Here is a 59597-nt window from a genome sequence, read left to right on the forward strand (position 1 = left end):
GCACAATATTCTCCTTCTTTTGATAACTTAATGCAAATAGTTTTGAATTGTGCTATGTTTTCTCCTTTTTCGAATCGTTGCTTTCACACTCTTGTTTTGTACATTTGCATTCTTCACTTTGTTTTTAGGTCGTTTATTAACAGGTGCATATTTGCCCGAAAAAGAGAGATGATTTTCCCACTAGTTTTATTTTTTCCTCATCGACACCCTATTCATTTTTGGCATTTTGGCATAATAAATTTAAAGCAAGAAGGAATTAACGTATAGAGATAAACATGAGTATGTAAAAAGAGAGAGAGAGAGAGTGTGTGTGTGTGTGCAGTGGACCTATTGATGGATTGAATTTTGACCCGGATTTGGTGTAACTAATAGGATACGGATCACGACTTTCAATCTGATTATCCGAAGAAGATCTTACTCTGATAATCCGATCCTAAATAGATCCAGATATGTGTTGAGGTTGTTTCGATTTGATAATGCTATGATCTGACTTAATATAACTTATTATTTAATTTTTATATTATTTATACTTTTGTGTGATGGTAGTTTAAGTTTTGGAGAAATTAGGTTCTCATCCTTTTTTTCGTACTCCATTGATTAAAAGCATATTCATTTTCAACTTTTGATCAAGGTCCATAGGTTTTAATGAATGCCATTATTTCAATAATAAACATTTACGTGTCAAGATAATTAAATTTTATTACTAAATATATTCATTTAGTGTTAGAAACGTTACATCTGGTATATTTATATATATGACTAAACTTTGTATCATATATTTCTACTTTTAGTTTATACCCATTTTTAATTTACAACCTTTTTTTTAATTTGCACCAATTTTCTTTACAGTTTTAATATGTACCCATATATATATATATATATATATTTTTTTTTTTTGTTCCCATATTTTTAAAATTTTTATTGTACTCATAATTTTTCCCCTTTTATTTGTACCCATAATTTATTATAATGTACCCATGTTTTGTTAAAAATGTACCACTTGTTATATGTAAAATGTACCCATTTTTTAATTTAAAATTTATTTATTTTTTTAATCTAAAATGTGTCCATTGATGTTCATATAAAATGCACAGTGTTTTCTATATAATGTACGCATTTTTCTATATAAAACTTATCCATTTTTTGTATAAAATGTACCCACATTTTTTTAATTTATAATTACGTGCACCATTGTACTCAGATAATTATACGGGTACATTCTTTTTAAACATTTTTATAGGTTACATATTAAAACATTTAATGTGACATCCCGTCCCGAAAATATCGAAAACGTACGTGTGAAATGACAATTTTGCCCCTAGTTTGATTTCTTTACGTTCATTTGTTGTTTTTGAGTTTGGGTGGCATGTTTGGAGCCACACACACACTCCCATACTCCTCACCTTCCTGTCCCTTTCCCTGTGATCCTCCCGAGCCCCATCTCCCTTCCCTTTCACCATAAACGTACGGACACACACACAAGCATACCAAATCTCCACAGATCGAGGGAACCAAGACCATAGTCGAGCTCGTGAGGCTGAGAGGAGTGCAGCTGTACCATTTTCAGGTAAGAAAACCACCATTTTCACGTCGATTTCACGAAGTCGGTTTTGAGGTACTATTCATGCAAACGTAAATCCTCACGTTTTAGGGAAAATGAAGCTTGTAGGTAGCTTGGTGAGGTCCCGAGGAGTCTCGGAGTAGTTCGTTTGAAGGAATTGGACGTTGGAATCGTCGTGTTCGAAGTTGGCCGGAATTGGAGTGTGGTGACAGGTGAGATCTCGTGATTTTTATCCCTTAAAAGTGGTATATTTATGTTCTCCTAGGTCTAAGCTTCATTTTGGTGCAAAAATCGTGAAATTTGGGTGAAAAACGGACGAGATATCAACGTTTGAAGTTTTTCCAGTTTTCCGGCGCCGGCGACGGCGCCGGAGGTTCGCCGGGGAAGGAGACGGAATATTCCGTCAAGTCTGACGGAATATTCCTGACGCCGTTAACGGAATATTCCTTACGGCGTCAGTTGACGCCATCAGCGTGCCAGGCACGAGCCTGCGCATGGCTGGCGCGTGTGGCCATGCCTTGGCCGGCGCGTGGGGGCGCGTGCGGCGATGGAAATTTTTTCTAAAAATTTAGGTGTGATCCTGAGGTTGTGTAGAGCATGTTGGTATATTCATTTGTCCAATTTGAGCAATGTATGAGAAGTTATTACGAGAAGTTGGTTATGTGCTTTAAAATTAACGTTTTTGTAGTTGTTTCGCATATAGGTGATACGTATCCCGAGGACGAGCGTGGTCACTCGAGGCAGGGGGGCTACGACCCTTCCACTTACCAGTGAGTGGGCTTTTGGTTTTCCGTATATACCTATATACTATATTTTTCCCAGAAATTGATTAAATGGTTATCAGTTATATGCCATGCATTACATTATCGTTAGTCATGCATCGTTGGTTGCATTAGTAGTTGCATATATATATACATATGCATATCGGGTGCTGTGGACGCACAGGTAAGTGCCAGGTAAGTGTTAATCATGTTTATTTTTAGTAGTGGTTTGAGATGCTTAGAGAGCTCATAACCTGCACCCCCGGTGTTAGTGCTCCCGCCCAGAGTAGGGCACAGTCCTTTACGTGATGTTCACCTCTCGCACCACACGCTCAGCTTGGATCCAAGTTAGGTGCACAGTCCTGTCGTACAGACCACATTAGGTGGTTCCGACTCGTAGGTGACCCGCGATTATTCGCACAGCCTTCACGTGATCGTAGCACTAGAGCGTATATATGTATTACACCTAGGCCTGTCGTACAGACCACTTTAGGTGGTTCCGACTCGTGGGCAGGTTCAGTTATTGAGTTTGAGATTTGAGCTCTACATGCAGTCGTACAGGTCACGTTAGGTGACTCCGGCTGCCAGATTATATGTTATTGTTATGATTTATACCTGAGCACTTGCATTTCATTATGAGATTTTGACATGGCATAATCTTGAGCATGATTAGCATATCTATACATACGTATTTATGTTTATTTTCTGGGAAGTATACAGGTTTTACGGTGAGGGGTTAGAATGTATTTTCTAAATGGTTTTCGAAAAGCTTTGTTTTTGCCCACTCACGCTTTTGTTTTGCGCCCCTCCAGGTTCTAGTTGCTTAGCAGTTTCGGTGGGTTCCCAGAGGGCTTCCCGGCATTTCTGACAGACGCTCACCAGCGTAGGGTCACCTTCGGGTGTACTATTGTCGAATCATTTTTCTTTGGAATGCTGTAAACTTAATGCTCTGAACTTAGCGTCTCACTTACGCTAGCACTTGTTTTGAGTACTTTGTATGCTAGTTTTTAATTATTCGTACTTTTTATATTACTATTTTATTAGCTTCCGCACGTGCACATGGTTACGTCACCTCCGTGTGACGGCCAGCACGCCCTAATCTCGGTCGGGGTGTGTCATTTAACTTTTGGAACAATTTTGAAATTGTACCCCATAGCTAATTATATATGGTACAGATACATTGTATTGACATGTGACAACTATTTGGTCATTCATAACAATGTTTTCTTTTGGTCAAATTCTTAACAATGTTGGATACATTCTTTTGGCACTTTTTTTAACATTGTTTCCAATTGATTGATACATATATATGCGTACATGTACTTGACATGTGACGACCCGTCCCTATATTTCACTGTAATTTCTTTTCCGTTGGTGTGAGTTGACAATTTTACCCCTTTCTGGACAAAAGTGGGATCTGACGTGGACGTGGTTTTCAATTTTCAGTTTCATTTTCCTGGTTTCGTACTAAATTAGTACTCGTCACTACGAAAGGGTGAGTGCATGTTAGACTCGAATCGGATCTGTAACGAAAAAATTACTTTCCATTAAAATAAGTTAATTACAAGTATTTTTGTACACGCGCGTACAAATTTACAGTGTCAGAACTAGGGGTGGGCTCGGGGCGGGCCCAAAATTGAAGGGACCGGACCAGACTTGCTTGAAAATACAATAGGGCAAGGCAGGGCGGATCATGCAAAAATTGAAATAGGAACCAGGCTTAATCTGGCCCATTTCAAACGGGCCAATTCCTCAGGGCCTCATGGGTACATTTCCAATTCCTTCCCTATCAAATTTCCCAGTACAACCATTCACCAAAAATCTCAAAATTCAATCATAGTTTACACACCCAGTTGATCTCCTCGAGAAAAACCTTCAAAGCAACAAATTTTAATTAAAAAAAAAAATGAATTTTAGACAACCCAGAATCCCAGATGACTAATTTCCTATGATTGCATTACAATATAACCCAATTGATCAAAATCCAAAATTTGACAATTTACCACAGCTTTAGCTGCAAGCAATGATTGCATGCATCAAACAAAATAACAAATTCCTTCTCTAGATCCATTTTTTTAATTACTTAGAATCCCCCACAAACAGCTTGAAATCAAGAAATAAACCAAAGAGATAACACCAATGGAAGACACCGATCTCCTTCTCCATAATGTCGTTGAGGGAGGTGGTGTTGTCCTTGTCCTTCTTGATCATCTTGGCCATGCGACCTTCAGCAAAGCTTGGCTTCTATGCAAATCTGGGTTAGACGAAGGAGATGACTGATTCGTTGGTTCGAGTTGCTCGTCCCCTCGAGTTCGATAAAGAGAAAAACTGAGAGACTGAGAATCGAGAGGGATAAGAGTTCGACAAAGAGAAAGAGATTGAAAGATTGAGAATGTGAGAGAGAGATCGAAAGAGAAGATTATAGAAGAGAGAGAGATCGAAAGGGAGGACTGAGGAGAGTCTGGGAGAGTCTTTGAGAAAGTGACAGGGTCATATTTAATAGTGTGTGTGAGATTAGAGTGGCACAGCACTGGGCTGGGCTTGTTTATTGGATACGGTTCGGGGCAAGGGCTCGTGTTTTCAGAATACTGGATCCGCCTTGCCTCGCTGTTTACTTGGACTTGACCCACCCCACCCCGTTTTGTATATAAAATAATATGGACCCGCCCCTACTCGCGGGCCTAGGGCCCGTTTGCCCACCTTGAGTTGAAACACTGTCAAGATGACAGATTTTGTACATTTAAAAAATTGTACAAATTTCATCCACCCATTCCTTGATTGGTGGATCCGTGTCCCCATTTCTTCACCCAAACCACCAATTAACTTTCCCCAAAATCCTCTCTACCAATCAAGTCCTTTCCCTGAACTTTGCACCCAATTAGTGAGCACCCTCCATAGACCTAGTCACCAATCAAAACACTCAACCTCACACACTCTCTCTCTCTCTTCTACATTTCCCCGAAGACTCTCTCTCTGCAACTCTCTCAACCGATGTCCAAACCACTCAAACGTGACTTGTAACCTACACTTTGAACTCCCCTCAACCCCATGAGCACAACTATGTAGCCAGATCTTGATTTGGTTGAGGTTTGACTCACCAACTCGGAAGCTCCGACTCGATGAGTTCTGGATTGACGATTTTCAGACCGAGTCACTGTGGATGCAAATTTCTTCCTCCTTGATCTTAGACAAAATTGCACCTACAAAATAAATAACACCTTTGGTCAAGGCCAAGAGCCTCACATGCCCACGATGAATGGGAGGGGGGTCTTTGGCTGAAGAACCTTCGATGCCAAAGTTAGAATTTTGAGAGAAAAGTGTTTAAGGAATTTTTGAGTGTTTAGCAAGAGTCAAGACCTCGGTTTTTAGAGGAAATGAGGTTGAATATATAGTGCATGGCCGGTCCCTTTGGGAGAGAAGGTGACCGGCCTTTTGTGTATTTTTTTGGTGTAATTAGTGGTTTAATTGGCCATTAATATATTAATTAGGTAATAAATCCATTAATTAGCCAATTAACATAATTTAAAAAGAAATGTTTTGGGGGTTACCTTGCGGAGATGATTTGATGAGGATAGATGAAATAGATTTAAAAATAAATACCTATTTAGACACTTTTGACTTGATTGTGGGATGTTTGTCCACTGCTCGTGCATAGGAATTTCGATGCTCCTCAAGGGTAATTTTATCCTTTTGCCCAAAAATCCACATGTCACCTCTTGATTATTTTTGGCTCCACAAATGCCCCTACACCTGTTGGGCTGCTTGTGGGAAAGCAACAGGTGTAGAGATCTTCTTGCTTTAAGAAACGTATGATTGTTTCCTATTTTGATGTTGATTCCTTCTTTAATAAGAAATTAGATCCTTCTAGAAAAGGGAAATAAATTTATCTCAAAGCCTATTTAAGTCCACCTTAAGTGGGTTATTAAATCAACTTTGGTGAGCGATTTATTCTACCCTACAAGAGAGAAAGCTTAGAGGATATTTGTCCCCCATCCTCTAGCAATCTTTTACATCTTTCCCATGCAAAGAATCGTCTTTCGTTTCTTTCTTCGTCTTCTCTGTGCCGCACCGAGGTAAGAAAAATTATATTTCCTTGTCTTATTCTTGGATAGTGTTGTTGCGGAGGGAGGAGCTGTCGAGGTGGGTGCGGCACGTTAGTTGGCAGGGGCCAAGAGTCAACTTGGCATGGGCCGATGAGGTGTTGTGGCAGGGACCACTGCTTGGGCTGCTCGACTTGGCTAGAGCCAATAACAGCTTCCGTAGTTGGGGCCGCAGATTGAGGTGTTGGGGCACAGTGCTAAGCGATGCTTATGTCATTTGGGTTCTTGAACCTGATGGGGCCCAAGCCGACGATTTAGCAAGATGAGGAGGTAACGAGCCTCATGGGTTGCTGGAATGTTGGGCATGCAGGCCTTTTGCCTACTGGTTTGAGAGAAAAAAATGAGGAAAAAGCCAGTATGGGTGGAGTTCTTCTGATGAGTACTGTGAATAGCGTTGGCTGCTTAATTCTCTTTACCAGGAGAAATGTGGGTTGCTCCCAAGTGAGAAGGTAAAGAGGATCTAAGCGCTAAGGCTCACTCCCTCTGTTGATGAGACTGATTCACTTTTTGGGAAGAAGGAGACTGCTCGCGTCGGCAGTTGTGAGAAATCCACTAAGCCTACTTCTGCGGAGGCTATTGAGATCTATGTGCTCTTGAAACTAGATCTGCTTGAAGATATGGACGTTTATGCCAAGATTGTTAATGGCGTTAGAAAGGTTTGTTTGCCCAAGTTCCTTTGCGAAGCATACGACCCAATATAGAATGACTGTTCTGCTTGTTATGATGTAGATATAGCAAGGCTGCCAAGGAGGTGGCGAAGATTATGGCAGCTAAAACTTATTCCTCGGCCGAGGGGATCAAGAGGTTGGATTCTGAGCTCGTTGCTTTGAATGGGTCTAATATTTCTACCCCACTTCTCTGCAGCTTAAGACCGCTCGCCAAGAGATCGTTAACTTAAAGACTAGGCTTGACGCAATCCAAGTTAAGTATGAAAGTGGAGAGAATGAGATTGGATGCTACATACCTCAGATTCAAGATCTTGAGTTTGCAGTTTCTGAGCTTCGTTTTGCTGCTTATGCAAAGGATGAAGAGTTGATTGCTACTTATAATCAAGTGACCACTTCAAGAGAATCGTTGATAGGCTTAAATCCTAAGTGTTGGAACTTCAAGGTGTATTGAAGATCAACGAAAGTCTGAATAATGAAGTGGATGGCCTGCAGCGTGTCCATGTTGATCTGCTCGAAGAGAATGAGCAGCTGAAGGGTGAGAAGGATGGGCTCGAGGTTTCGAGACCTTATTTCTTTATCTGGAAGACTTGGTTGCTTTTACTTTGAGGCTTCCATTGGTGAAGTAGTTGAAGAAGTTAGTGCCTAGGCTAGGGCAACCAGGAGTGAAGCGTTAGATGATGTCGTTGCTAAGGGCGTCGCGGCTATGAAGGTATGGCGATCAAGTAGTCGTGGAATGTCCAAGTTGCTGAAGTGTAGTCTTCTAGGTAGCCTTTGGGATTTTCTTTGTTTTTCCTTGTAACTTTTGTTTTTCTTGAACTCCTTCGGCCTTCGCTAGTTGTTTATAAACATGCTTCCTTCGTTTTTCTTCATCTTCACTTCTTTTGTTCATGCCCTAACCTTTAGACTTTATAGACCAGTGGCAGGCATGCTACTTTTCTATAACAGACAAGCCCGCATAGTGAATGCAACCGTATGTGTTGGTGTAGAACTTTGCAAAGTTGTTAGCCATAGGGTTGGCAGCCGAATGCCTTACATAGAGAAGTAGACAAGTTTGCGTAACCACTTGACTGTTAACCTTGGCTTTCTCCAATTTCATAGGTTGCATAGCAAGTATCACAACATTTTAGGACTTAATGTAAGTTGTTTCGCACTTGGCAGAGGTGAAGCTTATCGACTACATATCATGTCAGTAGTGGATAAAGCTTCGTATATGCACGCTAGCTTGTTTAACCTTTCATAAGAATGTGCGGTTGTATAAGTCTAGTGTGGCTTTACTGCTCGAAAGGCAAGCTGTAAGCAATCTTTTGGAAATCGTAGGCTACCTTAGTGCACTCGGTAGCAGCTTTAGGGTTCCAGGGCAATCGTCTATCAAATGTACTGCGTAATGTGCACCCTCCATTTCTAGGGCCCGGTTCCCCACAGATTAAGCCAAGAAACCCAAAATCCTTCAGTTAGCTAAGCCTTGAAAAAGACCATTGTGGCTACTTCTAGAGCAAGCCATCGTGCATCTAGTTATACTAGGGCAGCCAGGCTCATCCACGTCTGGATATTCAGAGTGTAGAGTTTATCCTCCCGTCTTGGAGAGCTAACCCATGTGGATGTCAGGGAATTGGTTTACCCTCTCGCACTAGAGAACATGGTTGGTCCCTCGGGGGGCGTAATTTCTGCGATGAGTCCCTAAGAATGGCGCGGTCTTTTTTTTTGAAGTGCATGAGTGATCAGTTGTTGTAAGCATGCAGTCGAGCGAAGTTGTGATTATTTCTGAATTCCTCAATAAAAAAACAAGTGAAACGAACGAGAACTTAGCTATAAGGTAAGAACTGCATAACAACTGGATAGTCCTCAGCTTGTGATGTGGTGTACATCGAGCTGCTTGAGTCTTCGGGCTTTGATGTAGTGGGAAGTCACACATGGTACTTCCTCAGATTGTAGGCACTCCACTGATTTTCGATCTTTTTGTCATTTCATGGTGGCGAGGGTGTAATTACTCTTGCCGCCTCCTTTGCTAATCTTGTACGGACTTTCCCAGATGGGATCCATCTTTTTGGAGCATCTTCTGCGGACAGTGATGAAGGCTTTTCTTAGGACTAAATCTTTGGGCTAGAACTGCTGGATCTTGGGCCTTTTTGTTGTAGCTGGAGAGGAGCTGCTGCTGGTAGGCTATGATGCGAGTGATGGTCTACTCGCGCTTCTCCTCTGCCATATCTAAGCTTATGGCCATCTCCTTACTGTTATGCTCAATGCTTGGTAGTAAAGCGATGATACTTAGCTTAATGACATTGAGATGAATGATTGCTTCTGAGCTAAATGCCAAAGAGAAAGAAGTCTAACCGGTTGCTCATCTTTTGGTGATGCAATATGCCCATAGACATCCAAGGTATTCGTTTGGCCATTTTCCCTTCTTGTTGGTAAGGGATTTCTTGAGGTAGTCGAAGATCATCTTGTTGGATGCTTCAGCCCGCCTATTGCCTTGAGGATATCTCTGCATGGACATGTACTGCTTGATGCCATACTTTTGGAAGAACTTCGCCACATCTTTGCCCACAAATTGCAGACCGTTGTCGGTGATGATGGACTAAGGGATGCCAAATTGGTGAATGATGATCCTCCATATGAATTGCTCTATGTTTGTCTGAGTCGTGGTCATCTTGGGCTCTGCTTTTACCCATTTAGTGAAGTAGTCGATTGCCACGATCATCATGCCTCTGCCCCCACTAGCAGATGACATAGGTCCTACCAGGTCAATTGCCCACTGCATGAACGGCAAAGGATTTTTCTGCAAATCTAGCTCGCTAGCAGGCAATGCTGGTACTGGCTTGTAGTGTTAGCAATAGTCGTCATTTTGTACTAACTCCTTAGCGTCTCGGTCCATGGTAGGCCAACAGTAGCATGCGTTAAGAGCCTTCTGTGCTAAAAATCGACCTTCGGAGTGATTTCCACAAACGCCTTCGTGGATTGAGCTTAGAACCTTCAAGTCATTGGAAGACGTTAGGCAGCGAAGATGTGGTCAAGTGTAAGATTTTCGGATGAAAATGTCGTTCCACATGTAGTAGCGCGCTGCCTTGATCTGGAGCTTCCTAGACTCCAATCTTTCCATGGGGAATGTGCCATTGACCATGTAGTCAACAATGGAATCTAGTCAGTTTTGAGTTGTACTAACCTGTGTCACCTCGGCTGTTGGCTTCGTCTCTATGTTTGGCTCATCTAGATACTTCACCAGAATAGAGCGTTTAAGTTAGTGGTCGAGGGCAAAACCTAGGCCAACTAGTGATTAGCTAGGAATCAGAATGAATTGCAAGCTTTTTCACTGCTAAGTCTTTTTCCATTATGAAGCTTACTAGTAGGGTCTTGTTCTCTGCTTCATTGTTAGATGCTTTGAAGCCTAGAGTGATTGCCTATTCGGGTATCAAATCATCTGGGGTGACAAGGACTGCGCCTACTCTTGAACCTTTGTAGTTGGATGCACCGTTGACATATAAATGCCAAAAGTCTCCATCGGGTGGAGCAGGCGGGCTAGGGTGTGCTCAGCTATCTCCGGGGCATCGTTAGGCAGCTCTGTTGCATCATGAATGTCGGGTAGAGAATTATAGAGCTAGGGCCATGTTACATGTAGCAGGAGATGCTCAACTGCCGGTACATGTTGCTCTTATGTAGAATTTTTTGGGGCGACAAAGACAAAACTTGATTCTGAGTGTGTCCCTCTAGTGTTCATCTCCCTTTGGCATTTCTTTTGGGTCAAGTTATTACGTTCGTCAGAAAATTTTGAATTGTCGTGCGTCTGGATTGGGCAAAATAGTGCGTCATAAAGATGACTGCGTGCGTCTGAAGGTAAAACTTGAGCTTCTGGGTTGCAACAACTATCGCCAAAGTTAGCTTTTGAATTTCTGGTAGCATAGAGGAGAGCTTTTGAACTGTGGAATACAGGTAGTCGGGCCCCCAGCCCTTCTCGTATAATGGTAAAGCTTATTGTTGCTTCAAATACCGTCAAACATGTGAATAAGTCCTCCACTGCTTCCGGTTTGGATAGTATGGAGGTGATGTCGGGTGCTTCTTCAAGTTCTTGAATATGCATTAGCGAGCCTCATCCCAAAATGCATGCTTTTCTGCCAGAGTAAAAGAATCTGCTAGAGTTAGATCTTTTTTCATGATCAATTTTCTGAATAGCGGGTGGTTTGCTGGAAGTCATTTTTGGAAGGCTGCTTTAGCTATCGAGTCATTGTATCCGACTATCCTTGCCTTCCCTGCTTTGAACCTCTTCACATAGTCACGAAGCAATTCTTTTGGGTTCTTCTTGATGTTGAACAAATGGTCGGACTTCTTTTTGATCGAGTGATATGATGAATATTCTTTGGTGAAAACCAAAGAAAGTTTGTTGAAACTTCGGATAGATTGTGACAGCAAGGTGTAGAACTATTCTTGTGCCTCACCTTGTTGAGTGGTGGCGAATATCTTGCACATGAGATCGTCATTGTTTTAATAGAGCATCATTGCGTTTCGGTAGTGCTTTAAGTGTATTTCCAGGTCTTTATCCCCTTTGAAAGATGTGAAATGTGGCATGCTAAACTTGCGTAGAGGCTCTGCCTACTCGATCTATTCCGTGAAGGGTGACCTGCTTATGTTGGTCATGTTTCGTCGTAGTGGCTCGTCGGCGACCTCGTTGCATTGGAAATTATACAATCGTTTGGTCAAGAGTTTCTCTACTTCTTCCTAAATTTTCTTTTGTTGGGGTAGCGGAGCTATCAGTTACCCCCAGCTGTGATTTGCTGGTTTAGGCTGCTCTTCCATGTGTTTGGCTTATCTATGCCGCGGATGCGGTGCGTGTAGTGCATGCCTAGCAGGCAAGCAAGTTCTTCACAAGCTGCTGGTTGAACTTGAGCCAGATTGAGTTACTTCTTCTCTCCGTCCGTCGTGTTGCCTACTCCTATGTAAGGTGGAAGATGCTCCTTGCAGGCTTAGCAACGAATGAACACTTTGCCTGGAAGGTTGCTCATGTTAACTATCAAAGTGTGACCCTAACCGTGAATGTACGCTAGTCCGTGGGCCTAATTGAGAGTGCACGCTCCTTTACATTCTAAGACAAGAGTATACGTTATCTTAGGAGCCCAATTAGGAGTGTACATTGCCCGAACGCTCGGTTCGTGGTTGGTCGAGTGGCTGCTTACCTGGACACTGCTAGAGAGGTTCTTTGTCTGCCCTTGTCTTACTTCGGGACATCTCGTCTGGGGCACGTTGCATCTCGGTGCGCTGCAAGAGCTGGTTCACCAAGGTCGTCTGTTGTGCGAGGCGCTCGTTAACTTTATGACTTGTCGAGACAAGTGTTGTTCTCCATCTGGCTTGGAATAGCTTGGAAGGAATGCGTCTCCTTGAGCAATGAAAGTATGGTAGACTCCGGGCGCGAGATTTGAGTTAAGAAATGTCAAATCCGCAGAAAAATGAGGTGAAAATGCTCCCAGTTCGATTGTCGGTCCGAAAATTTGGAGCCGGGATGGTTAAACTAATCTTGGATCGATTTAGGTTGTTGGAAGGCCACGGGAGCAGACTGGGCCATGGGAGTACGTTGGGCCGCGGGAACGGGCTGGACTGCCAAAGCAGGCTTGGCCATAAGAGCAGGTTGGGCCACAAAAGTGGGCTGCTCGGCGAGAGCAGGCTGGGTCACAGAAGTGGCTGCTTGGTGTGTGGCGCACGTGGGTGCGAGGCTTGGGCTCAGCTTGGCAACATGTTGAGCTCACGTTGGGATTGGAGTGACATGGCTTGGGCTATGGCCTTGGTGCTATGAGCCTTGGATGACATAGCTTAGGTTGTGGTGGTGACACCATAGGCCTCGCCGCGGGTGACTACCATGGTGGCCATCGCGGTGGTTCCTATGGTGGAAACTCTTAGTGGCGGTGCTGCTTCACTTATTGTCATATTTAGCCTTGTGGATCGCCGTAGTCCCATCTCTTGAATATTGGAATTTTCACTTGTTGAATTTCCTAAATTTCTAGCCATTGTACTTCTATTTTACATTTTATCAAAGAATTTTTGCAAATAAAAAATTCTAAAAATAAGAACGTACGAAAAATCTACAAATGGACGAGAAAATAGAAAACCTTGGATGCGAGATTCTTTTACGAGTGTGGGACTCAACTCTCAATGAAAGCACCAATTTGTGGATGCAAATTTCTTCTTCCTTGATCTTGGACAAAATTGCACCTACAAAACAAATAACACCTTTGGTCAAGGCCAAGAGCCTCACGTGCCCACGAAAAATTTGGGCCCCAGCTTTGGCCGAAGAACCTCCGATGCCAAAGTTAGAATTTTGAGAGAAAAATGTTTAGGGAATTTTTGAGTGTTTAGCAAGAGTCAAGACCTAGATTTTTAGAGGAAATGAGGTTGAATATATAATGCATGGCTAGTCCTTTTGGGAGAGAAGGTGACTTGCCTTTTGTGTATTTTTTGGGTATAATTGGTGGTTTAATTGGCTATTAATAGATTACGTAGGTAATAAATCTATTAATTAGCCAATTAACATAATTTGAAAGAAATGTTTTGGGGGGTTACCTTGTGGAGAGGATTTGATGAGGATAGATGAAATAGGTTTAAAAATAAATACCTATTTGGGCACTTTTGACTTGATTGTGGGATGTTTGTCCACTGCTCGCACGTGGGAATTCTAGTGCTCCTTAAGGATAATTTTGTCCTTTTTGCTCAAAAATCCATGTGTCGCCTCTTGATTATTTTTTGCTTCACAATCACAACGTTTAGGACTCGGTGAAGCTACTACTCAACTCCTTAAAGATCCTAGACTAGTTTTGGTGAAGAGTTGACGTCAAAAACATAAGGGTTCAAGAAGTTTCGGTTTGGCCATACCTTTCAAGCCATCTTCAAGCCACCTCCGTCCACTTTTTGGACCCTTGAAGGGTATAACATGATTCTACACTTCATAAGCTTCATTTCTATATAAATTTTGTGAAAAAATGGTTGAGAAATGAAGAAGATATGAAGGTTTGAAAAATTACCCAGTTTCCGACGACATTTTTCCAAATTCTGGCGAACCAGGCGATGGCGACCAGCGAGGACCATCAGAGAAGACGACAGAATATTTCGTCAAAGTTGATGAAATATTCTAACAGCGTCAGGTAACGTTGTTAACTTCTGTTAAGGATTTAACGGAATATTCCTAATAGTCGTTAGGGTCTCCGTCAGCTCTGCCTGTGCGTGTGGTCGTGCCATTGCCGGCCAGTCCAATGTCCAAAATTTTTTCTGAAAATTTGTGTAGGTTCGTGACCTTGATCGACTTCATATATTTAAACCCTAGGCTCGAGCAAACTATGGGGGGTTTTATTTAAGTTTCTGTTTATGTGTTATTAAACTAATTAAATTAGTAATTTCACATTTAGGGGAAACATATCCCGAGGACGTACGGAGCCAGGCAAGGCTCGGAGGCTTCGTTTCGACTGCGTATCTGTGAGTGGTCAATTTTTTTTATACCCATATATAGTTATAGTTTCCATAAATGTGTATTTACTTCATTTTTACGCTTATATTGCCAAGTATCGTTATTGTGATATTAATTGTCATAAATGCTGCTATATGGTTGAGATATTACTGTTATGACATTCATACATATTTGTACATGCTTATCTTGTTGCACCTCGGTGTTAGTACTCGCCCCAGGGTCAGGGCTAGTCCTTCACATGTATGTTCACATTTGCACCGTTCGCTTGTTTTGGATCCAAGTTAGGTGTCAGTCCTGTCGTTCAAACTGCATTAGGCAATTGCAACTCGTAGGTGACCGTGCTTCCGCACCAGCCTTCACGTGATCGTAGTACTAGAGTGTACTGATTACACCTAGTCCTTTTCGTGTTAGAAATTATTTGTACAAACTCATATGTCAGTTTAGATGGATGAGCACTTAGTTATACTTGATTATACATGATTATATTACTGCGACATTTGATATATCATGACTTGGCATACTTCTGGTTATATTGCTATTGTACTTTTGTTACATACTTATGTAGTATGTTTTACAGAAACTATACTTGTTTTACAACGAGGGGTTACTATGTTCAAAAATAAAGGTTTTCTTATAAATGTTGTTTTACTGACCCACTAACTTTGTTTTTCGCCCCTCCAGGTTTAGTAGTTGTGCGTTCGTGTAAACGAGGATTCTGGCAAATCTCAGGAGATGGTTATCTTCAGTGGTATAACCTTCTTCCTATTTACTATACTATTTTATACTCTGACACTACATGTGAAATGGGTTCAATCCCACGCACTCTTTTGATTAGGCACTTTTAGGTTTAAATTTATTCACATCCGTTTTCCACTACACTACACTTTCTGGTTTCGTCACCCTCCAGGTGTCGGCCAGCATAACTCGATTCGGAGTCCAAGTGGACTTTCCAAGTCGGGGTATGTCATGACATCTATTAATATACATTTTCAAAGAGATTTCCATATTTTTTTGTTGGCCGTTTTTTATTATAGCTCATTAGATGTGAGATTTTAAATAGCATAAAATCTCAAGTTTTATTGTTGACATGGAAATATATTAATATTCATATGTTGAGGTGTACAAATTAAATCAAAGAGCTTTGATCAAAAATTAAAAACTACAAAGGTTTTAATTAATGAGTATTAGTGGTTAAAGACCGCATCCAAAGTCTCCATGTTTTCTATACAATAAAAATACTCTTTTATCCTATTTCTTATTATTCAACATGAAAATTTAAGTTAAAAATAAAAGAATATAATAAGAGAATGAGGTTATTAATGATATTTTATTCTTTTCTGTCTTTGATGAAAATGACTTTTGTTTTATTTCATTGTACGATCTTGAAAATTATCCTTGACACACTCCGACCCAGAGTATCAACGTAGACACCTGAATCGGGATGTGCTGGGCAATACTTGGAAGGTGACGAAGCTATAGAGTGTAGTGATGTGGAAAATGTGAAAGGAAAATTGAGACCCATGTAGAAGGCTTACGTCCATGCATGTGAGTACCCGTATTTTAATCTTATCTACATATCAGCTTAAGCTTTGTTTGGTATATTAATATTTATACTACTTCTAGTTAGATTTATTAATACATTTATTATAAAAGTATTTTTGCATGATCACTATTAGAAGAGATCTTTGCTACCACTATTTCCTAATATTATGATACCTCCAGCTTAACTATATGCATTATCACCAATTCAGCTATCATGTTATTAGTCCCTTAACTCTATAAGTTGACACCTACACCTTCCACCATCGTTTACAAAGCCACTTATTAAACCCAAGTTATTTATCTCATGCACAATGGCACCTGGAAGCCATTTGTCAACATATCATTCATCAAATGCATTCTCATCTCATATTAGCTGCCTTAAAACACTAGTTATGCCTGCTTTATGTCCTATAAATAGGAGCTAAGCTCCATTTAGTTTCCAACATGAGCTAGCATGCAGTGCATGCTCTCTGGAGCTCACGTGGTGTGTGTGTGTGTGTGTATCTATCTATATATATATGTGTGTGTGTGTGTGTATAGTAAAAATAAGAGTGGACTTATATATGTATAGTGATAAGGAAAAAATAAGAGTGGAATTATACGTAGTGTTGGTTGTGATCAACTTCATATAGCTTGGAATTTGGGTTGATCAACTTCATATAGCTTGGAATTTGGGTTGAAATACAAAGATTCTAGCTTCGGATTTGAGGCAGGGGGTTTCTTTGGAACTTACCACCCTTAGAATATTTGAGCTTTGTGAAATATGTGTTATACTTGATATATATCTCTAGAATTGATATAATTGTCTGTTTTGATAATGTGGATATTGTGACAATGATGATTATATGCATATATCATTGTATATTGGAGTCGAAGGATTTTGTTGGTTTATTCGAGATTGGGATATGGAAATGGAACTATCTTTTGTATTGTTGAGTTCGACTCTTGTAGGGACTAGCAAGGATGACAAAAGTGAAATTATAGGAATGGTACGAAGTAGTGGAGACTTTGCGACCGTGAGAAGAACAAGATGACCAACAAAATGGGAATTGGGGTGATTGAGTTACGAGGGTTAGTTTGTATAATAGAGCATTCAGACCATCGTTGTTTGGACCACTGTTGCAGTGGTAAGATGCATGGTATGGGACGTGCAGTTCCGTGTGTTTTATTATATAGATTAACGAGTTAGGGTAATTGAAGTTATGTTGCATTCACGGTTTATCAATTAAATAGTGATTAATGATAACATATTACAATGGACTACATGTGGCATGACAATTGGTTTAGTCTTGACAATTATCTTTGATAAGACTTATGTCCCTACTGAGCTATCGTTTCGCTCACCTTGTACATTTTAGACTAAGTTTGGTACGAGATTAACGAAGGGTAGAAGAGCTGAGGTTGTGTTAGACGAGGGATTTTAAGAGTTTTTATTTATTTTTGTACACCTTTAAAGATTTTTGAGTTATTTTTATAAGAGAAGTTTGATTTTTCATATTTATTTTTATTTTTACTGGCTCATCGGGCACTAGGTCCTTTTTTCACCGACCTTGGGTTTGGGGCGTGACAATGCATGGGTAAGGATAATTTTCAAGAACACATTTGGGCCCTCGTTAATCTTCAAAGCCACACCTCTAAGCCCCTGTCTACTTCCTGAAAAATAAAAAATAAAATAAAAATAAAAAACCTAGCTTTAGGAGGGTGTAGCCAATTTGGATTTCATATGATTTTAATGGACTGTTTTAAGTGGTAGATTTTAAAGGATTTTAAAGGATTTTAATGGACTTTATAATTTTGTATGGATTTTGGAAGATTTGTATGGATTTATATTATAGATTTGTATGGATTTGTACAAACTTTTTTTATGGATTTCTTAGGATTTTTAAGTGACTTCTACAACATAAAATGAATTTCTTTCTCAGTACACAATCTAAAACATATATGATACCAAAATACAAACCAATACAATATATTTTTACTTTTCTCATTTGAATTATAATTTTTTTTATGAAATTTTTAACAAACAAAAACATAGATCATTGATGGTTTCAGATGACATCTAGATCAAGCTAAATTCCAACTAATCGAACCCAACCCAAGCATACAAAATTAAATCTTTGCACCAGTAGCTAACAAGTCCAAGTACAAGACAAAAATACTATTGAATCCTAAAGCTCATCTTTTTGTTGTTGTAGCTTCCAAAACTGAAAAACTCGCAACCCAATTCACCATTTTTTCACTTCAGCACCCAAGTTACTCAAAACCCCAACATCCCATACTCCAATCCCTCCAACCCCTCCATTTTCCCATAGTTTCCGACATATTCTAGGCTACCAAACAGAGTTAAAACACACAACTAAACAAATAGCAACAAAAAAAGGTAGAGAAGTAATATACACATAGCAGAATAGGGAATGGAGATTTTGTGGGGGTTGAATTTGTGGTGACATTTCGGATTTGGTGGATATATTTTTAAGAAATAAAGGAACTTTGTATGTCTATCTTCTTTTCTTGAGAGATGGTTCGTCCTCTTTTTTTCTCTGAGAGATGGTTCGTCTTCCTCTCCAGAGAAGAAAAGAAATCCTAGCGGTGGAGGTTGGATTGTTTAAGGTGTTTGGTATTTATATCACCCACCCTCAAATCCATCAAAATCCCTAGTTCAAGAAAATCCTAGAAAACTTTTAATATTTTTACTACACTTAGATTCTTGTGGACTTTTTAAAATCCTAATCGACTACCCATGGATTTGGATGTATTATTTAAAATCATAATTTGACTATACCATGATTTCAAAATCTTTTAAAATCTAATTGACTACACCCATATTTTAAACTTCATTAAAATACTATCAAGTCCTATCAAATCTTAATTTGACTACACCCTCCTTAGAAATTTCACAACCATCGATCCCTTGCTTTGGCTTGGGGCCGATGGCTGCCCTTCCCACCTTCGTCCTAGTCTCCTTTTGTCCTCCCCTCCATTGCTCCACCCCTTCTGTTTCCTCTATCCCCTTTCAGCTTTCTTGCCGCCACTCCCTCACTACCCATTTTCTCTTTCCCCAGTCTACGGGTGTCTCAAACACTTTTCTTTAGCTGAGTCTAGTCATCATCATTCTTAATGATAATGGGCTAATTTTTGTTGCTCCTAAACTATCGAGGGTGTTGCCATGGGGTTTTCCCATTGATGGTTCGATTGGGTGCTCGAGGTGGTTTGATGTGCATATTTGTAATAAGATCCAAATCTTTAAGCCCTTAATCAACCTGCAAGTAACACAGAGGATAGAGAGGGAGAGGGAAGGAGGAGAGAGAGAAGAGCTCTGAAATGTTTTTTGTTTATTTTTCTTTTTATCAAATTAACCACTGGGCAAAGCCATTACACTTGGACTATTTATAGTACTCCCAAACCCACTGAAAGCTAACAGAATCTAACAAGCTTTCCTAATTCCTTGTAATAGTCCCATTTGACTAACTAATTCAATGCCTAACTATGATTAGGCTAATCAGGGTCATAACATTGCCTACCCCTTAAGAACAACCTTGTCCTCAAGGTTAAAATGAAGAACTGGTTGTACTTCTCAATTGCTTGCTTCTGCGTAACATGCTCCTATTTGCCGCCTTTGTAGTTGTTTCTCCCATAAAAGATTTCTGCCCATAATGTCAAATGGAGACCCACCATAGACTTGCAACCCATCTTTTGATGATGCATCACCAATAATAGTAGTGGAGTCCTTAAAGATTGTCACCCTTATAACCACACCAAGCCGCTCAACTGAAGTGTTCTCAACTAGTAAACTCAGATCACCAGCTCCCAAAACGACATCCCATTTGCTTCCTGAGTTTTGTTTGAACTAGATATGATGGATTTACCAATCATCAGCAGTTGATATATCGCAGAACACCACCCTTCTGGCAATCTATGAATCCCCTCTGAGTGAAGTCTCTCCAATCTTACAGTGGTACTACAAATTATATTGTTAACAACATGTCCTGCCAATGCTCTTTCGAACCCAGTCGCCATATCCACAGCCTTTTTCATGCTTAATTCATGCAAACTCTTCATCTCATCACAATATCCACCCTCTCCAGTTTTTTGCTTTTTGCCTTTATTCAAAGCTTCAACACTTCTATCCAATTGTACCATAAAACTACCAAAATTGGTTATTTTTGTAACCCTGTTAAGCCACTCTGCCTTGATAGCTTTGAAGTAGAGCAACAGCTCAAACGTTCGCTCATCACCATTTTTGACACAATCAGAAAAATCTTCATAGTTTGCTTGTCCTTCGGTAATGATCATAATAGAAATCTCTTTCTCATTCAGCTGTTTGATCTTCCTAATCACATCCCATGCCACTCCCTTGTGTTATGACACTTATTGAGCCTTGCCATATTCATCAAATAACGAAGAGAATACGTCCATGACTTCAAGAGCCTCTTCTTCTGACCTTCCTGCAGTAAAATCTGAAAGGTTGATTTCTTGCAATAGATCTTTGATAAACAACAAGATTGGTGCAGCAACACAAGCTACATCCATACCAAAACTTCTCTTACTAACACATATATTGGTACACAATTTTTCATCATCCCTTAATGGTAGAAATAGTTCCTCAGTCTTGCCGGCATCAATAAAGGACATGCGATCACCCTAAATATCAAAAACACCTTCACATGTAGCAGTAGCTTCCTCATATTGCATCACTTGTAGTAGACAAGTAAAATGCATTGTATGCTTAATGAAGTGTAGCTTTTGGATAAAAAATTGAGGGTACTTGTCACAACGGTTTTCCTAGTGCTTGGAACAGAGCAACACCCCTAGAGTTTTAGCTAATCCCCCTCCTGGAACCCATCCATTCCAGAATTCACCCATAGTTTTGCAAAACTGAGAGCATGCAACCATATTATGAAAAAGAAGGGTCATTCGATCGAAGGGGTTTCCTGCAGCGTCCTCGCTTTGTCTCTTAGCTATTTCCTCAAACACTTTCTCTGCATTCAAAACCATCACCAATTTGCCAACCTCATACATGCTGACCCACCCATTAATCTCATTCAGATAAACATCATTCGTACCTAACTTGCCGTTAGTATAACACGAAAGTAAACTATTTAAAAACCAATGCCATTTGGCTTTCCCAGTTTTGGATGCGCAAATCAAGGATCTCAATACCTCATGTCGATGCTTCGTGGTGTTCGTATGAGAGAGACCTACAGATTTAGTAACTCCTACGTTCCTGAGAGGGAAACCCAAAACATACGCCATTGTTGTAGCTTCCTTGGTGCTCAAAACAGGTTTATGACTGTGAGCGTAGGATGAGTCAGTGCTAAAGGTTGCTGAAATAGAAAATAACGGCGGCATTGTGGTCACCATCGCAACGGGCCCAGTTTTCTCAACATTCCGCAAAGGAATTGTTCATGCTACAAAATCATTTGAGTGTAATGGCTGGCTGGGAAAATTTGCCATTGCTCTCAACAATGGTGAAGATGAGAACATCGGTGGAACTTAATGGACTTGGGTGCTCGCATAATCTCCATACTCCTCAAGGTTGATGGAATCACTAACGTGTTGGTCTGCAAGTGGAAAGGGGACTGCAATTTTGGTGGTTCTTGTGTTCCTCAGAAGAGAAACAAAACCCTGTACACTGGTGTGAATTGTCGATGCCAACGTATAGTTCAAATGTGCCTTGACAAGAGGAATTGCCATTGCTTGCAACAATGGTGAAGAAGAAAGCAACGGTGGAACATAATGGACTTGGGTGATCAAGTGTGGCTCGCAGGAACGAACTGCCCCAGGCGCCAAACCATCCGTTGTAGCTGTAAGAATATCCCTAGTTTGGGGTAACTAAAACAAAGCTTCATCACTATTTTCACTTTTGGAGGGGCCAAAATCTCGCCAGAAAGCTTTTGTAAATTCCTCCCAACGTGATGTAGCGTGAATGCGATTACGCCAACAAAACCTATGCAAAGCTTCATTATCTAGATGAGATGAGGCAATTTCGACCTTCTGAGACGCAGGATTGTTGAAGTAGGCAAAAAATTGCTCCGCCCTGGAGATCCAAGAGAACGAATCATCGTCGATAGAGAATCGAGGGAATTCAATCCATTGCGGACACTGAATTCACGGTGGGCTGCCTTCCTCGTCGCTCGTAGCATTGATAGCAGACATCGGGATTGGAGTAAAACCCAGACCTTGCACACTTGTTGGAGCTTCCTGGTTGCTCAAAAATGGTTTGCTATTGTTGGAGTGGGCTCCCATTGAAGCGTTCGAGTTCGACTGTGGCTTGACAGATGGAGCTTCGATTTCGCGCAACAATGATGATGACGAAAATAATGGCGGAACAAAATGGACTTCGATTGGCGATAGAAGTCTCGGCGGATTGTCGTCTCCTTGAAGTCCGAGATAACTAAGATTGATTGATTCAGTGTCGTCAAAAATCATCAGGGCTGGATCAGAAAATCCCTCATCACTGATAGCGAACATAGGGGTTGAAGTGGAGTCTAGCTTGCTGAGAGCCAACTTACGGGCACGGCAGATCATAGCAAGGAAGGGTGCAAATAGAGCATCCAAGGTTTCGCGAAGCGAATCATTATTCGCAGCAACCATTGCAGAAAACGTAGGTGGGTGGGTGTGCACAGGAAGGAAACCAGGATTCGAGAAGGATGATACCATTGATAAGATCCAAATCTTTAAGCCCTTAATCAACCTGCAAGTAACACAGAGGATAAAGAGGGAAAGGGAAGGAGGAAAGAGAGAAGAGCCCTGAAATGTTTTTTGTTTATATTTCTTTTTATCAAATTAACCATTGGGCAAAGCCATTACACATTGGACTATTTATAGTACTCCCAAACCCACTGCCAGCTAGCAAAATCTAACAAACTTTCCTAATTACTTGTAATAGTCCTATTTGACTAACTAATTCAATGCCTAACTATGATTAGGCTAATCAGGGTCATAACAATTTGATGTCGAAACTTCCTCTCAGCGGCTTGGGCTACCATGGGGCTTCCCCTTGGAAGCTATCATCAAGTCTTTTGCTTATGGGTTCGTAGCGGTGGCAGACAACGGCAATACAACGTCGTCGACGGCTTTGGCTTGGCAACCCCTCTACCATGCATGCCACTGTTCTTATCCTTGCTACAAATGCGAACCACATCGGCCAACAGAAACTCTCGACGGCTTATGGTGCAACAGAATTTAATTTTAGGTGGGCCTTAATGGTTCGTGGTGGTAGCGTTGTATTGAGGTCGATGGCGGTGACTCAAGCTTGGGTTTCCCCTACCACCCACCTCTCTGTGCGTTGTTCTTGTTAAAATTGACAATCCACGTTCCCCTGCTACTCACACCTCCTGCCACCTCTGCACCGGTGGTCTCCTCCACAGATACGTACCCATGGTCTCCTCCATGGAACCACCATCGGCTTTAGCTTTTTAATTTAGTTTAGTTTCTATGTTTCGTCTTTGTACTGCCTAAGTCGGGATTGTGTCGCCTAGGCGATCTGTTGCGGCCTCGATGTTTACAATGATTTTTATAAAAGTCTCAATGCTAGGTTTATTGTGTTTATCGTCTTTTGTGATAAATTTGCTTCGGGACACTCTTAGTTCTAGTGGTCTTTTGTGGTAACCTTATAGGGGTTAAAATTATTGGCGTTTTGTGCAAATCATTTTCAGATCATGAAATTAGTCACTGGAGAATATATACTCTCTTTTACTTATTATTATTGTAATGAAACACCCTATCACTTCTGTCAATAAAAAAAATTCAAAGCAATTTTACGATTTAATAGTATTTCACTTTCACTTATAAGCGAGAAGTATTCAAATCTATAAAAAATAAAAAATAAAAAATTATGTTGAAGGATTTCTCTATTGCATAAGAGAATTGCACATTTGGAACAGAACGGTCATGGTTTAAATCTCAAAAGAGAAAAGTGAAAAACTGTCCGTAGAGCCCAAGCCCCAGCCCAAATCTTACTATTCGTAGAAGGAAATATAAAATCCTCCTCGAATCTGCGACTGGGGCAAAATAAACCCCCAAATCTCAACACTGTTTCCGCCATTAGGGTTTTCCGAATCTCAAATCTACAAATTCCGATACCACACTTCATACCCCCGAATCCGAAATTAGGGCTTCTCTTGCACGAAATGTCGTCGGGAAGACCCAAAGACGGGGACATGCAACTGGTGGCGGCGCCGGAGAGGAAACTAGCCCAGCCGCCTGACAGGAAACTAATGCTACCGCCAAGGCCACCGACGGCAGCCGGCTCGACGGCGCTTGTGGAGTATACGCCGCCGGTGTTCAAGGAGGAGGAAGAGGACCTCGAGATCAAGCTCCGGAGGATTCTCGAAAATGTACCGGTTCGCGTCAGTAACACCTCCGGTAGCTCCGCCGGTTCGGGCTCTGGCGACTTCCATCAGGTATTATATTTGGATGCAGTATCACAATGGTGACTCTGATTTTCTTGGGATTGTAGTTATTGGATAATGATGCGTATTTGAGTAAATTACGGGATAAATTGGAGTAGATTGAGTGAGGATATAGCCATATAGGGTTGATTATCTTAGGGTATCTATAGAAATTAGGGTATTCAGAACTTAGACAGCTGAGGGTAGAACGTGAGTAGTACAGTAGTTAGGGGCCCTTGGTTTCGATCGACAAGAACATGAATTATTAAATTTGAATTTACTTGTTGGGCATATAATTCCAATACTAAAACACTTACCTATGCCCATAGCAAGAGAACGATAACTTACAATTAGCTGGAAAAAAAAAAAGGAATTCATTTCGATAAGGTGGTATATGAGCTTGCCGGGGATTTGGGATATTCAAGTTTGGGGTTGAGCAAGTCTTTTCTTTTGTTAGTCAGACTCAATGCTAGATTGCTAGAATGTTGAGAGGATTAGTCGATCTGTGTATGCCTACGTTAGGTCCAACTGTGCACCATAAAGTAGAAGAATGTGTTCATAAGAGTCAAGCACTATAACTGAGTTGTTCCCGTCTTTTTGGTTTGAGAGATTTTGCAAGGACGTAAAGCGATTTTTCTTATTTAGTGTTATTTTGGAATTGGTGGGAACATTTTGGTACCCATGTTGGCCGAATGGATATGGAGTATGGTTACTCTTTTATACAGATTATGTGGACAGCAGAACTTAATAGATATTGACTGACTAATCCTTCTGTTAACAGAATTGGTTCTCTTATGGATGAATCTCTTTCCTTTTCTCTGCATTGATTAGTGTTTTCTGTTGAACTTGGGGTTCATTTATGATTAAACAATGTAGTATTCTTTGAAAAACTGTAGCTTATTATATGCATAAGGATAGAGAAACCTTCGATCTTGAGCAATGTAATAGAATGCAGAGTTGTCTCTCTTCAAGTTTAAACTTTGGGACAAGAGATGCCTGGAATTGTCTTGTTTTTCTTGCTGCAATAAAATAGCCTCTTTCTCAACAAAAAAAAAAGTGCCTGGATTTTAACGTACTGCAATACAATGTAGCCAGGTGCAAGCTGAAACTGCTATTTTCTCTATGATTTTGAGTTTGAGTTTGATTTTGGATCAATCTTAAATGATAAATAGTTAATACCAATTAGATAAGTATCTGAAGTTCTGAACATGTTAAAAAATATAATTTCCTTTCCATACGCCTGCTTTAGTGACATTGGAACATTTGATTGGTTATGATTTGTTGGACTCATTAAGCTGGCCGCTAAATTTCATGTAAACTTTTTTCTCACCCCAAGTTGTACATCCACAGTATCGGCAAATGAGACGGAAAGAGCAAGACAGGATTGCTAGGATGGACGTGGACTATCAAAGAAGGAAAGAAGAGGCCGAGTTCAATATGAGGAGGGAGGAAAGACTGAGACAGGCTGAAGAAAAGACAGCAAAGAAGCGTTTGAAACGTCAAAAGAAAAAGCAGAGGAAAAATGAGAAGAAGATGAAAACAAATTCAGGTGGCGAAGAAAAACAGAAAGAAGAGCCCTCGGACGATGAGGGGAACTCTGATGATCAAACTGAACAGGCTTGTACCAAGTTTTAATTCTTGATGCATCGGCTCAAAGCCTGGTATCCATGGGCATTGCAAAGTCAAGGAGCAAGTATGGACCAACTTAATTGGGATTTTATTTTTTTGAATTCTAGACTTTGTCATGTTTGCGACCTAAGTTCGATTGTATATAATCCGAGATGTAACAACCCAAGGGATTAGAACAAATTAAATTTTGATTTAGTTCAACTATTTTCTTGATATAAAAATGCAATGTTGAACAAGAACGATGTAGTATGCGTCGTGATCGGGTGCTCTGTTCTCCTCTAGAGTGGCATGTAGCATTTGTTTGCTTGCTTGCAATTGCATCATGCTTGTGAATGGGTTGGCTACGCACTGCACCAAAAAATCCACGTATGATAATTTGGCAGTTGATCCACATCACATAACCCTGTGAATTTCAAGTTTCAACTAATGCACTGCAAAGCCATAGATCCTAGTGGAAACATAAACCGCAAGATTCTATCGTCAACTTCATTTTCCAGAGTTACTCATTTCGTTTTTAATTTTTTGTTTTTGTAGTTAAATTTAAGGGGGATTGAGCAATGAAATGTAGGGTCGGAGGGTATTAACAAATGGCGTCAGAACAATAGATGAAAAAAGTTGAGGTTCTATTATAAGATCAATCGAAAATATAGGGAGTAGTCTAACTACTTATAAGCCCATGCAAAGTCATTTTCATCATTGTGGAATTCATTCTCCAACAATAGCCAAAGAGATGCGCAAGAAATGCTTATGACATGGTGAATGAAATGAAAAACTACAAAAAATAGAAAACAATTTCAAAATAGTTGCTCCTAAAAAAAGAAAGAAAAAAACATGATCAATAGCGTATTGAACTTATCCAACTTATTTGGAAACCCCTCTTTATGATAAGTAGGTAAGATTAGAGTTGAGACTTAAGACCACATGTCGCCCTCAACAAAATTGGTTAGGAGGAGGATACTTATTTACTTGTAAAGGACAGTTGAATTAAGGCTTAGTTTTTGGTATATCCTAAAACTTGAACTTAATTCCACTTTCTCTTCTGGAACAAAGATGTGTCATTTTGCACCATGAAACTCGATACTTAACAGATTCCACTTCCTTTTGTGTTGGAGTCGAAATTAGACCCTTTGAACACAAAGTTCCTAAATCCTTTAAGCTATAATCTTTCAAGGTAACATTTTGTGGGCTGGATTAGATTGAGCCTTAGAGATAGGATTGGATTGGCAAAGACTTATACGACATGACTTGTAAGGATATGTTAGATAACCTACTTTATTTTGAATTCATAACCTATTATGTCTAGTCATACACATCTCACATTTTGACACAAAAAAAGGATTAGACTCAAGTCCATTTTGATTGATCACAACTTATCATATCCAGCCCACCAAACAAGGCTTTAGTTCTTCTTTAGTCCTTGTATGAACCTAATTGTCGACTAAGGGCAGAGACGTCTAATTCAATGGTATTGGTATTTTGTTTTCAGAGTAAATTGTAGCAGTGGTCCCTCAACTTTAACTCAATTAGAGCAATGGCCCCTCAACTTTAGTTCAATTGGAGCAATGGTCCCTCAACTAAAAATCTATTATCATTGGTCCCTCAACTCATCAAAACGTGCAGCTATGGTTCTTTTCATCAACTTCGTTAGAACTTCAGTCAAAATGAGTCATGTGCCATGCACATGACGCTAAATCAAGGAGTAAATATGGAAATCAGATAAGAAAAATTATATCAATGGTCCCTCAACTTTAATCCAACTAGAAAAATAGTCCCTCAACTTTAACCCAATTGAAACAATGGTCCCTCAACTTTAACTCAATTGTAGCAATGGTCATTCCAACTTAACTCATATTGACAAAATTCTGACGAAGTTGACAAAAAAGATCATAATTACATGCTTTTATAAGTTGAGGGACCAATGATAATGAGTTTTTAGTTGAGTGACCATTGTTCTAATTTGATTAAAATTGAGGGACTATTGGTACAATTTACTCTTGTTTTCAAGTACGTGAGTCCTTACAAGAAGGAAGGCAACTTACTGATTTGATCATTATACCTTTCTCCCTCCCTTATGACAGGTGAACAATGACACTAGCAAAATTCCTTCCACTTTAGCATTTTTTTCAAGAATATTAGCAAAGTAGAGTGAATATTGAGTTTTAAGTACAAAATGACAGTATTTTATTTAAAAAATAAAAATAAATTCAAGTTCTCGGTGCATATGAAAACCAACAGGATCCTCCGAATCATTTTGGTGAGGATCCTGGAGTTTGTAAATCGTGTATGTTCATTGTTCATTATGCAGTCAGTTTTTGTCAAGTACTGTTTGTATTTAATTTTAAATAAAAATATATTAAATGATTTCTGATCGAACGATATACGATAAACGAATATAATTTACGAATCTTTAAGATCCTATTAAAAAATATTCGGATTCATACGAAAAAATGAGCCTTAAATTAAAGTGCATTATTTTATGGGAGGGCTGGTAATAAAATACAAAGATAGACCCAGATTAGCAAATTTGGGCTTTTGTCTTAGTACGAGTTAATTACAATACAAAAAAAAAAAATTTAAGGGAGTCATTGCCATTTCCTCTTCTTGTTAATATTTCATTTCATTTTGTAATTCCCATCTCCCTCCCTATCAAATTCCATCTCTCTTCTCTCTGAAACCCTAAATCTCCATGGGAGAATCTATGCCTCCTCGTCGCATTTCCGTTCATCAAGCTCTCGGAGTTGGCCATGGTACTCTCTCTCTCTCTCTCATACACACACACACACACGCATGCACACACATACTTAACACAGATTGATTTATAATTCCTTAGAATTATTTGCGATTCCGATGTGGTATGGATCGATTCTACTTCCATTGTCGACGGCTAAACAATAATCTCGTTTTTAACATTCGGTAGATTTGAATTATGGAATAATCACTACATTGTTCTTGATCTTAATTTTGTAATTAATTATGTTAATTTTGGGATTTAATGGTAGTTGCCGATGTGCTACTGTGGAAGAAATGGAGTGGAGGAGTTTTACTGCTGAGCTCTACGACGGCGTCTTGGTTGCTGTTTGAGCGAGCTGGCTACAATCTCTTGTCCTTTGTGGCTAATGTTCTACTGCTACTTGTAGTTATCCTCTTCCTCTGGGCCAAATCGGCTTCTCTTCTCAACAGGTAACCCTCTAATTCTTGGCAATTTTTCGCTGCGTTTCTTGTATACTTTTTACTGATCTTGTTATCCCAGCAAGAATATCCGGGTTCTTTTAGCTTCGATTAGAAGTACATTTACTTGGAAAATATTATATTTGATCAGTGAACTTTTTTTTTCCCAAATGCGTTCCAAACAAAGTAACTAAGAAGTAAGAAGTAAGAACACAAGATCGGTTGGGAGAATAGAATTGATGTTTCTGGGAAAGATTGGTGATGGTTATACAGTTTGGCACATTGGTTTTAGTTTTGAGGTGATTCTAATGAAAAACGGCGTATGCGGTCATTCAGACCTTTGCCTCCTCTCCCTGATATGGAAATCTCAGAGGCCAATGTAGTGAAGGCTGCTGATGCACTGCATGCTGGGATTAATCGTGGACTGTTTATTGCACGAGACATTGCTATTGGGAGAAATTGGAAACTCTTTCTTCAGGTAATATGTAGTTGCTTCATTCTAGGTTTATGGTTTGAATGAGGTGAATAGGTTTGGTAGAATACATGGAACAGGACTTTATTAATATTACTAATTGGAAGTTTTGATCTGCTTCTGCAGGTCGCTTTCTGCTTGTGGCTAGCTTCTTACATTGGAAGTTTCTTCAACTTCCGTACTCTTGTCTACATTGGTAAGCTCTTTACTGCACATTGTATCTATTTATGTTTGGGTGCATGTTCTTGAAAGATTTACGATATTTATGCATGGACATTTCTTTAACTCTTATGCAGGGGTTCTCCTAAGTCTTTCAGTGCCTGTGTTGTATGATAAGTATCAGGACCACATTGATGATAAGCTGCATGTAGCAAACAGGGTAATACAAGCACAGTACAGGAAAATTGATGATAGCATCCTAAAGAAAATTCCTTTGCAATCAAACAAGGAGAAGAAGCTACAGTAGGTAAGTGTGACGATTTTCTCCTACAATATACTTCTGTTTATCTATTCATATTATTTCTTCTTCCCCATCCCTAACAGCTAGAGTATCAAGGCATTGGTGGAATTAATTCAGGCCATATTTGTTATATATGCTGGTTTGCTGAATCTATGTGCACAGTGGATTTGAAGGATGTGATTAGTGTTTTCAGTTAAATATCTTGTGAACTATTGAAGTGTGAAAATCTCTTGCTTCATTATGCTTTAGGATGTTCATTATTTGTATTCAGAAATGAAGCTATAATATTGCGTAACCAAGTTTACTGTTATGGTCTTTGGTAGGAAATTATAAGTGAAACATACTAGTAAAGAAAAGGAGTGTAGTAGTGTGCTCTCTGCCTTGACTCTTTTGATGTTCCTCCCAATTGGGAAGGACAGAACTTTAAGTGGCTAGAGAGGAATGGAGGATAATCTTTAAAATGGGTGGAGCATGTATAATTGATTTCTGGGTATGGGCTTCTGTCGAATGAATGGGTGTCTTATTTAGATGCGATGATTGAATGAATACGTGTCTTATGTTGTGGCATCTGTTTTTAGAAACTGTATTGTTTTGATTGAAAATTTTGTCTAATGAAAGTCTGAATAGACACAAAGGCAGAACCCAGACATTTCTTGGGCCATTGCCTGGGGAAACCTTTACTCCATAATAGTTTCTGACATTTATTTACACCTTTAAGACATTTAAATTAGCTCTTTTTTTTCCGGTGAAGATTAAATAATACTTCCTTTTCTCTCATTGTCATTCTGGCTCTCTATCCTTTTGTAAATCTTTCTAAAATAAAAAATTGCACCTGTCTATCTAAAAAAGAAGAAGACTCTCTCGCACAAAAAAAAATTATTTTAGATACCATGCTTTCACTTGGATTAGTTTTGGGTAATTAGTAAACTGTACGTATTTCAAACAGAGTATTATTGTTTTAGTTTGTTTTCACTTTGATGAATAAAGTGAAACTCATTTTGAAGTATGAAATCTCCGTTGTATGAGAAAGCTTCTTACCTATGGTATTGATTTAGAAAGCACGAAATCTCTATTGTTCGAGAAAACTGAGATGATTTTTTAGCTGTGGTATTGATTGTATGACATGCATCTGCGTATGAAATACTTTAACTGTAAATTTTGGTTTGATAGTCTCTGGATACCTATAACGAAATCTGTGTTATTCATTCATAGGATATTGCCTTTAAAATGTATTTGGTGGCAACAAAATCAGTTCATTTAAATTTAATGAATGTAATTTCTTACATATTGCATTATCTAATATACACCAGGGTCTAAACAGCTTAGCTTTTCTTATGCCGATCAGCCTGATTTCGTATGGCATTATTCCTCTCTCTAAAGTTTTCTGGTTTCTCTTTGAATGGATTACCCGTTCATTTTCTTCACTGTCTATCTGTGTACACTGGAATCCAAATTGGTGTAGTTTTGGTTGATTTTTGCGCTTTACTCAAATCATCTGAATCCAGATGTTACCTGTGTTCGATTCTATTAGTTGCTGCTGATTTTTACTAGAACACATGTATATACGATGCAGGGTATTATGGAGCGACGAAAAGTGTGATAACAGCCTTTTATAGATGGTTTCGAACATTCCGAGTAGCGTGCTTGGGTTATATTTTTGTTGACATGCTGCGGCTATACGTATTGACGGTGAACCGGCATAGTTGACAAGATTTGGGTGGATCCTGTGAGTGTCTACATTGTTTTTGGCTCTGGACCTTATAATATTGTTGGGTGGATCTTGGTGGTTAAAACTTTACGCGTTCATATCTGTGGGATGAAAGAGAGAAACTTAATCCTTATAATGAAATATAGAATGTTTTTGCCTGCCTTGCCAACCTATATGTTTCATTGTTGGTGCGTGAAATTTCTTTTCATTATTTTCGTTGCGGAAATTGCAAAACTTGTGGATTTGGATCCTCACCGGATCCCCTTCCTAGGGATCAAAGAAACTGTTAATCAAAAATCGTGCAATCACAATTTTTTCCTTTTTTATATTTTTCCCACAAAACAATGGTGCTTTACTTTTAAAAATATAAAAAGCATTTAATTGGGATTGCACGATTTTTGATCAATGGTTCATGTTTGTTGATCCCTAGAATCCTCAAGGAGGGGATCCGGCAAGGATCCAAATCCAAAACTTGTGAGCACTTGCTACAGTAGATGCTCTGGACTGAATGTTGACCGTGCGATATCATTTTATTTGTATTCAGTGCTAACACCCGATGCCCTACCATAATTCTTGTAAGCAAACACGCAAATGGAAAGAGGCAGCAAAACCTACGAAAATAATACAGAAACGCGTTTGTCCTATAACATCACGGAGATGAGAAAAACACTTGCAAAACTGCGGCTTCAAAGCGTCTTCAACAAGATACACCAACGGTAGAGATGAAACTTATGCGAATCTGGGAATGCCTTCTGAAGGTGGCAATGTTACTGAGCGCAACAGCTCTAGCGAGAAAACAAGTCCCAAGAAGTGAGAAAGGATAGTGTTCGCCGATGCCTGCAACAGAAACGCGAAACGTCAGTTTTCTCTGAATTACAGATTCTTTTCTAGGAAACAGTAATCTAGAGAGTTCCAGAATAGAATGAGAACTAAAGCGAGATATATGAATATACCTGAACCAAGAATACATCCAAGGCAAGAACAGGACTGTAACCAGGAGTGAGACCCTGATATGGATTCGCAGAGGTAGTAAGAGCCTTAGCAACCAACAGTCCCACCGTTGCTTGCATGCCAAGAACAGCAGCACCCATACCCAAAAGGTTCAGAATGATGCCATTCTTTAAGCTTTTTATAACATCAGCGCGCGGAGGAGCCTGTTTATTATAAGCAGTGAAACACAGATGTTATAGGTAAAATAAAAGGTGCCATCGGAGGAAAATCGCAGACAATTATCAGATGCGAACACATCTTTCAAAGCATTCGAGTAGAATCTAAGCTAATTTCAATAAGATGCCCCACAACGGGATGCTAATGACGGAAGAAGATAAGGAAAATGAAAACAGATTAAGTGCTCACAGGCAATTATAGTTACAAGGATTCCAATTCATTGAAATGCGACTGGAAGTACAATTTCTTTGGGTGACTGGCAGGCAACTGCATTGTTATCTTATCCTGGTGAAGGAAACACTTACTAACATTTGAAATAAGTTGCGCCTGACTTTTCCTCGTAATTTACTATCAAAGTGTAGATAATTGATTTGATACGGGATAATGGGAAAGACGAAAACACTCATTGGAATCAGTCAAGCATTGTGTTAAAAGTTGAGCATATCAACATCCCATGGAACTTCACATCAAGCACAAAGTCCAGGCAACATCATTTGTCCGAAGACAGTAAAATCGCTTATATGGAATCAATTTCAAGAAGCACGTACAATTCAATCACAAACACATTAGCTTTTCCAAAATTCAAAATTTCACAATACCTTTGCAGGGTCACTTGCAGTTCTTCGAAGCTTATCCGAGAGGCGAATGTACCCAAATGACCAAAACACGGAGACAAAACCCGCCACAATACCACCGGCAGTGGCATAAAAAGTAGGCGGTGACGAAACCTTGCCGGTGATAACAACAGAAAACGAAAGAATCACTGCCGCCACAACAGTGCTCACCAGCTGCCCCCAAAAGCCTAAACTACCCAACCTCTTGAAATACCTCGCCGTGCTCTCTAACCTTTTGGCTACCTACACAGCACAAACCACCCAAAGCACTTCACTTTTCAATCAAATCATCAACAATGCAATGCAAAATTCGAAATTTCAAAATCAATGGATTCAAATTGGGGTCAATTTAGTAACAATTGCTGTAATTTCAATTCATGCTCTTACATTTTCCTACATTTTCTCGGTAACCAAACAGAAAATAGAATAAATTGGGCAAAGTTGACGGAGAACCTGAAGGAGCTTGGCCTTTTCGGTGTCGTCGTTTGGGGAGGTGAAGGTCTGAGAAATTGGAGTGGAAGAAGCCCTTATGGTGCTGAAGGAGAGCTTTGATCCTCTGTGGGTGGGAGCAGCGTATGAGGAAAGAGACGGAGAAGAAAACGAAGAAGAAGAAGAAGAGAGAGGGAGGCTGGGCACGTGGCGGTCGGAGATTGACCGAAGAGGAAGGTGATAAGCTAGGGGCCGAGTCGTGACAGCTGGAGGTGGCGCCGCCGTGAAGTAGCCGGCGCGAGCCGCAGGCGATAGTAAAGTTTGCATAATTAAACAGTTAGTAGAAAGAGAGTAGGAGAGGAAGTGACTTTAGCTCCGCTGGTGACCTGGTTGCTTTTGGTTTGGCGAGCTACTTGCTACTGAGGCTACTAATGGTCATGGGCTTTTCTGTTGGGCTTGAGGGGGCATGTGTTGGGCCATAAATATTTGACATCCCAATTTCGAAAACTTTGGGCAGAAGAGCCCAAAAGTTGAAAATGTTGAACCAGGTTGATGGATTGCTCAGCTCAATAATTAGACAAGAAATTATGTTGAAGGCTATGGCCTCCGGTTAAGACGGACATGTAATCGTGGTTATTTATCCAGAGTTTTTGGTAAAGTGTACTTTAGTTAGCAACTCATGCACTCTACTCCTCAATATATACGATGCTCCACAGACTTTCGATATTTGTTGTTGAAGGACAAGCGTTTAAGAAAATTTCACTTATAATTAATTTGTTCGACTTTGATCATGTTTATTGACTTGACTGAATATTTAGAGTACGTATATCCCTTTAGAGCTTCATTAACCAATTTGAGACCAGGATAATAAACATTAAGTTCTAAATGATGATTTTACACCCTAAAGCAATCAATCATGTCAATAAATCAAATCAAAGCTGAAGAAAATCAAGCTAAAACAAGGTCTGTTTAAAGAACAAACACATTGGTTTAGGGAAAAGTAAACTCAAGTAAACAAGGTTTTCGTCCATCATAACACTTTGGTTTTGTGTTCTAAACAGACTTTATTTGGTTCAAAGAATCAAACCAAACTAAACAATTGAAATGGAGATATTCACTTGATACGTCATATGTACCCGAAATATAAGATAGTTATATATATACGATCCACCTTACCCTTGTAAATTTCTTACATTATCCTGTGAAGTAAAATGAAAATGAAGTTTGTGCATTTTTGAAGTTTGCATTATAACAAAAGTGACCATGAATGATAATAAAAGATAACGCTGGAGTTGTAATGATCGTTTTAAAGTGTATATATGTTGTGAACCAGGAGGAAACATGAGCATATATAATATTAAGATTTAAGGAGCCTGCAGGTTGAGCATGGATTTCTAGCAATCATGAGTTTCTAACTTTGTACCAAATGTCATTGATTTATTGGGGGTTCGCTTAAAGGAAAGGGAAAAACTCCATCTGCAAATATCCTTGCATAAATGAGTTGGAATATTACACATACGTGTGTGTGTGTATTCTCCCATGTCTATGCTTCACTCGTCGAGGGAGGAGGAGTGAGATAGGCATGAAAATATACTTGTGTGATAGGTAATTCTCTCTCTTAACATGTGTTAAGTTTTTAATATTTAGTGTTTATCTTATTAATATGTTATCAGAGTCTTTGATTCAAAGATATCATGCGATCAAAATTTTCATCCTTACACACTTTCAGTTATTTTACACAAGGTAGAACTGAACTTAATCTGTTGCACTTTAAACGTGTCTCTTTAAATTCAAGATTGGGCAACATGTTAGCTTGATATATATTGTTAGTTCATTTTTTAATAACTCGAGATTTTGAGGCCAAGTAATTATCAAAGAACTTAAGTAATTAAGAATTTACTAATGCTTTTAATTTCCTCGTCCTCTAATATCACTTACACTATAAAATCAAATCAAATCAAATCAGCTCCAGTAACTGAATCACGGGAAAGTTTTATTTGGACAAGACACATGACACACATGCAACCCCAATAATCAAATCTGCACTTGAAATGCCGACCTTTTTATTCACTCAAAAGAAGTTTTGTCTTCATAAGAAATGTCCAAACTCTCGTGTCACTTCAAAACAAAATGCTCACACTGATTTGAGTCTAATTTTTGGTCCTATGAAAAACTTGATTCTTTTTAATCTCTCCCAACGTATTCAGGACAAACAAGTCCCGACGAATGATGGCTGTTTTTATAACAATTTATTAGCAGAAACAAAAGTGGTTAACTGTACAATTACCCATATAATATTATTTGGTTAACAATGATTATAGGGTAAAGTACAAAAAACTATCTTAATTATTGATGTCACAACATTTTCATACATCATCTTTTAAAATTGGTAATGTCATACCTTATCTTTAGAATTTATGTCAATATTATACCTTTCATTAGCTTAATCGTTTATTTCTCAGTTAAATACTGACGTGGCTTGATCCGGGATCCATTTTCTATTAAAACAATTAATAAAAAATTATTAAAAGCAAAAAAAAAATCATTTAATAAATTTTAAATATTAAAATAATAAAAAAAAGTAAAAATAAAAAATTATAAAAAAAACCCTCACGTCCCCTTTCCCCACCCCACATTCTCTCTCCTCCCCCATCTTCATCTTTTTCCCCTTCTAGCGCCCTTCCTGCAACCCAAAAAAAAAAAAAAAAAAAACCAATTTATCTTCCCCCCCCCCCCACCCACTCACGATTTTCCCCGACCCCCCTTCCTTTCTTCCTCCCTCCCGTCTTCCCTAAACCCGCACCCACTACCTGCAACCCAAAAAAAAAAAAACCCAGATCCCGTTGAGGTGGAATCGAGAAACCTTCGTGATGGGGTGCGAGTGGTGGATTTGGGGTTGGCTGGGGGTTGGGTTTTTTTTTTGAGGGGGGGGGAGGGGGAGGAACTGGGTTTGGTTTGGGGTTTTTTTTTTTTTTTTCCTTCCTTCCTTCTTCTTCCTCCTTCTTTATGGGTTGCAGGGGGTTGGGTTTGTTGAGGGGGCGGGGGACGAACTGTGTTTGGTTTGGGTTTTTTTTTTTTTTTTTTTCCTTCTTCCTATTCTTCTTCTTTTTGGGTTGCGTATTTTTTTTTTCCTTCTTCTTCTTCTTCTTCGGGTTGGAGGGCGGGGTTGATGGGTTTTCAAATTTTTTTTTTTTTGGTTGAAGATTAAGTAGGAAGATGAAGATGGGGGAGAAGAGAGAGAGAGAGAGGGGGGAAGGGACAAAGTGAGGGCTTTTTTTTTTATTTTAAACTTTTGTTTTAATATTTAAAAAATATTAAATAAATTTTTTTTTAGTTTTTAATAAATTTTTATTAATTTTTTAATAGAAAATGGGCTCCGAATCAAGCCATGTCAGCATTTAACTAAGAAATAAACGGCCAAGCTAACATAATGTATAACATTGGCACAAATTCTAAAGATGAGGTATGACATTGTCAATTTAAAAAGATGAGGTATGAAAGTGTCGTGACACCAATAGTTAAGGTAGTTTTTTTTTACTTTACCCATGATTATAATTTGGTTTAGTACCAAGTACTTTCCAGCATAATATTAATGAGAGGGTCGACTCCATTAATCAAAGTAACCACACCTAATCACTTTTCTTCTCCTATAAAGAAATATGGTGCCCTCCAAATTCTCCTGTCACGCCCTAAGCCCTAGATACACCTAAAATTGACATGTGTCAATGTTCCAATCATACACAATATAGCTCAGACGTTCAATGGAAATAATATTACAATAAAAGTAGGCAACCCTACTCTCTTGAGTGCACTGCCCACACCAGCTAAATCACTTGAAATCCTCTTCTCTAACCGCTAACTGTAATATGCAAGAAATTGTCCCACACCGAGAGAATGTTGCACTGAGCAAAACAAAAACCCAAATAAGATGCAAAGCTCGTGAGAGACAATAATACGACATATGTGATTTAATAAAGTCAGTCCATCTCATCTATAAAACATTTCACAAATCCTTTGCATATAAAAGAGAACCTGAATCACAAAACTTAATTGAATCCACACATGCATTTAATCATCTCTTTCATATATAATAAAATAGTATAGCTAGTAGGCTAAAACAAAGTACAATGTTCTGCATTCTAGACACAATCATGGAATTAGATAGAAATGATACAGAAATATAGGAAGTAGGATTCTAGACTCACTCCATGGAATAAAAAAGAAAGGAAGTACTCAAAGAAATTCATATCTACACATGAAACGAGAAAGAAGTATTGCAACGTAATGGTCCTCTACTAGTTGTCCTAGTTGAAGCGAGTCACTGTTCTGATTCCATTTGAACGAGCATTCCTACCAATTCCATTTGGAAGGGGTAGATCATATCGATTAACTTGGTTTAGCAGCTATTCCGGGTCCAACACCGACATCAGTAGCACTACCATGAGTTGACTAAGTGAATATTGCACCAGTAGACCAAATCGAGATCAAAATCCATACCCACTTCTTCTGGATTGGATCCAACAAGAGCTCCTTTCAATTTGCAAACTTTACTTACATACTAGCCCTTCCGGACTACTACGAACTAGCACAAAGATCAAAGTACTTAGACACGATCAGCACCTATGAAAATACACAAGTCGTATTTTAGAATCCAATAAATTATGAGACACCAGAACAATCCGAGTCACATTGACTAAAAAGTCAACCGTCAGTCAAAGTAGCCCCACTAAGGTCAACAACACTAGATTCTTCAATTCAGAAGATACAAATGAAGTTTTTCGCTCCACAAGCTCTCAAAGGTTCGACTATCAATAACTATCACGCAAACAAAAGTGCACAAGGATCCAATGGTCAGACTGTTTTTAATTACGAAAAACGAGTGGCAGTATAATTATCCTAAAAATTGAATAACAAAACCATCACATCAAGTTTCAACAAACGAACCTTAGATATAGGTTCAGGATATAGGTTCAGGGCATCGAGAAGGTCTCGCTGTCCAAAATCCATTTGCCAACTACTTGGTTTATGGCTTTAATTGGAGCTGCGGATCCTACTCTTCAAACCGAAATACCCACATTGATGGCCGATCTGATTCCAAAATTGAATAAATCGGCAGATAAGAATACTTGTCCATTTGTAATGGAAATTATATTAGTAGAAATATAAGCTGAAACATTTTCTGACTGGGTCTTAACTATTGGTAAAGCAGTCATACTTCCTTCACCTAAACGAGAACTTGATTTAGCGGCTCTTTCCAAAAGGTGTGAATGTAAATAGAAAACATCTCTCGAATAAGCTCCGAGGCCCAGCAGTCTTCGTAATAGGAGAGACATGATACACTTGTGCTTATTTGGAGAGATCGTGATTGAAGATCGCCGGAGTCGAGAAACAAGGAAATGAGAGACAAAAGACGGAAATGAAAAATAGGGTTCCTAGAAATTCACTAAGCGTGTGTTTACGCACCCGTAATCGGAATGTCGGAATGAAAATAAGGAATCCGATTCCGATTACAGATAACTCTTGTATTTACTACAATTTAGAGGAATCAACAGTGTGTGGGAGCCACACGAAAAATGGAATTCAATTCTTGAAATTGGAGGAATTGGACTCCCTCCATGGGTGAGGTATTTGGATTCCGGGATGGTGAAGGAATCGGGAATACTTCAAAATCTTTTTCTGGACATCCTCCCACTGTAGTTCCACATCTTACACAACCCAGCAACCCTTTCCGGCTCTCTCCCACCCCAACCTCCCATGCTGCAAATTCTTCTTCTTTGTGTTGAATAAAGTCCCAATTCAAAGGACCTACAAAAATATCACTGAACATACAGCAAAAATTAAAGATTCGAAGATAAGAAATACAAAATAAACAAGGAATTTAATTGGGGTGGGCTGAGGTTGAAGAAGATTGAGAAGATGTAGGTGTGGCGGTGGTGGGTGCTTCCAAGTGAGTGAGAAAGAGAAGAGTTGACCGGGGGGAGAGAGAGAGAAAGAGGTGAAAATAATTTGGCCGTTGGATCTGAGTCCATTTTAAAGTAACTAATGAAAATGTGATTAAAAATAAATATAGATGAAATAAAAATAAAAATAAAAATAAAAATGAAGCACTAAAGGGCATTTTAGTAATTATATTGATTTCTATTCCGATTCAGGTGAATTAGTAAACAACTGATATGAATTTCATTTCATTTTTTACTTCGATTCCAAAACATTTAAGTAAACAGCTTCAACAGGAATCCAATTCTGACTCCTCCACAATTTAATTCCTCCTCAATCCAATTTCTCTATTTTGATTACAGTTACGTAAACGCGCCATAAATATCTAAATCTAAAAGAAACTTAATCCCTAAAGAAACCCCTAATTTTTTTTTTCTTCATTCATAAATCCCTAAAACTGAAGATAGATTGTTTAGCATACCTTAAAAGTTAGTAAATTACCTTAAGTTGGGATAGAGACAAAGCTGGTGGGAGGGACCTCGAATTGAGAGGAGATGGTGGTGGTCGGAGTCGAGAGAGAGACATCTATTTGGGATTGGGAGAGACGGAGACGGAGGAAGTAGCTCGATCGAGTTTGGACTTCAGAGTGAGAGAAATGATTGACGAAGTCACGAACACGAAGTTGGCTGCATCGCTGCAAATGTGATGCGAGTCTGAGACTGAGAGAGAGAGAGAGGGACAAAGAGTGCGTGATACAAGTGGGATTCAAATGTGGAGGTGAGACTAAATCAACGGTGAAAATGGTCCGCATATTTTTGGAACTGCCCTGCCTCACTATTTTAGTGGACCCGCCCCGCTCGTCCCATTTTGTGTTTAGAATTTTTAGACCCACCATGTACCCGCCCCTTAGTGCACGAACTTGCCCCGACCGGCGAGTTGAGGGCCCGTTTTACCCTTAGTCTCCCACCCACGCAGAACAGTAGTGATTAATGCTTACCCGCATGGTTGAAAGGGATTGCATGGCATTCTCTGTGCAGCTTTTCTGAGTAGAGCTTAATTCCATATGTAACTTTTTTTTCAATCTATCATAATCTCGAAATCTTGAAACCTAATCTACCATGTTTTTATTCTCAGCAACCATATCTTGAGAATGAGGGGAAAACTTGAGTAAGGATGTTCAATCATGCTATTTGTAAAATTTTACAACAACATGAAACTTCATGTATTCTAGTCTTACTCAACTCTATGTTGATTCCACCATGTGTAGGATTAAGTATCTCAACTTTTTCTTACTAGAAATAAAAAAGGCACATGGTCATGGGATTATGGTGAGATCAATACCAAACATGAGACTGAATTAAGCTAAACCAGGTTAATTAACTTGATGGTCTTGTTATAAGTTTCCCCTATTTGTTGGATCTGTCAAAGGTATCAACATCAGAACTCATAAAGTGAATCAAAAGGAAAGCTTGCTTAATTAAAGAGAAACGCGAATGAGAATAAGGTGGAACTCTCATAGTTTAAAGGTAGATTCACTCTACAACTTCTCTCTGACCATTCTTTTGACAAAGAAGATATATGAGGAAAAGGAATACAAAGTGCAATGGCAATCAGCATTTTATTAGACATTTTCTTTTCATCTCTTTTTCTGGTGAGGGGTTCTGAGTTCTTTCTCGAAAATACTTCCTCACATATGTAACGAGTTATCTTTCTTGCAGACGGACATATGCGTATAAATTTTATTTTCGTAATCAATCTGAATGATTTTAAGGATGGATGGCTTATTCTGCAAGGTCTTCAAAGTTATGTACGCGTGGATTGATATGGAATAGTGAGTAAAAAACTATTAAGATAAATAAATAGGAAAACTAATGAAAAATGTTTAAAAACTTTGAGTTTTAATCAAAATGACAAAAATGTGTTGTAAGTGAATAGTACCATGAATGACTTTTTAGAGTAAAAATGTTATTTTCGTTAAAAGTGAATAGTATCGGGAGTGTTTGGTTAAAACTCCCAAGATAAATAGGCAAACAACAAAAATGGGAAACAAGTAGCAGTTTGGGTGGATCAAATTTGACACTACCTTGAACGTATCTTGTTTTGGCTCTTGGAAGCATTACAATTGAAGTTTAGGGTCCCCTCCTGAGAGTATTTGCAATGGCCCCATATATTCTTGTGTACCTCTCATGAGTTTGATCAATCAACTTCCAATAGTCCAACTAACTTTTGTACATGACATATGGTGTATTGATCAATGCATGGATCTGACTCTGACAGGGAGAAGGAAGGACAACTGCCTCTGAGTGGTGCGGCGAGTCCTACAAATTTGGGGCCAGCACAAGCATAAACAATCTATTATTTCAGTTATGATATGTTGCCAACTGAGATTGTTTATAAAACTAAGACCATTCAATCATCTCACAACCCTATCAACAAATTCTTATTACCATCCAACGCGTTGTGTTCCATGTTTGTTATCTCTAGCCTCTAATGCGTTTAGTGGTTCTAAATTTAGAAAGCGCTTTCACAGTTATGAGAATATTTGTTTTTCTGTTAGGTTGATAGAGTATGCTCCTTAAGTCGCTTCAACACTTACACTATAACGCTCTATGCATTTAGTGGTGCATCCCCGGCTTGCCTATTTTTTGTATATATAAAACAAAAAACTAGGATTGTAAGTCGGCTCAAAACAATTAAAACTTGTGTTCAGTTGGGTTAGGGTTCATGAAAGAAACAACCAATCTTGCATGTTGGTATTTTTTCACGAGATGACTCTAATTAGATTCTATTCGCTTGAAATAAAAATTCATGTTTGAAATTTTGCTTTTAGAGAATTATGTGTACTTTTTTTTTATACTCGGTTCGTTTACAATCCTCTATTGAAGCTCATGCATCATGTTAAGCATATATTCTACTAATTATCAATTAATTTTAGATTGAATGCTCTTATTCTAACGCGTGACATGAAACTGTTTTGTTTTTTTTTGTTTGAGAAACTAAAATACTTCATAAACACTTGCAGGAGCCACCTTCTGACCTTGTTTGACTAACTATTCCCTCTTAAACAACATCCCTATAAGAAACTCTTTAATTAATAAATAAATACATTGAGTCTCTTCTGCCTTTCCTCATAATTTATTTAATTAATATAAGCATATATGAAAAGAGCATATGAGTAACATAAGTTTAGAGGTCATATCAGACTTATATGAGTAACATCTGAAGCCTAAGGATCAAATAATTCTAGCCCTTAAAATTTAATCTTATGGTAAAAAATTATTCTAACTTTCAAAAATCTTTAATAAATTCTCTACTTTTGACCGTGAGATCAAATTTTTAAGACCATAATTATTTGATCATTGGACTCCAAACGTATAGATCCGGAGAGGATTTGCTTCAAGGTCATATGACCCAACAAAGCAACAAACCAGATCAGTCTGGCCTGATTTTTTAGGATTATGTACATTGTTATGTTTAATTTAGAATTAAGTACGAAAAATCGACCTTTTGCCAATATCAATGTATAATTAGAATAATGGGAAACATGAGGTGAGGTGAGCCTATTATTAAAAGGGAACTTGGAGAATGAGAGGAGTAGATCAGTCAATAAAGGGAAAAGTTGGGAGCAGTGGATTAGCTATTGGGATTGGGATGCTACATCTCTGGTGAGAACAAAGGTTTGTTGCAGTGGCTCAAGTCTCATTTTTAAAGCTTAGCTACTACCAATCCCCTCCAATTAAAAAAAAAACAGTGATATGGGTCCATTCTCATAGTGAATAATTGTCCTCTTATCAATTTTGCCAGAGATTATTTGATGTTACACGTTGTATACGCTTAATGTGTATATTCATAAGTTTATCTCTCTCATCATGTGATGAGATTTATGAATGTTACATATGGTGATAGAACTGATTTTCTCTCGTTCTACACCGGACCTCAATAGTACAGTTTATAATTCATTGAGCATCTGTCATATTAAAGTTGTACCCTGTGGTCACTCATGGATTTTTATGTAGTGTGCGTAAATTGTGCAACAAGCTTTTGGTAAGTCACCAGACAAGCCAGACTGCAAGAGTAGTCTACACTGCAAAAATAATACAACTAGACAAAGAAAAAGGGTCAAGAAAGAGAGAAAAAAAATGAAATCCCAATAAAATCAGTTTCCCACAAAAAGGATTTAACCGGATATGATAGCCGCACACAATTTTTCTCCTCATTGCGCATAATTTTTTTATTTTTGGTATTGAAACAATTAAATAGAACAATGGACATAATTAAACAGATGTAGCTATCGTTTTCCTTTACTAGACAGCACTATGATAACACTATGACATTTTGTACCGATAACACGATACTATGTGATTTAAATTTCTTAAAAAAATGCTTACTTGATTTGTTGTGAATACAATACAACACTTTAACATTTTCGTTTCATACAAGTTATTCTCGATATCCCTCCCTCTGTTAAAAGTGGGAAGCCAGTACAGACGGATCAAATTTCCATGTGAATGCCCAAACAGGATGGTAGAAATTAACGCCTCTGCAAAACACGTTATGGGCTCCAACTCACTTCCTTGTCCTCTGCCCTACACACTCCCATAATTACCAGAGACAATATTCCCCCTCCCTCCTTTCCCTTCCTAATTATTTCCAATTTTCATGAACTCCACCTAAACTCCTCAGTCAGAGTTGGCAGAAAGCAACCGTCTCTTCTTCTCAAACACCCAACTTCTGAGCTTCCTTAATTACTCCCTTTAGATTTGTTCACCAAAACAACAATCTGTAGTTGGTCACCATCTCTCTCTCTCTCTCTCTAAACCTTTTTCTACCCCATGAACCTGTAAACCCAGCATCTCGTCTTCACCCAGCTCAAGAATCAATCATGACCTGGTGGAGGGTTGCCTTCGAGTTTCTTCTTCTTCTTCTTCCTGCAACATTTGCTCTCAACTCAGATGGGGTTCTTCTGCTTTCCTTCAAATACTCAATCCTCAGCGATCCGCTCTCAGTCCTCGACTCCTGGAACTACGAAGACGAAACCCCATGTTCCTGGACTGGCGTCACGTGCACCCAGCTGGGAAGCCCAGGTACCCCAGACATGTTCAGAGTCACCAGCTTAGTCCTCCCCAACAGCCACCTGCTGGGTTCAATCTCACCCGAGCTGGGTTCACTCCAACACCTTCAAAGACTCGATCTTTCCAACAATTTCTTCAATGGGTCTCTGCCTGTCGCCTTCTTCAATGCCTCGGAGCTTCAGGTCCTCTCTCTCTCCAGCAATGTGATCTCCGGCGACCTGCCGGATCAGTTGGTCTCCGGCCTCAAAGGCCTCCAGTTTCTCAACGTCTCCGACAATGCATTGGCCGGAAGAATCCCAGAAACACTCACTTCTTTACAAAACCTCACTGTAATTTCTCTGAGGAGTAACTACTTTTCTGGGAATCTACCCACTGGTTTTAAGTCCGTTGAGGTTTTGGATCTCTCCTCCAACCTCCTCAACGGGACTCTACCTCTCGACTTCGGCGGTGAAAACTTGCGCTACTTGAACCTCTCCTACAACAAAATCTCTGGGAAATTTCCAGTTGGTTTCGCGAAAAGGGTTTCGGAGAACTCCACTATTGATCTCTCCTTCAACAATTTGACCGGACCGATACCGGACTCGCGGGCTCTGCTCAGTCAGAAAACAGAGCAGTTTGCAGGAAACAGTGAGCTTTGTGGGAAGCCATTGAAGACCCTCTGTCCCATTCCTTCTACTCTGTCCACACCGCCGAATATGACAACTAGTACCAGTTCTTCTCCGGCGATTGCTGCCATTCCCAGAACGTTTGATACTGGCCCGGAAACGAACACTTCTGGGGGTGCAGATGGGAATCGGAATCAGTCGCAGAGCGGGTTGAAACCTGGCACGATCGCCGGCATTGCCGTCGGAGACTTGGCCGGAATAGCTGTACTAGGATTGGTGATTCTCTATGTCTACCAAGTCAGGAAGAGAAAAAGTCTCAAGTCAAAAGATGGTAGTGCCAAAGACCTGGAAAAGAATCCAGAAATTGTCACAAAACTAGACCCAGATGAAAAAGGTATGCACTTTCAGTTTTGGAATTGATATTAGATAGATACAATTTAATTTAGTACATTTTACCTCTAAATTCTCATATGATTTCTCTCAATATTTGATATATTGTATATTTTTGTTAGGCGTAGTGATTGTCACACTCTTGGTTTCTCCTTTAATTTATGAAAATTAAGCCTAGGATAAAAAAAAACCATGAGCAGAAAAAGCAGTGCGAAAATCACTTCCCTTCCCCTCACATCAATATTCACGATATTAGATACAATTTGGTGCATTTCAATATTTTGCGAATTTTTGTATTTTCAGACAGGAGTAATGCTATTCATACTATATTTTTATATCACATTTCTATATTACCTTAAGAGGCATTTGAAATAGACATTCACGTCATTTGAAAAATTTGCAAAATCTAAGGAAATAAAGGAGAAAGACTCATCGTATACCACAATCATCATTTAATTAACTAGTTTTTCTAAATTATTAGTTTATTAAATAATGAACTAAGTTTAAAAATCTGATTAATTTAAATGATATGGTTTTTCACATCAAATGCCACCTAAGATGGTATGAAAATGTGTTACAAAAACATGATATGAATATCATTACCCTTCAAATAGTCGATATTTCTGTTGACATGGAAATATACGATTTTGGATACAATCTAGTACATTTTACACAAAATTTTCCTTTAATTTTTCTCCAAATCAATATTGTGTGTAGTTCTGTATTTTCGAACTCTCGATAGTTCTGTGAACACCGCTACATAATACGTTTGACACAATGCAGCAAAATCCGCAGCATGGTCATGCCTAACAATCAAAGGGGAAGAAACATCAGAGGCAACAAGCTCAGACAGTGACCATGATGATAAAAATGAACAAATGGGTTGTCTGCAGAATCAGAACGGGGAGTCTCAGAAAAGTGGCATCTTAGTGACCATAGAAGGTGGGGACCAACCGGAGCTGGAACTCGAGACACTGCTGAAAGCATCAGCTTATATATTGGGAGCCAGCGGCCCAAGCATTGTGTACAAGGCAGTGCTGGAGAACAAGACTGAGCTTGCAGTGAGGAGGATAGGAAAGTGCAGGGTTTTGAAGATGAGGGATTTCGAGAGCCAAGTGCGTGCCATTGCGAAGGTGAGACATCCGAATGTGGTTAGGGTTCGTGGGTTTTACTGGGGTGACGATGAGAAGCTTGTTATCTATGACTATGTCTCCAATGGCAGCCTTGCCACTACCACCAACAGTAAGCTCTGTTTCCTCTCTGTTTTTTGGCGTATGTTAGTTAAATTATATATTGTTTTGCTAGGAGCTAGCAAGTTGCCTTCCAAGTTTAATTGAAAATTAAGCCACAACTTAATGTTTTATAAGAACAATTTTATATAAATAAATTGTCATGATTCTTTGTTGTGTTGTACCTCTGTTTTCCTAAACTAATCAACTTGTTTTGTGGTGTTTTATGTAAATCCAATGTCCATTTTCTAGCTTTATTAGCTAATATTTCATCAAAATAAAGTAAAAAAATTTGTATCAATCTCTGTTATCAGTTTCTTAATCACCATACACTCTGTTTAATCACAAGTTCCAACTTCCAAATTAGTGAACCATGATATACAAAGATTCATGGAAATCCTGCTACAAAGTGTTGAACTAGTAGAGCCCAGAGGGACCATACTATATACAAGGTGGATAATGCGGCAATTACTCGCGTCTTATGGCCACACTGAAAAATTTATGTATATGTAGTCAATAGTACAATTGTTATATGTTTCCGGTGTGGAACTTTGCGTAATTAGTGTTACTTATGCCTTGTGTTTTCGGTGTGTCAATTCTTATATAAGTGTCATTGATCTCAAACATGTTTGAAAATTTTGTAGGAAGAGCAGGGTTGTCGCCGTGTCATCTACCTGTCGAAACTCGGATGAAGATCGCAAGAGGGGTCGCGAAGGGGCTTGCTTACATCCATGAGAAGAAACTTGTGCATGGAAACATCAAACCCAGCAACATTCTTTTAAATCCTGATATGGAGCCCATAATTAGTGATTTCGGCCTTGATAAGCTGATGTTAGGCAACATGATTGGTCATAAAGCTAGCGGGTCAGCTCGGGGGTACTTTGGAAGCCTAAAATCCACGGCCACTTGTGAAGGTAGGCATGAAGCGCTCCCAATAGGCAGCAGCCCCGTGGCAATGCCATCCGCGGGGAATGCATCTTCGCCTTATAAAGCGCCGGAGTCCCTAAGGAACTTGAAGCCAAACCCCAAGTGGGATGTGTATTCATTTGGTATAGTCTTGCTTGAGCTTCTCATGGGAAGGATACCTTCAGAACGAGAGTTGATTGCCCAATGGACACCCGGTTCGCTGACGGAAGAGAAAATTCAGATTTTAGTAATGGTTGACGTGGCGATTAGGGCTGAGGTGGAGGGGAGAGAAGATGCCTTGCTGGCTTGTTTGAAATTAGGGTTTAGTTGTGCTAGTTTTAGTCCACTAAAAAGACCAACCATGAAAGAAGCCTTCCAAACCCTAGACAAAACTACTCGTCCTTGTTCCACATCTTCAAACTAATGATGTATCGAGTCCTACAAAAGTGGCTTTGGTTATGTTAAAGCATGCGTTTTGCTTTTAGTTTGTTTCCGTTGAGTTGAACGTTGCACGAAAAGCATTAGAAATATTGTTGATAGTTTAATAAGTACCAAGTTTCCGTCGAAATTTCTTCTAGTATTGTAATTCACAATGTAATTTATAAATGTAATATGAAATCGTTTAACGTTTTGTTCTTTGTTCTACGATGATGACGGAATTCTTGTTTGCTTGTCAAATTGAATACTTGTAGAAGTTTCCAGGAAAAAAATAAATTTTGAATACTTGTACAATTGTTCATTCTCCTCAGTAAGTAGCAAGCAGCAATCAAGAGATGCCTTTTTCATCTTGTTCAATTTTGTTGTTCCTCTTTTTTTAAGGTGGTCAATTTCTTTTCTTTTTTGAACAAACAATGTTATCTTACACTAAAGGGAAGACGGTGGGTTTAGCCACACAATGGGCTAGCAATAATGTGGTTCAAATTCACATTTGGCGAGAATCAAACATAAGAGTTTAAGACCTCTCACTTACAAATGAAGAGGAATACTTCTAGACCGTGGTACTAAATAGCCTATCGTGAATGGAGAGGAAACAACACGTTAGGTCAGTGGCAAAGCTACGTGAGGGTGAGGAGTGGCGGCCGCCCCTCCCTTCGCCGGAAAACATGCCTAGGAGCGCTAGTTCAATCCATCCGCTCTCGTCGAAAATGAGAATTCCCGCTCCGGTGATTTGGTTGAGATAGATTTTTTTTTTTTGTTTTTTTTTTAGATTTTGGAGAACGAAATTTGAAAAAAAACAAAAACAAAAAAAGTAGTTGCAGATCGACGAAACTTGTGAAGAAGATGAAGGCTTATCAGTTTGATATTCCCTATACCAAACGGTGTCGTTTGGCAATGCTGACCGTTTGTTTACTTTTATCTCTCTTAAAAACTGACTGTATTGACCCACCACTTCTCTTTCGGTCCTCCTGCCCCACTTTGTTTACCCATTCCCCCCCCCCCTCCCACGTCTTTTTTCCTCTTTAGAGCCCACTTTTTTGTGGTTTGTTAACCCATTTCTCTCTTTTCTTTTTCTTTTCTTTTTTTTTTTGTATTTTTTCCCTATTTTTAAGACCCCCAGCGTATTTATCTTAAACTCTCACATTATCTATAAATATTGTATTAATTTTTAAAAAATAATGTAAATAATGTTTAATGCTTATTTTACGATAAAAGAAATTCATTTAAATCCATCTAGGCTTCTGCCTAAATCTCGCCTAGGCGCCTAGTTGCTAGGCCTTAGTCCGTTGTCTGACTAGTGCCTAACGTTTTTTAGAATCTAATCTTAACCAATTTAAGCTTCTTACATGGCTTTGATATTACCGCTTACAACTGTTTTGGTGGACAAACTGTTTTCTATTATGAATATTGACTCAAAACTTTGCACTCTCCAATGTGAAAGTAATCGCTTCGATTGAACCTTACACTCTTTTGAATTTCACCCCTCCCTTCGGTAAATCCTGGCTTCGCCACTACGTTAGGTTATGGTCTTTGCCAGTAAGTTATATCGGTTTGGATGGATCACATTTTGAGCCAAAGTAGAGCTAAAGCCCATAAATTATACTTCATTGTTCTAACTTTCATAATTGATACTAGACGAAGCACACACACTATGTCACATGGGTGATGTTAAAAACAAAAAAAAACAAAATTTAGCTTGTGCAAAATTATATTACTGTCCATGAGTTTATTTCGTGATAGAATTTTTTTTGTTAATAGGTAGTTTAAATCAAGGTTTCAAATGATACTAGGCGTTAGTCGGGCGACGGACTGGGGCCTAACACCTAGGTGGCTAGGCGGGGCTTAGGTGGGGGCCTAGGTGGACTAGGTAAATTTAAGTAAATTTATTATATGTTGTGTAAATAAGTGTCTATTTATACTTAAAAAACACACAATGGTATACAAATTACAAAATAAAGTGACCTATAGATTATAAAATATTAGAACATAATGAAAACATGGGGAATAAACATATAATGAGTATTCTTCCAAGTACTCAATTTACATTTTATTGAAAAAATAAATTGCAAAATGAAAGAAATCAATTTTCGATTTAAGTGAGAGTTACTTCCCAGTCGGTTGCCTAGGCGTGTTTAGGCAGGCTAAGCGGGAGCCTAAGCGGGTCTAGACACACTTTCTTAATTTTCAAATGCCTAGGGACTAATTAGGGCGGTGACCAACCACCTAACACCTAACGAGGCATAGATGGCTATAGGCAAAGATTTTTAAAACAGTGGTTTGAATTAATGATTATCAAATTTTCTTTCTTACTTTTAAAATTGTTTTTGTGAGCATAAAAAAATATTAAAATGTCCTATTTGAACGGTCAAAACTTAAATTGGGAGTGCAACATCACTACCGACAATTTATAAGCCTACGATATATTTGCTTAGTTGAATTGGAAATGTCATGAATGAAAATGATAATTGGTCGTTTGGCTATAAAAAATTAATCTTAGGAGTCATTAAATATTTAAAATCCTTTTACGATAATATAGTAAGAATTTTGAGACTTAATAATCAGGTTTCAAGTATTGTCATTCTTTTTGTTTTTTTCAGTCAAACGTAAATTTCATTTAAAAAAAAAAATAATGAAAAGGGCTTGAAAACTTTGAGTTTTAATGATAAGGACAAAATAAAGGGTGAAGTGAATAGTACTATGATTGACTTTTTAGTGTAAAAATATGATTTTTTGTTAAAGTGAACAGTATCGTGGACTTTTCGTTAAAACTCCCAAAAATAAAAATGCACAGGTTGATGTCCAGTTACAATGAAAATACAAAACTTAAAAATTCACCCCAAAGCACCACCAAAAAAGAGCCCAACCGAAAGTTTAAGCCCAAAGTAGACAAAACATAAACCAAAAACGCCAGTAACTCTACCGTCGTTGACCACGAACCATCACCATATGTGGCCACCAGAGGTCTAACCAAACAAAGCCTCTAAATTGGAAAAGAAGAATGTTCCACCCTCCACCACCAAGCCCCACAAACCCCAAATCCGCAATGAGCAAGGAAAATATGGAAAATACTTCCCACCGTCAACAGTGCAAATAACACACAAATGGAAGGTGGTGGTGTGACCACCCGAGCACCAAGCAGGAGCTAGAGCTCTACACAACTTCCGACAAGGCCACGAAACATGGTGAAAAGAATTGATCACAGATCTAAAAAATTATAAGATAGAGGGAGGTTGGAACTGGAGATAGGTAGAAAACAGATTGAGTCAAGGCATGGATGGAAAAAAACTGAAGGGAGAAAGGGGAAAAAAGAAGGTATGAATTAGGCCTTTCCAATTGAGGCCTAAGAACAATTGGATCAGAAGCAATATGGGTTGGATTACAGAGAAAAAAGGGTCAGAGAACAAGAAAAGAGCCAAGCGTATAGAAGAGAGAAGATAGGCAAGAGAAAAAGAAAGTTTGCTGCCACCGACCTTGGCCACACCGAGGGCCGGTGGCTAAAGGAACGGAAAACTCACACAATCGATGAGAACACCTCTCAAACAGTGAGAAAGTCTCTCACAGGGAGAGGATCATTATTTGAAAATCCAATAGTTAATATTTTCAAACCCAGTAAAATTAAGTTTTTAGGAAATGTTCACAACTTTAATACATGTGCTCTACATTTATAAAGAACGATTGTTAACAATTTTAACCATAATTTCCCGCCAAATAAAAATGAACTTCTTGCATGAGACTTCGAATATCAATGTTTTCTGCCTTAATGGAATTATTAGTTCCCGTGATGATAAGGTAGTCGGAAGATATAATAATTAACGGAGAGGTGATAGAATTTTCAATTTTGGGCCTAAATCCTAATAGATTTCATCACATAGGCTTAAATCATAATTTTTTTAACCATATGAGCTATCTTTCAACACCCTATCAGCACAGAGACTAATAATCCAATTAGACCATGTGTTTCTTAGCATTGGGTGTGAGAAAAATATTTTTTAGGTGTTGCTTTGTAAGCAATTGGAGCTCATGGAGGCAGGCACAAGCTGCAGAGCCTGTTGGAAATGTGCCCTAAAACCAATCATATGATGATACTTTACGGACATTTCACAAAGTTAAACTAATGTAGTTTAAATGTAAAGGGCAAAAATTATTGTTTGAGCCGTCTCATATAAATGTTATATGCTTAAACGATAAGTCCAAGGAATATGTGATTGGAAGAATGCGATCTAAAGAAGTTAGATTCATGAGACCATTCTTTCGTTGACACATCCTAAACGTTCCTGATCATAGGATTGTCAATTGGGTATTGACAGTCCGTTAAGATCAGTACGTGCTATGTCTTCTCTCAGGGAGAGTGACTAGTCTCGAGTCATTGGTGTGTGTGACATCAAGACAAGTACGTAGGTGCTCAATAGAGAATGAGTTCACTGAACACGATCAACGAAGAGTTCTCATATTCATGTCACATGAGAACTCATGGTTGGGATAATGCAAATTAGTCTTTTGACCTGAGGCATCACAATTGTCTTGTGGTTAGGTCCTTAATCTTTGATTATGTCAAAGTTACTCCATCAGGAGGGTGTCCACGGCATCGTTAGGGTTAAGCCACTTAGCCATGGAGGCAAGTGAATGCGCAACAAGGGATCTCTAACCTTCAAACTGTTTGAGGGAGAATACTCTATGATATGATTAAGAATCTTTGGCCAAAGTATGAATGAGATTTAGGAATGTGTTCCAAATCACATTCAAGGTAATCATATAAGCACAAGACTCACGTTGGATAGTAGACATGAATAAACTATCAAACCAAACAATGTGGTCAAGAGTATTGTATTAGAGAAAGACCGTATTGCATTTGTAATCCTAAAACTGAATAGGTTCTCCACCTCTTCTGATTAGCTTGGGTAACCATGACATGCTGCTAGGCGTCAACCATGGTTTGTGGAAGCCCTAAAAGTGTATTATCACTAACGGGAGAATTGAAAGTAAGTTTCAATTCACAATCGATTAGAAAGAGTTTTAATCGCCCACTGCCTCGCTAAAAGGAACCTAATGGATCGTTCACCGAGTAAGGTAGAGTTTGAAGAAACAACGGAGATGAGTAAGAATAATTAAATGGTTTAATTATTTATCTAAGGCTAGGATTAATTAATATGTTAATTAATCAAACGAATAAGTTCGTTAAAGACCTCGGGTTAGTTTTGGGCCGCAAGGCCCAATGGGATTTGAATGTCAAGCCCATTAACTCAAGTTGTATGACAACTTGAATAAACAAAGGGCTTGAAAGCCCAATAAACCCTATAGGCTGGCCATGTTAGAAGAATAGGGTTTTTGGTCCATTAGGTCACTTATTTGAAGGGACTATATAAAGGACTTTATAGCCTAAAATTCATTAAGGGTTGTTTTTTGGGGAAAGGATGAGAACACAAGCTCTCCTTTCTCTCTAAAATTTCGGCCACCTTGGAGGGATCATCTAGCAATCAAACTCCTCCAAGGTCACTCATTTCTTCTTCATTATGCATTGGTGATGAATCATTAGAGGTTCTCAATTTTGGGAACTTTGGAGAAACCTTTTTCATCCATCCAAATCCATAGATCTAAGATGCAAGGAATGAAGGCCCTCTCTTTGGGTGATTAGCCTTTGTTTAAATACAAAGAGGAATCTACAAAGGTATATATTTCAACTCACTTTGTTTTGAGTTGATTATTGGTTCACCATTTTACTAGGCTTTGAACATTCATGGGTAATGTTTTGTTTTTAAGTGCATGCTAGCATGATTCCGCCTTTAATTTGTTAATTGCATGCTAATGATGTTGCTTAAATGAACATGTCATCTTCCAAAATAATCCTTCAGAGCCACCAAAAAAGGACGAGGTGGTTGTTTGAGGCGATGCTAGTTCTAGCGCGCTAGTTAGCGTACTTTTTCTTTATGCGAGTCAGACAGAAATAAAGCCAATGGTGTTATGTTAAGAGAGAGATCCATTTGAGACAGTATACGTTTCGTACGTCCCTCAAATGGTAGTGGCTTTGTTACTCACCTTTTATGTAAGGGGAATAGAGGGGAGGAAAGAGTATATAAGTTCATTTACTGAACCCAGGTCAGCATATTCAGGATTTTCTTAACCGAGCTGTCTGAGGTCAATGGTGCATCTGGTAAGCTTTTTTGGTATTTATCTCCCGAGTCTGGTCAGATGCTTCAATCATTCGTTCATATTCCGTCTAAGCTCTCATATCATTCATCTTTCTTCCTTCTCTACTGTACATCTGTATTCTTTCCCTCGCTTTATAGAGATCTTGGCTTTCTGGTTTTTTGTTTCGGGGGTGCCGTGGAGAAATCATTTAGGAAACCAAGCATGTAATAAACGAAAATCAATACGCAGGAAAATAGTAGGGCAAGGTAACCAAAAGCCATAAAAGGCAACCAAAAGGAGAGGAGGGCGGAGGATCTTCACCGGCCTCAATCATCCGTAATAGGAGGGCAAGGTAAACCGTCACGTGAAAGAACCATCACCAAAGAGGCACTAGTACAATATTAGTTTTAGGTGTCGGATGATGGTGGTGGTTTAATAAGCAATTATGTCGGATAAAAGATATTCGACACATCATTCAGTTAATGTCGGATAACAATGAAATACTCTCGGTTATGTCCGACATAAATTTCTGACAAATATTTAATGTCGGATGCAACCACCATAAAATTATTATAACCGCCAGTAATTTTGAATTCTTTTTTTTTTTTTAATTTTTTTACATATTCCGGCAATTTTTAAATTAATAGTGGCGGTTATAACCGACATAAATTAACTATTTTATTATTTTTCTGGCGATTATTATTTTGGTATCTTGCCGGTTACAAAAATTGACTATTTTATTATTTTAAAATGTTATATTGATTAAAAATAAATAAATAAACACATGGTTTAAATTTTTTTTTTTTCACTGATGGACCTATGGGATATTGATTTGCAGGACCTATAGTCCTCCTTTCCGTCATTTCCCTTCAAACGATAATCATACAGACACGGTTTTCGCTTTTTTCTTTTTGTTCTTGATTGGCTTCTCCTTCCTGACCATTTCTCATTTACATCCCCAAACCTTCCAATTTCCTAAACTACTATATAAACTCAAGATCAATGTTGCCGATCTTGATATATTTTTTATACATCATATAAATTAAACAACATTGAGACATATCGAATTGAAGATCATACACAATTTGATATGTAAAGTATAAAATATTTTTCTTAAATTTATCTTAAATAAACGCATTTTCACAAGTTGTTTTCTTTTCAATCTCCATTTCAATGTGTAATCCAAACCTGAAAGTATACAAGTCTCCAAAATATTTTTCTGTGTAAATCTTTTGTATAATTTTACTTTATTACTCACTAAATCAGAGAACTTATAGTTTGTACAACTCTCATGGTCTAGATTAAACAAACACTTAGAGTTAATATTATACTTTCATCAAGTATAAAATAAGATTTTGTGGTATCTAGTGTAAATATTTTAAATTGAAGATCAAATTCGTTCAATGCATTCTTATAAGGTCATGGAGTGTAGCTGTAAAAAATCATCAAAATCAGATTTAAAATAACCGTTAAATTGTGATTTTTTGTTTATAACTATCGAAAACTTTTGTTTTGTTATGTAATCTCTGAATGTTTGTTTTTTACGATTTTTTACGTATACAATCTTGGAGTGTGTACAAATAAGTTTGACATCATTGAAATTTTTTTCGTAGAATGCATATTGCGTCAAAACGGTAGATTAAACAAACACTTGGAGTTAATATTATACTTCCATCAAGTATAAAATAAGATTTTGTGGTATCCACTAACGTAAATATTTTAAATTGAAGATCAAATTTATTCATTGCATTCTTATGGTCAAGGAGTGTAGCTGTAAAAAATCATTAAAATCGGAGCTAAAATAATAGTTAAATTGTGATTTTTCGTTTATAATTGTCGAAAACTTTTGTTCCGTTACATAATCTCTGAATGTTTGTTTTTTTACAAGTTTTTACATATGCAATCTCGAAGTGTGTACAAATAAGTTTGACGGTTGGATCGTTGAAAAAAGTTTCGTAGAATACATATCTCGTCAAAACGGTAGATTAAACAAACACTTAGAGTTAATATTATACTTCCATCAAGTATAAAATAAGATTTTGTGGTATCCACTAGCGTAAATATTTTAAATTGAAGATCAAATTCGTTCATTGCATTCTTATATGGTCGAAGAGTGTAGCTGTAAAAAAATCATCAAAACCGGAGCTAAAATAACCATTAAATTGTGATTTTTCATTTATAACCGTCGAAAACTTTTGTTTCGTTACCTAATCTCTGAATGTTTTTTTTTTTTTTTTTTGCGATTTTTTACGCATGCAATCTTGTAGTATCTACAAACAAGTTTGATGGTTAGATCATTGAAACTAGGGCTGGGTTCGGTTTTTTTCGGTTCGGTTTTTTCTCAAAACCGAAACCGAACCGAAATTTCGGTTCGGTTCAAATTTTTTTCGGTTTTTTTCGGTTCGGTTTTTTTTCGGTTCGGTTTCGGTTTTTTTCGGTTTTTTTTTTTTTTTTTTTTTCTTTCTCCCTCCAAAATTATTAAAAAAAAAAAGGAAATATAAAAGTTCACATTCATATTAATAGGCTAGGCGGAATGAAAAATAAGGAGGAGGAGGGTTAGGGTTGTTTTGTTAAAAAGATTAAAAAATTAAAAAAAATCTCACAAATCCTGGAGGCATGAGGGTTCGAACCCATGCCTCCATGCTTGTAAAATTTCACTGAAACCAACTTGGCAACAGGTTCTGTTTTGTTATGTTTGTATGACTAAACTATTTATAAATATTCAAAAAAATTATATATATATATATCGGTTCGGTTCGGTTCGGTTCGGTTCGGTTTCCGAGCCTCAAAAACCGAAACCGAACCGGTCAGATTCGGTTCGGTTCGGTTTGACAATTTCGGTTCGGTTTTTTTCGGTCTCGGTCCGGTTCGGTTTTCGGTTTTTTGAACCCACCCCTAATTGAAACTAGCTTCGTAGAATGCATATCTCTGTTAAATTTGCCTAAATTTTTAAGTGGGAAAAGTAATTTGTGCTAAATTTTTATTTATGTTTTTCAAGTATTGATTAGACAATATTTAGTTTGTGTGATGACATTTTCATTGGACAATTATCTTTTTGTTTCTTTATTGCATATTTTACATGGGTTATTATCTATTAAACCAAACAATTATTTATTTAATTTTTAAAAACGTATTCTATTTAAATACATATTATTTATTTATTTATTAAACCAAACAATTATTATTTTATTTTTTAAAATTGTAAGAAATTTTTTTTCGGGGGGGGGGGGAATTAAAATTTTGGGAGGGAATTTTGCCGCCATTTTTTTTCTAATGAAAATTTTCTGTTGGTTTATATTTTAAAAAATGTTTGTGTCAGTTTTAACAGACAGTAATGAAATTTTCGAGAATAAAACTCCTCCATCTCTTCCTTGCACCGGTGCCTTATCCCTTCCCCCTTTTCTCCTCTCCTCATTTTCTTCTCCTTCTCTTCTCTCCTCATTTACTTCCAGTTCAACACTTGCAACTAAGAGCCTTTGGGAAAGGACAAATGGCGACACAAATGCCAAGACGTATACGTTCAAAGACTAAGGCCTCGTTTGGCAGCTCGGACTGTACTGACTATTTCTGTCGGATAGGATAAATAGCCACCGGATAGTACTGACTAAATTAGTCGGGTGTTTGGTGTAGTATTGGACTAGTGACCGTATTATTTGTACTGTGTTTGGTATTATACTAGATAGGAGGAATCAAACTTTAAAAAAAAAAAAAAAAAATTTAAAAGTGAAATCATTTTTTTGTTCCCAGATCTCTTCGCACCCTCCAAACACCCTCCCTCTCCCTCCCTTCTTCTTCCCCGACTACAGAAGAATCCCAAATAATTGTTCCCCAGCTCTCTCCGCCACACCCCCCAACTCCCTCCCTTTCTCTCCCATATTCTTCTTCCCTGACTGCAGAAAAATCCCAAATAAATTCAAATAGCCAGTTGCAGAAAAATCCCAAATTGAAATCATCTCTCCACCACACCATGTTTCTTTGCAAGACCCAGTTGCAGGGGAGGATGGCGAGTAGGTGATGAGGAAGGCCACAAGGAGAGGACGACGAGCACTAGGAGAGCAGAGATGGCGAGAGAAAGCGGCGCATCAGAAGGCGACAGGGAGGACAGTGATGGCGAGAGAAGGCCACGGGGAGGACGACGATACAGACAGAAGGCGACAGGGAGGACGATGATGGCGAGAGAAGGTGACGGGGAGGATGACGATGCCAAGAGAAGCGAGAGAGAGAGGGCCGAGTTCGCGAGAAAGGAGAGTGAAACCGACTAAATAATTCGGGCGTTTTGGTTGGTTTTATTAAGAGGGTGTATACCGTGTTATCCTATCCGACCGGTTAAATTAATCCGGCGCTTATTTAGTACGAATGAACGCCAAACACCTGAGTCCGTAAAATTAATCTTATCTGATTCTTTATCCGATCTGCCAAACATGGCCTAAAGGAGTAAGCACGCTGGATATTGGGCCATGGAAATATTTGGTTCCATGCATGAGGGAAGACCTTTTCGCCCGGGTATGTTATTTTGGTTCTGTACTGCTTGGACCTAGTTGACCTTGTTGGTTCCGCGGCTCTCATGCACTTTTGGTATATTTCTGTTTAAGTGCTGTATTTCTCCTTTGCACATTATTTGCATTTGTATTGAATTTTTCCGGACAGAGAGATGGTCAAGAGCAGAGAGGCTCAGATGATATTCAGAGCAATGACCTGTAGAACATGGAGGAAGTTGTGATGCCATTACACGAGTACATCAATGACCCTATAGCTCAAGAAATTGTTCACAACGGAGAAACATT

General features: G+C 38.6%; 4 protein-coding genes across 4 annotated transcripts; 3 read left to right on the top strand and 1 right to left on the bottom strand.

Annotated features, from left to right (window-relative positions):
* Positions 1–24008: 24008 nt before the first annotated feature.
* Positions 24009–26322, top strand: LOC137726367 (uncharacterized). Its single transcript, XM_068465287.1, has 2 exons — positions 24009–24475; positions 25814–26322. The coding sequence occupies exons 1-2, from the start codon at positions 24203–24205 to the stop codon at positions 26096–26098; spliced, it is 558 nt and encodes a 185-aa protein (XP_068321388.1). The 5' UTR covers positions 24009–24202; the 3' UTR covers positions 26099–26322.
* A 2363-nt stretch (positions 26323–28685) lies between these two features.
* Positions 28686–32069, top strand: LOC137726400 (reticulon-like protein B11). The gene is made up of 6 exons (XM_068465326.1): positions 28686–28839; positions 29092–29272; positions 29597–29738; positions 29859–29928; positions 30029–30198; positions 31766–32069. The coding sequence occupies exons 1-5, from the start codon at positions 28779–28781 to the stop codon at positions 30196–30198; spliced, it is 624 nt and encodes a 207-aa protein (XP_068321427.1). The 5' UTR covers positions 28686–28778; the 3' UTR covers positions 31766–32069.
* A 336-nt stretch (positions 32070–32405) lies between these two features.
* LOC137725992 (protein TIC 21, chloroplastic) lies at positions 32406–34493 on the bottom strand. Its single transcript, XM_068464841.1, has 4 exons — positions 34135–34493; positions 33667–33924; positions 32854–33054; positions 32406–32737 (listed from the first exon to the last, which is right to left on the bottom strand). The coding sequence occupies exons 1-4, from the start codon at positions 34435–34437 to the stop codon at positions 32630–32632; spliced, it is 870 nt and encodes a 289-aa protein (XP_068320942.1). The 5' UTR covers positions 34438–34493; the 3' UTR covers positions 32406–32629.
* Positions 34494–44564: 10071 nt separating this feature from the next.
* Positions 44565–48927, top strand: LOC137725942 (receptor protein kinase-like protein At4g34220). The gene is made up of 3 exons (XM_068464787.1): positions 44565–46118; positions 46898–47356; positions 47988–48927. Exons 1-3 carry the CDS (start codon positions 44930–44932, stop codon positions 48671–48673), a joined length of 2334 nt encoding a protein of 777 aa, XP_068320888.1. The 5' UTR covers positions 44565–44929; the 3' UTR covers positions 48674–48927.
* The last annotated feature ends 10670 nt before the right edge of the window (positions 48928–59597 follow it).

Source organism: Pyrus communis, chromosome 2 (genome assembly GCF_963583255.1).
Source record: "Pyrus communis chromosome 2, drPyrComm1.1, whole genome shotgun sequence".
In the NCBI taxonomy this organism is placed as follows: domain Eukaryota; kingdom Viridiplantae; phylum Streptophyta; class Magnoliopsida; order Rosales; family Rosaceae; genus Pyrus; species Pyrus communis.

Bases quoted from the DNA above. Each gene is read 5' to 3' on its own strand.
- LOC137726367 (XM_068465287.1), top strand. From the start codon at position 24,203: ATGTCGTCGGGAAGACCCAAAGACGGGGACATGCAACTGGTGGCGGCG. The intron at 24,476-25,813 runs GTATTATATTTG...GTACATCCACAG, and splicing joins GCTCTGGCGACTTCCATCAG to TATCGGCAAATGAGACGGAA.
- LOC137726400 (XM_068465326.1), top strand. From the start codon at position 28,779: ATGGGAGAATCTATGCCTCCTCGTCGCATTTCCGTTCATCAAGCTCTC. The intron at 28,840-29,091 runs GTACTCTCTCTC...ATTTAATGGTAG, and splicing joins AGCTCTCGGAGTTGGCCATG to TTGCCGATGTGCTACTGTGG. The intron at 29,739-29,858 runs GTAATATGTAGT...CTGCTTCTGCAG, and splicing joins ATTGGAAACTCTTTCTTCAG to GTCGCTTTCTGCTTGTGGCT.
- LOC137725992 (XM_068464841.1), bottom strand. From the start codon at position 34,437: ATGCAAACTTTACTATCGCCTGCGGCTCGCGCCGGCTACTTCACGGCG. The intron at 33,055-33,666 runs GTATTGTGAAAT...TATAATAAACAG, and splicing joins CTGCAAGTGACCCTGCAAAG to GCTCCTCCGCGCGCTGATGT. The intron at 32,738-32,853 runs GTATATTCATAT...TTTCTGTTGCAG, and splicing joins TGGATGTATTCTTGGTTCAG to GCATCGGCGAACACTATCCT.
- LOC137725942 (XM_068464787.1), top strand. From the start codon at position 44,930: ATGACCTGGTGGAGGGTTGCCTTCGAGTTTCTTCTTCTTCTTCTTCCT. The intron at 46,119-46,897 runs GTATGCACTTTC...GACACAATGCAG, and splicing joins ACTAGACCCAGATGAAAAAG to CAAAATCCGCAGCATGGTCA. The intron at 47,357-47,987 runs GTAAGCTCTGTT...AAAATTTTGTAG, and splicing joins CCTTGCCACTACCACCAACA to GAAGAGCAGGGTTGTCGCCG.